Raw genomic sequence first — 60,948 nt, 5'->3', positions numbered from 1 at the left:
TGTTTCTATGTAATACCCTTAAATTGGACACTTAAGAGACTCGTGTTAGTTTAGAATCTTCACAATCATTGGATAAACTTAGGAAGGTTTATCCTGCCAAGGCTGACACTAATGTGCTGCCAAGTTGGTTGGGGTGGCTTGTCTCAGCTGCCAGGGTGAGACCTGAAGCACATTTAGTGTGGGTTTGCTTGAAACCCTGAGCCAGACCTTTTTTCAGTTATGCCCTGGTCCTTGGAAACAGATGAGCAAAACTAGAAAGTTGCACCTGATCCCTAGACTTGATTATAGTACTGCATTAGGTGTTGGATTGGGCTGTCTTTGATATGACAATCAGTGAGATCCTTAGAGGGGGTCAAAACTTGTGTGTGTTGGGGCAGTGCGAGAATTCACCTGAGTGGGTGATCATAGTGACAGGATCAGCCCCTTTGTCGGACAAAGTGAATGATCGGGGAATGCACTCTCTCTGATGAAACCTAAACTGCCGGTAGTTGATTTCAAACTTGTTGAGATTTGTGTTTGCAAAATTTATTTATATAGAGATATACATATATATTATGGTTTTACAAAATGTGTGCAAAAATGTTTTAATTCCCAGGATCCATGTGAACAGAGAGTGCAACACTATACCTTGCAGCTGAAAGAGAGGTCTTCTCTTGTCGGGTAGTGTTTGATCATTATGGGCTGAGAAGTTAAGTGTAAGACCATTTAGGGATAATAAACCTGATGGACTAATCTCACATCTGCCCACAGTCTTTGGGCCTTCATAAGATGATTGAACCCAAGGACCATTTAGTGTAAATGTTGGGCCCATTAAAAGCCCATATTGATGGACTCAAGGGTTCACTGTATTTAGTAGTGAATTTGGCCAGGCCTTGTAACAGAGGCTAGACTGAACCTATATGGCTTATGTGGAAATCAATGATAGGGTCCCACACCATACAAAGAGAGCCAAGCTAGCCAACACTTAAAGGGAAATAAGCCTGAAAGCTTAATGGGCCTAAAGCCCAATTCGAACTGGGTTTAATTTGATTAATTAAATAGGGGGTGAATCTGGGTATGGATCAGCATAAGGATAAGAGGATAACTCTTATCCTCTTATCCACTTAAAGAGTCCAGATCCAAATAAAGATTTGGATTAGGAAACTTCTAATTGGATTAAGAGAAGTTGATCCTGATCTATAGATAAGATAAGGGATAAGCCTTATCACTTAAAGAGTCCAGATCCAAATAAAGATTTGGATCAAGAAGCTCCTAATCAGATTAGGAGGTTAACTCTTTAAGGATTATATATAAAGAGGAGGGTGAACTGGAAAAGGCTTACCAATTCTACTGCTTTTTGCATTCAGTTCTCTCTCCCTTTGCTCTTGTCGTCCTACCCTGTTCGATCTCCAGTTCTTGGAGTGATCAAGATTGGATCTTGATATTGTTTCTTGGTGGAAGAAACAATCTTAAAGTTGTGCACACATCCCTACATAATTCTAGTTGAAGGATTTGGGTTCTTGCAAAAGAGTCCTCCTGTTGATCCAACCTCACCCTAAGCTGTGTCATCTTCAGTGGAGGAAGGATTCGGTACCCTCTTTGGGCATGAACACCTACATTGGAGGAGCTTCTTACATGGATTCCGTATTAGGTGTTCCTCTCCCTATTTTTGGTTTCAGATTTGGTCTGGTTTGTTACAAGCACGAACCTTGAGAAAATGTTGTTTTTTTAAATCAGGGAATAGGATTCCCGGATGGGAGAAAGAAATTTTTGAAATTTCGCCCAACCACCCTGCATGGTTCAGCCATCCATATGATGGATCTCCCACCCCTTTAGGGAGCTTATCTTGCCAAGACTGACATTGATGTGCTGCCAAAGAAGTTGGGGCAACTTGTCTCAACTGCTAGGGTTAGACCCAAAGCAAATCCAATGTGTGTTTGGTTGAAACACTGAACCCTGACTATTTTCCAGTTATGCCTTGGGCCTTGGAGATTGATGGGCAAAATTAGAAAGTAACACATAACCCCTAGACTCGATTATGGTACTGCACTAGGTGTCGGATTGGCTTGTCTTTGATATGCCAATCAGTGAGATCCATTGAGGGTCAAAACCTGGGTATGTTGGGGCAGTCTGAAAATTCATCTGAGTGGGGGATCATAGTGATATAGGATCAGCCCCTTTGTCGGACAAAGTGAATGATAGGGCTTACACTTTGGAAAATGGGGTCATTGAAATTTGGAGGAGAAGCTCTGAGGCGCGTCTGAAGACATTGTCTTTAGAATGTTATTTTCCCCTACTCGGTTTTCATTGAGTTTGTTGTTGGGTAACAGGGAAATCCGTTCCCATGATACAATAGAGCCTTGGGCGAGAATTTGCAACCATCAAAGTTGAAGAGTCTTGAAGAAACCTTTTGTAAGGCTGTAGTAGACTAGGTTGAGAGAGAGAGAGAGAGAGAGAGAGAGTGAATTTTGAAGTTGTGTGTGAGATGTCTGATTCATGCTCCTTAAATAGTTTCTAAAGAGTTATGATGAAAAGGAAGGTGTTGGATCAGAGAAAGGCACCTTGAATAGTCATAGTTTCAAACATTGTGACTGTTTAAAAGGTAGTTAACAGTTAATGACTGTTAACTATGAATTGTGCCTCTTGATCACACCCGATCGAATCGTGATTGTTGATCACATCATCGGTCAGCATCGCACCAAAACTAAAGCTGCCCTTTGCGAGCCACGCAGGTGCATGCAAAGCGAGCAAAGTGCGCCTCATTGCACCGCACACATGCATGCATAGAAGAAAGGCACCTTGAATAGTCACAGTTTCAAACATTGTGACTGTTTAAAAGGTAGTTAACAGTCTATGAATTGTGCCTCTTGATAACACCCGATCGAATTGTGATTGTTGATCACATCATCGGTCAGCATCGCACCGAAACTAAAGCCGCCCTTTGCGAGCCACACGGGTGCACGCAAAGTGTGAGCAAAGTGCGCCTCATTGCACCGCACACATGCATGCATAGAAAGAATTAAACTCATTTTTAAAGTATTCAACACCCCTATCACTTCTAAGGATTTTAATTTTCTTTTTGTAGTTGATTTTCAACTTCAGTCTTGTATAGTTTAAACATGTCAAAGGCTTCATCTTTAGTTCTCATAAGGTAGACATAGGTGTATCTACAAAAATCATCTATAAAGGTTATAAACTATCTCTTACCTCCTCTAGTTAATACACCATTGAGTTTACAGATGTCAAAATGAATTAGTTCTAGAAGTTGAGAATTTCTCTCAACACTAAAGGTTTCTTGGCCATTTTAGATTTTACACATCTCACATTTTTCATTTGATTCATTACTATAAGCAATTATACCAAGTTTACTCATGTTCTTTATGGATTTAAAATTCAAGTGTGCTAATCTATCATGCTATAAAGAGAAATAATCTATAATATAAGCATAACATTTTCCTTCATTAATACTTAATTTCAACATACCATTACAACCATATCCCTTTCCAATAAACATCCCATTCTTGGATAGGATTAGTTTGTCAGATTCAAAAACAACTTTGAATCCCCTCTTACAGACAAGATTTACTGAGACCAAGTTCCTTCTAATGTCAGGAACATGGAGAACATTCAAGAGAGTCAGTATCTTTCCAGAGGTGAAATTCAATTCTACGCTGCCCCTTCCAGCAACTTTGGAACATGTTTGGTTTCTCATTTGTACCTCCAAACCATCAGTCACTTCTTCTAGTTTCAGTGCCATAAGTGTTAGAGGAAGCACAAATAAAACCATTACTTCCATCTCTAATAATACCCCCTCCACCACAAGGACCCAGGTTTCCTCTAGAAGCACCATCTACATTCAGTTTCATATAACCCTCCGGGACCGCCAATAAATACACCACTTTGGTGTTCCTTCCTTCAATTGGTTGGATCCACAACCCCAAACACTGCAAGGAGAGTTGCTGATTAAAACTCACCTTGTGGGCTAGAGTTAAAGAAGAAGAAACCTCATGAAGCCACCGCACTATTACCCAAATCACCAACTTGGAGCATCTGAATTTATTTTCCATTCTACGCCAATTTCTCTTTTTCCAAATCTCCCACACTGTAAAGCAAGAAATCATCCCTACCACAATAGTGGTGTAGCCGAAAGCGTGTCATTAACCACTTCGGAACACTAGTTTAATAATTTATAATTTTTCCAATCCTCATGTAACCTTAAACAACGTAGTACATGGTGAGGAAGGGGTCAAACCCATAAGGAAGCAAGAATAAAAATTATTAATTTTTGTTCCGGACAAATAAAAGAAAAATGGATCTAGGATTTGTAGAAAATAAGAAAATAAAATTTATTAATGCTGAAATTAAAGGTTTGGAATTAAATGAGACAATAATTAATGTTCAAAAATTAAAGAACACTGAAATCAATAAAAGTGATTCAAAATTCGGATCCAGTGGCGGTAGCTGTCTGGGAAGATGAAATACAAGCCTTCTCTCTCCATTCAGCCCTCGAACTCCTCGAGACACCTTAGCCTTGAACCGAACGAATTCAGATCTGAAAAACACACAAACGAATAGAAATTAAATCTAAAAGATTGTTGGAATAAAAATAACATAAAATAAAATAAAGAAAATGAAAAGGATGGCTGATCAAATCCAATGGAGGTAGTTGCAGATTGGTTGGACTGCTTGCAGGAACATCTCCTAATAAGATCTTGGTGTCCTTCCCTTCTATAACCCTTGAACTCCTGAAGAAACCTTAGCCTTGTGAATTGGGTGAATTGACCAACCCCTTCTATAGGGCCCTTGGGGTCCTTTTTATAGAGAAGGGTGGAGAAAACTGAGATTAGAGAGAGAGGGGGGTGGCAACTAGGTTTTCATTGAAATATGGGTGCCCTAGGGTTGAGAATGGAGGGTTAGGATTGTTCTAAGGTGATCCTAAGGCTGAGAAGAGAAAGAAAGGGTGCCCAATATTATATATGGCTGAGATTTGGGCCCCTAAGATTGGATTGTGGAGATTTAGGTGCCTAGGGATGAAAGGTGGAGATTAAAAGGAGTGGGTGGTGCCCTAGAGTTAATGGCTGAGATAGAGAGTGAAATAGAGGGCTGAGATCTAATGGCTGAAGGCTGAATGGTGGGGATTATAACTTAGGTGGCGCCCTAGGGTTAGAATGCTAAAGAGAGGGCACCCTAGAGTGGAGGGTGGAGATTAGATGATAGGAAGGGATGGAAGGTGAGGATTTAGAAATTAGGGGTGGATAGGGTTTGTCAGAGATGAAAAGAATGAGTGGAGGGGCACCCTAGGGTTTACTAAGGAAAGGGGAGTATGTTGATACTGTAGGAGGGGTGCCATTCTGGGTTTAGTAGACAGGAGGTGCCCTTTTGTGCTCAGTTTTTCAAAAAAACAGCCCCTCTCTCCGTTGGAATTCACACCAGCTTTCCAAAAAGTACATTTCAGCACTGAAACTTCCCTAGTTTTCCCCAAGATTTGCACAGAGACCTTTAGATGTCACAATATTGAATTTAATAGGGAAAAGGGGACATTTTGACTATTCTAAAGCCCAAAATACCCCTGAAATGATGCCCTTAAGGCATCAAACTACAGAGTTATCACACCCCCCAACTTAACCATTGCTAGTCCCTTAACAATGCAGCCTTAAAATTACACTGAGTATAGAGATCCTTCCATTGTAAGATCATCTATGACAAAATTAGCCAAGCATCCTAATTTCAGAATTCTCAAACTTCGTATAGATCGGTATTGGGATTTAGGGGTAAAACTGTCTTGCTTTGAACATTATAGAAACTTGGCTTAAAAATCTTATATACCCTTCCATTTGCAGATTGTCTCGATAAGCTGAGATTGATTTTTAAAATTAGCCAGGTATTCTTCTTATCATTTCTAACAGTGGATTTCTACCCCTAAACATGATATGTGCACTTATTTTTATCTATACCTTCCACTGTTTGACGCGAATCTCGACACTTGCCTTAGGTGAAGAGGCCCGGTTACTAAGTGTTAGGTGATTGTCTTTGGCATTTCCTTTCCCGTTTGATGCGAATCTTGACACTTAACTTAGGCGAAGAGACCCGGTTACTAAGTCTAAGGTGTCCATTGACCTTTTATTCTCTTTTTTTTTTTAAATACTATTCAGGGTAGTTCACTATCTCTAACAATTTGAAGAATTTTTTGTCTAATTTCTTAATCTTTCTCTTCTTATCTTTACAAGGGCAAACTTGGAGTATTTTCCAATTTCTAAACGGTTTCGAAAATGTTCAAATAAAATCAATTTTGAATCCTATCACTTGTTACCAATTTCTACAAAATTTAGTATTCTTCTATCAGTTTCCTCAACTTTTTATGTTTAGGAATCTCATTTAATGGAAAGAATTTTTAAATTTTTCAATGGAATTTTTAGTTCTGCATTTCTAAAGGCTTAGCTTCAATTTTTTTTTTCAATTTTTCAATTTTTCTCTCTCTCTTTCCTCACCCCCCAACTTAAGTGCCATTATCCCCAATGGCATTACTAGATTGATCCAAAGGGACTTGGGCCAAGGGGAACAATCAAGAGGGTTTTCCCAAGGGATTCAAGGTCTACCAACTAGTCTTGAATCAAGAAACAAAAACTCTAATCCTAAAAGCAAATGAAAACAATGTTCGGTTGCCTCCCAACCAGCACTAAGTTTACCGTCTTCAGCCAAACGCAACTGGATCACTCAGACTAAAGTTCTCAACTCCTCTACTTTCAGATACTCCTTCTATGTATGGTTTAAAACTTTGACCATTGACCTTGAATATGGTTCCATTCTTGGGATCAACTATTCTAACCGCACCATGCTCAAACACTTTATCAACAACAAACGGCCCATCCCATCTGGACTTTAATTTAGTTGGAAACAACCGCAACTTAGAATTAAAGAGCCAAACTTTTTGAACAGGTTCAAATGTTTTTCTTGAAATGTTTTTACCAAGGAACGCTTTCATTTTGGCTTTATAAATGCGAGAGCTTTCATAAGCTTCATTGTGAAGTTCTTCCAGTTTGCTAAATTGCAGAGCCCAGTGGGATCCAACTTGGGTTAGATCAAAGTTAAACTTTTTGATGGCCCAATAAACCTAATGCTCTAATTCTACAGGAAGATGAAAAGCTTTGCCGAAGATTAGCCAATAAGGAGACATTCCAATGGAAGTTTTATACGTCGTTCGATATGCCCAAAGTGCATCATCCAATCTGTCGGGCCAATCTTTTCAATCTGGCCTAACGGATTTTTGTAGAATACTCTTAATTTCCCAATTGGAAACTTCCACTTGACCATTCGTTTGGGGATGGTAGGGGGTTGCTATCTTATGAGTGATGCAGTGCAAAGCACAGAGTTGTGCCTTAGTGAAATGTGACCCCCCATCACTAATGATTGCTCGTGGACACCCAAACTTAGAGAAAATGTTCTTTTGAACAAATTTTATTATAACTTTATGGTCATTGGTTTGGGTTGCTACCGCCTTAATCCATTTCGACACATAATCAACGGCCACCATGATGTATTCTTAACCGGATGATGACAGAAATGGTCCCATGAAATCAATACCCCAAACATCGAAGATTTCTATAGTTAGAATATGATTAAGTGGCATCATGTCTCTACGGGACATATTCCCGACAGCTTAGCATCTTAGGTAATTTTTACTAAAAGCATGGGCATCCTTAAATAAACTTGGCCAATAAAAGCCACTTTGCAGTACTTTGGCCACCATTTTCTTCCCCGAAAAGTGTCCCCCACAAGCAAGAGTGACAAAAATTAAGGATACTTTGGTATTTAGACTCAGGGACGCATCTTCAAGTTACTTGATCCGAACAGATCCGGAATAGCTCAGGGTCTTCCCAGAAATAATATTTGAGTTGTGAGAAGAATCTATCATTCTCATTCTTGGACCACCTCTCAGGAATTTGACCCACCGCTAAATAGTTGACAATATGAGCAAACCACGGGGGTGTACTATGGGAAACCACCAAGAGGTGTTCATCTGGAAAAGAGTAGTCATGCACAGGTTCACTCTTTTCAATTCGAATTCCAAACAGATGATCAACTACTACATTTTTAGAGCCCTTTTGATCTTGAATCTCAAGGGAAAATTCTTGCAAAAGAAGGAGCCATCTGATGAACCTAGCTTTGGCCTCTTTCTTAGACAACAAATGTCTTAAGGCCGAGTGATCAGAGTAGACACCCACTTTTGTGCCCAATAGGTACGAACAAAGCTTTTCTAGAGCAAATATTACAGCTAACAGTTCTTTCTCGGTAGTGGTGTAATTCAACTGAGCCTCAGATAGGGTGTGGCTAGCATAATATACTACCACAGGACATTTGTTCACCCTTTGTCCCAAAACTTCTCCGATGGCGTAGTCAGAGGCATCACACATTATTTCAAAGGGCAATGACCAGTTGGGAGGTTTAAAGGATTGGGGCTTTGGTGAATGCCTCTTTCAGATAATCGGAAGCCTTAAGACAAGCCTCGTCAAAATTAAATGGGACATCCTTCGCCAAAAGATTGCATAGAGGCTTAGAGATTTTGGAGAAAGTCCTTAATGAACCTACGATAGAAACCAGCATGTCCGAGAAATGAGAGAATTTGTTTGACAGAGGCAGGAGGTGGGAGTTTAGAAATTAGGTCAACTTTTTCCTTATCTACCTCGATCCCTTGTTTGGAAAATATGTGGCCTAAGACAATACCCTCTTGGACCATGAAGTGACTCTTCTCCAAACTGAGTACCAAGTTTGTCTCAACGTATCATTGAAGAACTTTTTGTAAGTGTTCGAGACAAGTTTCAAAGGAATCCCCGAAGATAGATAAATCATCTATAAATATTTCCAGAAAGTCACCTACCATTTCCAAGAAAATTTCCATCATACACCTCTGAAAGGTTGCTGGTGCATTACATAATCCAAACAACATTCTTCGAAAAGCAATTGTGCCATATGGACAGGTGAAAGTAGTTTCTCTTGGTCTTCAGGGTAAATGGCTACTTGGTTATACCCAGAATACCCATCTAAGAAGGGTAGAGGGAAGTGGTCCTTTTTTGTGATGACATTGAGTTTCTTGAAGTCAATGCATACTCACCATCCCGTGGTAAGTTGGGTGGGGATCACTTCACCTTGATCACTGGTGACCACTGTGAGTCCACCCTTCTTAGGCACCACTTGCATAGGACTTACCCAACTACTATCTGAAATTGGGTAGATAATACCCACATCCAACCACTTGACTACTTCTTGCTTGACCACTTCTCTCATATTTGGATTCAACCCCTTTTGCATTTCCCTACTTGGTTTGGCACCTTCCTCCATATAAATATAGTGCATACAAATGGATGGACTAATCCCTTTCAAGTCAGCCACCGACCAACCAATGGCACCCCTATACTCTTTCAAGGTATCAATCAGTTTCTCTTCTTTTATAGGGGTTAAATCGGCTGCTATAATTACTGGTAGTGTTTGGTTGGGTCCTAGAAACACTTACTTAAGGGAGTCCGATAAGGCTTTTAATTCTAGTTGTAGAGGAGATTCAAGAGAAGGCATGGATGGTTCACTCTTTAGCTTAGGGAGAGGTTCAATAGTGGGCCAAGACCGTAATGGGTGTGGAGACTTTGTTAAAACATTAGCTTCCTTCGCCAGGTCATCCGCTGTGACCGGACCAGTTTCTCTAGGGTTTCTATTTACATTCATTGTATAACATTCTTGTTCTAGGTAGGCAGAAGGACTTCGGGACTCACACAGGTCTTCGAACTTTCCCTCCCTTTGAAAAGTTGAGATTTCTTTAGCATTTTCTAAGTATGGGACATTAGAGGTTGTAATATCTTGGTATTGGGGAAGAGCTAGGGATTCGTTTCTGGGGTCTACAATCAGCTAACTAAGAATTGAATCATTCTTCCACTGCAAGTTAGCTTCCATGAGCTGAATTACTTGGCTCTCTAATCTTAGAATTGACTGTTGCTAAGCTAAGATCAGTTGTTGGAGCTGTAGAAACCTATCATCAAGTGAATTGGTTTGATAAAGATGAGGGGAGGTTTGATATGGCAGAGCCGGTTGAGTTCCAGGGTAATCATTGTACTCACAATGAGTCTGGGCTTAAGACCATTGAAAGTGCACATCTGGTAAGGTGGTTTGTTGGGCTTGGACCTAGTAAGTGAAATTGGGTTGATTTTCCCACCCAGGGTTATATGGACTAAAGGATGGGTTAACATTGGGTTGGAAAAGTCCGTTAATTGCATGTACATGCTCTAGAATGACTGGTTGACATGGGCCCGCTGCAGGACACTAGCTAACATGATGGGTCGGGCTTGCACATATGGAACATGTTGAACAGGATGACAAGGTTGGGTATGGGCCAATTTGTTGACAAAATGCAAGGACTTGATCAAGTCTTTGGGCCATCCCATTAATCTTATCTAGTTGTTAAGACACATGGTTCCAATCTATCTATGGCTTAGGTTGGAAGTGGTTTATCATTCCACAAACTCCGGTCATTGGATTCATTTTGTTTTTAAATTGATTTTTTTTTTAAAAATTCAAAATTTAAAATTTTGAAATTTAAATTCAAATTTAGATTTTGAAATTTGTATTCCTGAAATTTGAATTCAAATCTGAAATTTTTAATTTTTTTTTAAAAAAATGCAAGCAATTCAAAAACACAACCTAGGGCTAAACTAAGGTTTCCTAAACTAATGGTTCAACCAATGTGAATCCTCTTAAGTTCACATGGAATTACACAACTTCCTTTGGTTAGCCAGGTAAGAGGTGGGGATGTGGAAGGCTCCCCTTGCTCTCGCAAGGACCTAATTAAGTAACCACAAAACCTGTTTAGGCTTAGCCATTTAACCTCTTTCCTTAGACACCAACTGCCGATTATGGAAAGTAATTACAAGCTTCCCTAAAATTCAGCACACTTTCAAACCAAATGTGAGGCTCCCTAAAGGATCTTGCTATCCAAATTTTAAATTAGGGTTTAGGGTGAACCGCACATGAAGGGTGGTGATTTTTGGGCCAAGGAAGGGTGATGAAATCCCCACCTTATCATATTTAAGTTGGATTGCCCTTAAATGGATTAACAGAAAAACACAATAAACAGAATAAATGCAACTAATTACAATGCATGAACAATTATTTCTAATATGCAATTCAGCAATTTAACATAAAATAAAATAACAAACTAACTCAGCAAAAGGAATAAATAAAAATGAAAAACCCTAACACATTAACAACTAACAAAATAATCTCAACAGTTAATTAATCCTATATGATGCATGCTCTAGAACATATCAAACCCAAAATGTTGGAATGCAAATGCAAAAATTTTAAAATATTATTTAATTTTTTTTATTTTTTTAATTCAAAATTTGACATTTAAATTTTGAAATTTAATTTCAAATTCAAATTCAAATTCAAATTAAAATTAAAATTTGTAATTTAAACTCAAATTCAAAATTTTGAATAATTTCCTATTAACAATTAATTATTCAAATAAATAACTAATTAATTTAAAGGGGCAATTAAGTAAAGCAATAAATAATTATAGTAAACAGAAAATAAAAGGATTAATTATGCTAAAAAAAATTAACAACTACAAAAATAAATACTAACAAGGGAAATCACTACTCTAAGGATTAAACAAAAAATAACAAAAACAAAAGAATATGCAACAATAAATAAAAAAAAAATGAAGTGAGTTTCTAATCTGAAAATAAAAAATAGAACCTAGCAATTCTAAACAGAAATCTATTTTGCTCAAGAAGTTAAAACAAAGAAAAATAGATCTAAGAACAAAACAAAAAAAATAATACTAAAAAATAAATAAATTGGATCCATCAAAAAAAATAATTAGCTAAGAATTCGAAAACCCTATTTTACCAAAAAGAATTCGAAAATAAAAACAAAAAAAACAAGAATAAATTGGAACCACTAGACCTGAATCGCAATCCCTACCTTTTGTTATTACATCCTACAAAATCAAAGAGAAACAAGAATTAAAATGAGATTATAGATCAAGTAATCAAATGAAAATAAAAAAAAAAATAATGAAACAGATCCGAACAAAGAAAATAAAAATTTTTTCTCCGTTGCTTCCCTAGCAACGGCGCCAAAAACTTGGTGTAGCCGGAACCGTGTCATTAACCACTTAGAAACTCCAGTTTAATAATTTATAAACTTTCCCAATCCTCACGTAACCTTAAACAACGTAGTTCGTGGTGAGGAAGGGGTCGAACCCACAAGGAAGCAAGAATAAAAATTATTATTTATTTGTTCTGGACAAATAAAAGGAAAATGGATCTAGGATTTATAGAAAATAAGAAAATAAAATTTGTTAATGTTGAAATTAAAGGTTTGGAATTAAACAAGACAATAATTAATGTTCAAAAATTAAAGAACATTGAAATCAACAAAAGAAACAAATAAAAGTAATCCAAAATTTCAATCTAGTGGCGGTAGCTATCTGGGAAGATGAAATACAAGCTTTCTCCCTCCGTTCAGCCCTCGAACCCCTCGAGACACCTTAGCCTTGATCCGGACGAATTCAAATATGCAAAACACACAAATGAATAGAAATTAAATATAAAAGATTGTTGGAATAAAAATAACATAAAAGAAAATGAAAAGGATGGCTGATCAAATCTAGTGGCGGTAGTTGCAAATTGGTCGTACTACTTGCACGAACCCTCCTAACAAGATCTAGGCGTCCTTGGTGTGTCTGGAAGCGTGTCGTTAAACACTTTGGAACACTAGTTAAGACATTTATAAAATTTTTCCAATTCTCAAACAACTACTAACGCAGTAAAGTGATGAGAACGGGTCGTATCCACAAGGAAGCGAGGGTAAAATAATCATGTACTTAGATCCGGGAGAAGAGAACACAAGTGGGAGTTGCAGAAATAAAAAGGTAAATAATTAAAAAAATGAAATTCATTAAAACCAAATTCGAACAGTACTGAGAATAACAAGTGCATAAAAATAAATAAATAACATAAAAAACTAAATAAAAGAAACAAAATAAAAATGTCTGAGAATCCGATCGGAGGTAGCAGTTTCCAGATCTCTCCTTCCACCCTCGAACTTCTTGAGCTCGGCCTTTCGCCTTACCTGGCCAAATTTCAGATCTGCAGAAAAAAAAATAAAACACAAATTAAATCTAATAAAAATAAATTTGCAGGAAGGAAAAATTAAACTAGAAATTAAAGAACAGAAAGTAATTCTAAAACTGAAGAAAATATGGTTGGGATTCAAATCCAGAGGTGGCAGTAGTGGTGTTGGCAAACTGCAAGTAGAAACCCCTCATCTTTCTTGGGCGTCCTCCTCTTCCTCTACCCTTGAACTTCTCAAGATCAGCCTTCCTTCTTACCTGGTGAATTGACCAACCCCTTCTACAGGGTCCCTGGGACCCTTTTTATAGAGAAGGGTGGACACAACTAGAAATACGGAGAAAGATGGGGGTGGCAACTAGGTTTTAGAAAAGTAAGGGATTCCCTAGGGTTTCTAATGGATGGCTAAGATGGTTTTGGGGTGATCCTGTGGCTGAAAATAAAAGGAGAGGGCACCCAATATTATGTAGGGCTGAGATTTGGGTGCCTAGAAATGGAGGGTGTAGATTAGAACATCTAGGGTTGAAGGGTTAGGATTAAAAGAACAGGTGGCGCCCTAGATTGAATGGTTGGGATATAAGATGGAGGGAGTGGCTGAGATTTAATAGTAGGGGAGCTAAATGGTGAGGATTAGCAGAATAGGTGGCGCCCAAGGGTTTAAAAGCTATAAAGGAGAGCCCTAAAATGAGTGGTTGAGATTAAAAGAGGCGGAGGGTGGAGCTTAAACACCTAGGGGCAGCTAGGGTTTGCTAAGAGTGAAGATTAGGTTAAAAAGGCTCCCTAGGGTTTGCTAAGGAGAGGGGAGCATGGTAATACAATAGGATGGGCACCAACTGAGTTTAGCAAATAGGAGGCGCCCTCCTGTTCTCAATTCTTTACAAAAACACCCCTCTCTCAGCTGGACTTCACACCAGCTTCCCAAAAACTACTTTTCATCCATGAAAACTTTCCAGTTTTCTATATAATTTGCATAGAGACCCTCAGAGGTCACATAATTGATTTTAATTGGGAAAATGACACATTTTGACCTTTTTTAGGCCAAAAATACCCCTGGATTAATGCCCTTAAGGCATCAAAATGCAAGGTTATCAGTCCTTCGCTTCTACAACCCTTGAACTCCTCAAGAAACCTTACCCTTGTGAACTAGGTGAATTGACCAACCCCTTCTACAGGGCCCTTGGGATCCTTTTTATAGAGAAGTGTGGATAAAACTAGGATTAGAGAGAAAATGGGGGGCGACAACTGGGTTTTTGCAGAAATATGGGTGCCCTAGGGTTGAGAATGGAGGATTAGGATTATTCTAAGGTGATCCTAAGGGTAAGAAGAGAAGGAGAGGGTGTTCAATATTATGTATTGCTGAGATTTGGGCTCCTAAGATTGGATGGTGAATATTTAGGCGCCTAGGGCTGAAAGGTGGAGATTAAAGGAGTGGGTGGCGCCCTAGAGTGAATGGTTGAGATAGAGAGTGAAATAGAGGGCTGAGATCTAGTGGATAAAGGCTGAATGGTAGGGATTAGAAGTTAGGTGGCGCCCTAGGGTTAGAATGCTAAAGAGAGGGCTCCCTAGAATGGAGGGTGGAGATTATATGTTAGGAAGGGATGGAAGGTGAAGATTTAGCTGTTAGGGGCGGCTAGGGTTTGTTAGAGATGAAAGGAATGAGTGGAGAGACACCCTTGGGTTTACTAAGGGGAGGGGAGTATGCTAATACAGTAGGAGGGGCGCCCTTCTGGGTTTAGCAGAGAAGAGGCGCCCTCCTGTGCTTAATCCTATAAAATGACCAAGCCGATTTTATAGAAAATTACCCCTTTGCCTCAGGGGGCCAAACTATTTTATCATGGCTGTTAGAGAGTCTCAAACCGGAGACCTGAATACTGTTGAGGACCTCATCATCAGGAAAACCACTGACCTAATCTAGGCACCAAACCCTTCTTCATCAATCAAGGGGCCATCCAGAGTCCATTTATCACACCAAAAGCTGATTTCTCCCCTTCCCACCATCCACCTCAAGAGGCGGACTAAATCTCCTCTTAAATACATGTTAACTCTCCAAGTACGAGAAGTGTAGCAAGGAGGGATGGCTGTATAGAAGTGACTATGTTTCAAAACCTTGGCTCTAAAGAAATCAGCCTATAAAGAGTTTTGAAAGAGCACCCGCCATAGCGCTTTCAGCCGAAGAGCTTTATGCACATCATATAAACTTTTAATTTGGATGCCACCTTCAGAAAGAGGTTTCACGATTTTTCTCCAAGCAACCCAATGGTGATGGTTAGTTGAATCCGAATTAGACCAGAGAAAGCTTGTCATCAACTATTCCAAGTGCCTTATAATCTTCTTTGGAGTTGCAACTGCCAACATCAAATATATAGGAATACTATTCAGAATATGTCTAATTAAAACCAGCTTACCTCCAGCTGAAATCACATTCCCTTTCCAGCCCAAAATTTTGACCGCCACTTTCTACACTACCCCATCAAATGCTTCTGCTTTCACACGACCCTTACCAATTGGAATACTAAGATAAGTGAAAGGAAGTTTCTTATGCATATAACCTATGGCTGATGTGATAACCTGTATTTTGTTGTATGATGCTTTTCTGCAATGAAAAAACAACTCTTTGCCTTATTAACAAGTTGACCCGAATACTTCTCGTACCTCTGGATTACTTCCATGACTTTGTTTAACACTTGCTTGGACCCCCTAGTGAAGATAATAGTGTCATCAGCATAGAAACTATGAGTGACAACCGGACAACCCATGTGAGTCACATAAACACCTGTGGGGTGCTCCTCACCCAACTTAGATAAGTTCCTGCTTAGGACTTCCTCTGCAATGATAAATAGGTAAGGAGATAGAGGGTCCCCTTGTCACAAACCTCTGGTGAACTGAAAATATCCTGCAATTCCTCCATTCCACAGAACTGAAAACCAGCAGTTATCAACCAGTTCTAACCAACTTAATCCAAGCCTCACTGAAACTGAACTTTCTTAAGACAACAAAGAGAAAAGCCCAATTCAGATGATCATAAGCTTTTGCCATATCCAGTTAAGTATAATATACCCCCCCACCCACCACATTTCTTTCGATATCATTAACCCTTTCCCGCACCAGAGCCACATTGTCCATGATATTTTGTCCCTGTATGAAAGCACCCTGCTCTTGTGAAATCAGCTTAGGTAAAATGCTTGCAAGTCTCTTAGTAACAACATTTGCAATAATTTTGTAGAAAAATTTACCTAAGCTAATGAGACAAAAATCTATAAAAATTTCAAGAACTTTACATTTAGGAATGAGAGTTATAAAGGAGGAAGTGTAACTCACCAGAAAATGGCCACCACTAAAAAAATATTGGACAGCCCCTACCACATCAGCTCCAACAATATCCCAACACGAAACAAAAAAAATGTCTCATAAAACCATTCGGACCTGGAGCATTCTCTCTGTCCAGGGCGTGAACCACCTCATGTATCTCAATCTTAGAAGGAACAACCAATAACAAATCATTGTCTTCCTGATTTACCACACACAGAATGACCTCCAACAAATCATCATCGCAATCTGCCCCTTCCTCTAATAAAACACTACAAAAGTATTTCACTGCACCCCGTTTCATTTCCTCTAGATCTGTAATCCATTTTCCAGTAGAATCTTTGATTTTACAAATTCTACTTCTCACTCTACTCAGTTTAATAGAGAGATGAAAAAGTTTTGAGTTTCTATCACCCTCTTTCAACCAATTGATTCTAGATTTTTGTTTCCAGAAAATTTCCTCCAATCTGTGAATTTCATGGAGCTTCTTCCATTCCTCTCTAAGCACTTGTAGATGGTTCATTTCTGCACCTTGAACTCTGTCTTTTGCCTCTTTCACTACTTGATGAATATTCCCAAAAATCTTTGAATTCCATTGTTTGAGCTTTTTCCTTAATTTATGTAATTTGATAAATAAACTCATCAATGGATTCACATGCACATCCTCATTCCAACAATCCTTAACTACACTGTGAAAAGTGTGGTGAGAAAGCCACATCTTCTGTAATTTGAATGGCTTGGGACCCGTCTGCCATTCCTCCTCACTAGAAAAAACCAAGGGGCAATGATCTGAACAGGTATGATTAAGATGGCTTACCGGATTCAAGGGGAAAGATTGAGCCCAACTAGAATTAACCAGAACTCGATCAAATCGAGCCCAAACACAGTCTAAACCTTCTCTATTATTGCACCAAGTGAATTTGCTTCCAGAGTAACCCAAATCTACCAAACTTGCTACATTTATCATATCAACAAAATCCTCCAATGCGGAGACATCAGGACTTCTCCCTCCCACCTTTTCCTCTCTGCATGCAATCACATTAAAATCACTAGCTAACAACCAAGGGTCCGAGATTCTAGAAGCTAAATTTTGAATTCTATCCCAGAGAATTGTTCTTTCCAGTCGGTCACGTTTGGCATAAACCACAAAGAGAATAAAGGTCTCATTGGCAGAGGTAGTAATTTTCATAGTCAAAATTTGATTGCAGTCCTCTATCAATTGTATAGAGAAAAAACTATTCCAAAATAAAACAATTTTTCTACTAATATTAACCATCAAGCCAGTCAAGTTAAATCTCCTAGAAATCAAGGAAAGTCTACCATCTCCAATCATGGGTTCAGCCACTGCTACCACACCTAACTTATGTAACCTGCAGAGTTTTTTTAATCGAGTAATAGAGGGATCATTCGCAATCCCTCGGATATTCCAGAAAAGACCATTCATTGGGTACAGCTAGTTGTAGGCTTACCTTGGCATGTATGTGATCTGGTGATTGGTTTGTTCTCACTCTACACATATTTATTTCGAGGCCTTTTCTTGCGAACCACCTGTGTCCAGTTCGCCTCCACCTCTAACCCAGCTTCATCCTCAGAAAGAACGCAAGAAGGACCTTCCATTCTTTCAATAATTTTGTCGAGTAACTCAGCATCAGATTTGTTGACATTGTTGTGTTCCCAGCGAGTCAATCTTTCATCCACTTCTAGTTTGGAATTTCACAAATCCTCTAAACTCTAGAGCCTATCAGCCTTCCTAGAAGAGAGTGGAGTCGTCTCCAGAAGGTATGGTTGAACAAGCTTCACACCAATATCATCTTTCGAACCCATTCAACAGGAATCACCATCTGCTCAGAAAACTCAATTCGTTGAACCTGGACCTCCTCCGTAATTAGGGTTTCTGTCACTTCCCTTTCTGCAATACCCATAGGAGCTCTAAGGACATCCTGGTAAACCTGCTTCACAATCTTTTTTTCTTTGGGAGCTTGTTCATGTTCTGCTAGATTTGAAGCTGAAGTGGCATTGGTCTTGGTGACTTCTCCCTCTATTATTGAAGATCTCTTCAGTTTGAGTTTGCAATCCCCCTCGTTGTGACCATGTTTAAAGCAAAATGTGCAATATTTGGGAAGGTTCTCATAGATTATTCTCTGCCAGAAACCCTCTTTGTCAAGCCCAACCCAAACATGACTAGGGTTTTCTTTCAATAGATCTACTTTCACACAAACACTAGCCTCCATAGTTCTAGTCAAGCGAGCAGTTGTTGGATCCACTTTTGGGACTCTTCCTAATACCTATGCGATTGAGCGCAAATACCTGTCATTATTCAGATTGATTGGCACCACCGAAGGTTCCCACCCTAACTCCAAACCAGGTGTCCATTTCAAGAATCTGAGCAGGTAGTCCTTGACAAAAACCACCTCTCGCAGGCAAACCCTAAGGTATTCCTCTTCGCTTTCAAACTTGAGAAGCACATGTCTAAGATCCAGGGTAGTGACGACAAGAGCTCTTTGAAGTTTGAAAATACCTACCATAAATTTCCTGATTTCAGCAAGGGAAGGTCGACCATAAGAACATTTTCCAACCATTGCGAATTGTAGAGGGGGGAGAGATTTCTCAATATCTTCCTTTGAGAATAGAATAACAGGTTCTCCCCCACTTGATCGAAGGCACCTTCAAAGGGATATCCACCGCCAGTGGATCAAGAACAATACGAAAGGGATTTGCAGATGAAGCAACCACCGAAGCAAAAGGAGCACCTCGAGAATCCCCAAGCGGCTCCCCCATCTCAAGCATCTTCAATTACCATAAATCAAAATCACCAAAAGTATCAAATTTATCAAATCGGCAAAATCAAAAGTCACCAAACATCAAGCCAAGATTATCAAATTCATCGAATAAACTCATCAAATATCAAATTTTACAAATCAACTCATCAAATACAAAAAACAAAATCAAAGCATCAAAATCAATGCTAAGTTGTCAACTCATCAAACATAAAAAATCTGAATTAATGAAGGAAAAATTATCAAATTAATCAAATCAACACATCAAATGTCAAATTCTTCAAATAAATTCACCAAATATCAAAATCAAAATTAAGTTTATAAAATTCATTAAATCAACTCATCAAATAGAATCAAAATCATAAAAAATAAAAATAAAAATCAAATGTTGAAAATCGACTTCTTTGTCTTCTCTCATTCAATCAATGAATAATTTTTTACCTACTCTAGGCCAACACGAGGACCAATAGATTGTGACCCGGTCCTTTGCCCGCACCATGGCAATGAAAGGCATGACCTCAGAGTGCTCAAGGCAGTAGGACACGACCAATGTGGAGATCGCTACACCCACTACTGTTTCATACAATGAATTTCTTCGTCTTCAAGAAAAGATTTTAGAAATGTCTACTTGGGTGGATTCACTCTCAGAAAGAAATGCTACCAACCCCCAAATCACCACCCAAGCTCTAACCTTCACCATCCCTACCACTACTGGGATTCCTACCCCATTCGTATTTACTGCAGGTACCGCATCGCCGACCCCAAGGCCACAACCTACTGTCTTCACCAAGCAACCTACAACACCAATAGTAAACCAAATAGATGACTTTGAAGAAGAAGACCCTTGTGCCTCCCAGTCTATCCTTGCAATCAAGCCAACCTCACTCACGAGCGATCCTATGAGGGAAGAAATGGAGAAAATGAAGGAAGAAATCTAGAAAATGAACGGGGTTCATAACCCAGGAAATACGGACTTTAAAGAATTATGCTTATACCCTGATGCAGTACTCCCAGAAAAATTTAAATTGCCTGAATTGGAAAAGTATGATGGTAAAGGTTACCCTCAAAACCACCTTAGGATCTTCTGTGGAGATATATTCCAATATGGGTCAGACGAGAGGCTCCTTATCCAGGTGTTCCAAAAAAGTTTGACAGGAGATCCACAAACCTATTTCGCCATGTTGGATCTTGCAAAGAAGAAGTCTTGGAAGCAAGTTTCTAAAGCCTTTTTGGATCATTACTCCTTTAATATGGAACTAATTCCCGATCAAGATGACTTAAAAGCCATGTCACTAAAGGAAGGAGAAAATTTTCTTGAGTACATGTATCAGTGGAGGAAAATGACATCAAAACTAAGGTATCTGATGCCTAAGGAAGAAATGGTAAGGGTGTTCATAAAAACACTAGGCAAGCCATATTATTCAATGTTGATTGCCCAGCCTCTTAAGCATTTTAATGAGGTTCTTAAGGGGGCCACTAGGATTGAGGAGGCCATAATGCAAGGAAGAATCAATCCCTCAATTAGGGGAGTTAGTGCAGTCACTTACTCTAGCAACCCTCGACCACCCTTTTACTTTCCTACACCATCACTGCCAGTGTCTAGAACACCCCAACCATTTTTCCCAGTGCCAGCTCTACGACCATACCAGCCACCCACTCCCCAGGTAGTTGGAGAAGACATCCAATTATGAATAGGCTCTTGTAAAGGGACAATTGACTGGGTAGGGTTTTCCATGAATTCACCTCCTACCGCACATACATCTCCATCCAAGGATTCCTAAATGTCACGATCCTCGAGCTCGTCAATTACCTCTGGTCTGATAGGGATTTCCACCTTGCCCCAATCGGTGGGACAAAAAGGCTTGTAGATCACCTCAATCTCCTTTTCCTCCTGGTCCCTTGATGATGAGCTAATGTCCTTCCGATCTTCTTGGTCTTCAAGAAAAAGCAGTGAAATGTCTGGGATGTCAAGGGGGGTTTTAGGGCTGTCTTGAGGGGTTGGTGTTGGTTCAAGCATGGTTGTTGGGTTACTGGTTTTGACAAAATGCAGTGGTGTTGAAAGAGGTACACCTTTTTCTTCCCACCTCGTGGGCCAAATAGGTCAAGTTCATCAGGTTTATAGCCCACTCCAAATCGAGGGAGAGATCCCTTAGCCTTAACAGGGTTCAATATCCCTTGTTGCTTAATACCTAACCCTTTGCTAGGGTTGAACTTCATATGAGCCATCATTCAGAGAGGGGGTGATATCCTCCCTTGAACTTTCTTTGCCTCTTGAACCTTCTCGATGGAATTCACTTCTTCAAACTGGTAAAAGAAGAAACCTAGACCTTCCTCCTAGTGTTGAACTGATGATTCTATAGTTGGTGCAATCTGACTATCCCCCAGGATTTTAATGAGTTCATTATCATGGACTAACTTTAGTCTCTGGTGGAGGGAAGATGGCACGACTCCAGCAAAATGAAGCCAAGGTCTCCCTAGTAATAGGGTAAAGTATGCTTGAATGTCTTGAACTTGGAATTGAATCTGATAAGTAACCTTTCCAATAGTCACATTAATTGTTACATCTCCCAAAATTGGCCTAACTGAATTGTTAAAGGCCCTTACCGCAATGGGTCTCTTCTTCACATTATATATACCCATTCAAAGTTCTTGTAGTGTTCCAAGAGTGCAAACATTTGAACCGGACCCATTATCCACCAAGGCAGTTGGGATCCTCATTCCTCTACAAGTCACTATGATATACAATGGAAGGTTATGAGTAACACCATCTATTGAGATCTCATCATCTAAAAAGATTAGGACTTGAGGATCCAAAATCATGTCGACCATCTATGCTGCCTTTCTAGTTCTATACTTGGGAGGACAAGAGTCCTTTTGAAAACTTCTAAAACCTGATTCTTGTGATGCTCCGAGGATAATAACAACCTAAGTATTGAAATCTGTGGCGATACTTTTGCTAGCTGATCCACTACGTTGTATTGGGACTTTTCAATGGCTCTTAGGAAATCATCATTCTCCTTATTTTTTCTCTCTTCATCCATTTCTTACCCTATCTTGGCCTTTCCTTTATCCACTACCCCAGTCACTTGTCTTGGGGGCAAAAATCTTCCAAATCTTAATAAGGCTTCGCGTTCTGGGTCAGTTTGACCAACATGCGCCACCATTGGCTCGATGTAAAAGTTCCAAGGGACTTTGGATGAATTTTCTCTACAGAGTTTTGGGTAGGGAATAACAAAGGGTTTTTGCGGGAGGTTGCCACTAGATACAGTGGAAGGGGTGAAAGGGGTATTGGTAGACTGTGTAGAAGGGACTAGGATGCAGAAGGAAGGTCTGATAGTGCAAATGATGTTAAAAGGTGGGTGAATGCATGGCACTAGTACTATAGGTGGGTGAATGCAGGGCAATACATGAATGCTATTGTTTGGTCCTGCTTCGTGTGGTGGCCTGGGATTTCTAGTGATCCCCATTGGTTTATGCTTTGGTTACCTTGCTTGAAAGGTGATGTGTCTGTTATCAATCAACCTCTGAACTGCATACTTAAGTTGCCAACACCTATCGGTCACATGCCCTGGGCCTTGGTGGTAGGCATTTTTTATACTTTGTTAATCCAAATGAAATGAAAATCCTTCTATTAGAACTACGAATGGCTTGATCCCCTTAAAAGGGTATGTAGGCAGCCTTGGTTCACAACCTGGGCCTAGCCGCTTTTTTTTGAAAAATCTCCTTTTTGTCCAGTTCCAATTCCTATGTTTATTCCTCCTTTAGATCTTATAGGAACCCAAACCCATCTCACAAGCTTATGAATTCAACATTGTGTTAGACTTTGCTCTCATGGGGATAGAGGAGGAACCTCCTAAGAAGGAGATCCCCCAAAATATCCTTGATCAGATTGAATGACAAAAGGAAAGAAGACCAAAAGCTAACTCAAAAGAAGTTAATCTTAGAACTAATGATGATCCAAAGATGGTGAAAATTGGGAGTCATTTAATCCCAAAGCAGAGACTTGACATGATAGAATTGTTGAAAGAATTTAGGGATGTGTTTACATGGTCCTATAAAGATATGCCAAGATTGGACACAGACTTGGAGGTACATAAGATTCCCATATATCCCGATGCGAAGCCAATAAAGAAAAAGCTCAGGAAGCTCCTTCCAAAGTGGTCTTTGAAAATTCAAGAAGAGGTTAAGAAGCAGTTTGAAGTGGGATTTCTAGAAGTGGAAACCTATCTTGAATGGTTAGCCAACATTGTACCAGTGCCTAAAAAGGATGGAAAGGTTAGGATGTGCGTGGATTTTTGGAATTTAAATAGAGCTAGTCCCAAGGATGATTTTTCCTTACCAAACATTGACAATCTTGTTTATGACATGACAGGACATGAAATGTTCTCTTTCATGGATGGATTTTCAGGATATAACCAGATTAAAATGGCAAAGGAAGACAAAGAAAAGACGACTTTCATAACACCACGGGGAACCTTTTCCTATAAGGTCATGCCGTTTGGGCTTAAGAATGCTTGGGCAACTTATCAGAGAGCAATGGGAGTGCTTTTTTATGACATGATACATAAAAAATTGGTGATATACATGGATAACATGATTGCCAAGTCCAAAAAGGTAGAGAATCATTTAATGGACCTTAGGAAGCTCTTTGAAAGACTTGGGAAATTTTGCCTTAGGCTAAATCCCTAGAAATGCATATTCAGGGCATCATCAGGTGAACTATTGGGCTTTATCGTTAGTTAAAAAGGGATTGAGATTGACCCACAAAGGTCAAAGCAATTGTTGAGATACCTCCTCAAAAAGTATTTATTCCAAAAGACCCGTAGTTACTAGTTGAGTCTCCCGTTGGATCATGCTCATTTCTGAATATAACATCAAGTATGTTACACAAAAGGCAATCAAAGGGCAGGCCATTGCAGACCATTTAGTTGATTACCTGACCTTGAAGTATGAGGCAATCCCAACAAATTTCCCAGACAAAACTATTTTGGAAATACAAGTGGGAAAAAGGTGGAAGGCATACTTTGACAGAGCATCAAACCAAAGTGGATGGGGATCAGGGATGATCCATGTGGACCCCCAAGGCACTCACTTTCCTTTATCTATTTGCTTGGACTTTCCCAACACCAATAGTGCGTGTGAATGGGAAGAATGCCTAAGAGCAGTTCAAATGGCTCTGGATTGGGGCATCGATGAATTGGAGATTTATGGGGACTCTTTCTTGGTCATTAGTCAAGCCAAGGGTGATTGGGAAGTACAGGATGAGCGACTGGCATTGTATCATAACTGTCCCAAGGAGTTTATCAAAAAGTTTAAGTGCATCTCCTTCAATTACCTACCTAGAGAAGACAACTGCTTTGCAGATGCTTTAGCCTCCCTTGGATCAGCCATGCGTTTACCTCCCAACATGGCAGTAGAACCAATTGATTTAAGTTGGGATACTAAGCCTGCCTACATAAGCAGCACATTAGCAATCACAACAGAAGATGATTAGTCAGATGGTAAACCATGGTTCTATGACATAAAAAATTTCTTAGAGCACCAAGCATTTCTAGAAGGGGCAAATCCCAATGTGAGGAGAACTATAACCAGGCTAGCATGGCATTTCATCATAGCATGAAGGATATTGTATCGAAAGTCCTCAGGTTTACCTTGGTTGAGATGTTTAGATAGAGAAGAAGCAAAAAGAAAGATGAAGGAGGTACATGGTGGTATATGTGGCCCTCATATGAATAGGCATATGTTGGCCAAAAGTTGCTCCGAATAGGATTTTATTGGATGACAATGGATAAGGATTGTTGTTGACATGTGCAAAGATGTCATATTTGTCAAGTCTTGGATCGAAAGATAAATGCACCTCCCTCAGAGCTATATTGTTTCACTACACCTTAGCCTTTCTCAGTATGGGGAATTGACACGGTTGGTCCACTGCAACCTACAACAAATGGGCATAAGTTCATCTTGGTCACCATTTATTATTTCACTAAGTGGGTAGAATCAATGTCCATAGCTCATCCAACAATAACCAAGACAGTTCAATTCATCAAGAGCAACACCATTGCCATATATGGAGCACCTTGCGAGATCATCTCAGATAATGGAAAAAAAATCATTGGAAAGGAAGTCACGGCCCTTTGTAATCATTTCAAGATTAAGTAGTTGCCTTCATCACCTTATCGACCTCAAATGAATGGAGTAGTTGGAGGCTACAAACAAGAACATCAAAAAAATTCTGAAGAAGATGTCTCTTACCTACAAGTCTTGGCATGACATGTTACCATATGCTCTTTTGGCTTACCACACGTCAGTTAGGATATCAACTGGGGCAGCGCCATATTCTTTGGTGTATGGCATGGAGGCAGTCCTACTAAATGAAAAAGAGAAGGAGAAATTAAAGAAGAAGCAAGAAAGAGGAAAAAAAGAAAAAAAAAGCAAGGAAGAAGAAGAAAAGAAGAAAAGAGAAAAAAAATAAGATGATGAAGGAAAAGAAAAAAAGAGAGGAAAAAAATGGAAGAAAAGGGAAAATTCAAGGAGGTTTTAAGAATTTCAGCTCCCTAATAACCCATGAACCAATCTCTCTAGGATTACCTTCAAGACTTTAGATCTGATAAGACTCTGTCTTTAGAGATTACATTCGAGATTTGCACTCTTAACTCTTGAATTCGAGTTGGGCTGCTTTAAAACTTGGGCTGCTTCAAGGTACTTCTGCAAGGAAGAAGAAGAAAAGAAGAAAAGAGAAAAAAAATAAGATGATGAAGGAAAAGAAAAAAAGAGAGGAAAAAAAGGGAAGAAGAGGGAAAATTCAAGGAGGTTTTAAGAATTTCAGCTCCCTAATAACCCATGAACCAATCTCTCTAGGATTACCTTCAAGACTTTAGATCTGATAAGACTCTCTCTTTAGAGATTACATTTGAGATTTGCACTCTTGACTATTGAATTCGAGTTGGGCTGCTTTAAAACTTGGGCTGCTTCAAGGTACTTCTGCGAGTTGGGCTTAAGTTGTGAAATGGGCCTGGCTACAAACTTGCTCCGACTTTGGGATCGTTTTTGTACTCGATGTTGGCCGAATCTGTTAAAACCCAAAACATAAAAGTTGTGGCCCCTCCTTTCATCATTCTAATGCTTCTTGAATTGTCCAATTCGGTGTCCGAAATTGATAGTTAGGCCCAGATTACTGACTGTCACCGAAACTGTGCAAAATCACCCGATTTGCCCTGTTTTCTTCCAATTGCCTTATTTATTGCCCTGAATCGAAATACAAGAGTAATGAATTCATTTAAATGCTAAAATAATATAAAAATATGAAAATTAGGGGACAAAAATATGGTTCTTTTCAGTTTCATCAAATCCCCCCACACTTAAACTTTGCCCGTCCTCGGGCAAGGCAAAAACTCAAGTAACACAAGAGAGACTAACTATTGATTTTCAATCTTTTTTTTTTCTCTACATGAGGCCTGGTTCATTTCATGCTTTAGTTAAGACTTGGTAACCTTCCCTCTTTCATCTCTTTCTCCCCTTCTTCTCATCCAAGAGTGATCGCAAATCACCCATCCTCATGGTCCTAGGTTAAATCGACAGCCAAGGAGACAAGCCTTCCCGGCTAAAGCATCCTTGGCTGAATGGTTTCTCATTGCTTTAACAAACCAATACAGCCAGATTCACTTACCTTTCTTTGTTTCTTAAGCCCAAACAATGTGTGCTTATTTCCATAAGCTTGCTATGTATCACATCTCCACCACTTAGTATGAATTCCTAGGATCTGAAGGTGAGAATGGGGTTGGGGTTCTAGGGTGAGTGCATTTTATGCTCCATCTCACCCTTGCCTTCTTTTCAAGATGTGAGTAAATTTTATGCTCCATCTCACACTTGCTTTCATTTCTAGATGTTAGTGCATTTTATGCTCCATCTCACATTAGTCACGATTTTATTTTCTAATTTTTTTTTTTCACTAGAATCACAGGGTTTCGCCGCCTGATCCATGAATTCATTGATCGTGGTCTCAATATGCCTAACACAGCAAGTTCTAGAATAATCAACCCATGTTTGACAGATAATCAATCAAACCCTTATGCATCTTGCCTATTGATCGATTAAAATCATGAGGTACCATATGCAGCCAAGAAAGATTCAGTTAGTCATGCTTGCATCCTATCTTATCTATTCAGCCTAAGCACATGATTCCTGATAAGTTAAAATCGTTCAAGGATAAGTTTCCAGGGAGCAGAGATTTCAAGAAGGTAAGGTATCCCAAATTTCCATTAGATTTCCCTAATCCCCCCACACTTAAGTTATACATTGTCCCCAATGTATGTGATTATGCATAAAGTAGAAGGATTTGGGGGTACTTCCCTATTTGTCTTGTTGGGTTCCTGCTAAACACAAAAAAAAAATCAAAACTTAAACAAAATAACAAAAAATCACAATGGGTTGCCTCCCACAAGCGCAATTGTTTAGCGTCGTTATGCTCGACGTTCTCCTCTGCTTCTTTAATCCAATGAATACCGGGGAATGTCCAACGAGATGTCTAACGTGGAGGAGACATTCGCATCCTCGTGGAACAACTTCAATTGATGCCCATTCACCTTGAAGATCTTACCTGTGTCGAGACTCTTTATCTCTACTGCACCATAAGGAAATACATTAGTCACAATAAAAGGGCCCATCCATCTGGAACGCAGCTTACCTGGCATGAGTTAGAGGCGAGAGTTATACAGTAAGACCTTTTGTCCGACTTTAAATTGTTTTCTTAAGAGTACATTGTCATGGAACAATTTGGTATTTTTTGTGTAGATTCTAGAATTTTCATATGCCTCTAACCTCAATTCTTCTAGCTCTTGCAACTGGAGCTTCCTTTCCTTCCCTACTTCTTCCATATTCATGTTGCATCGCTTTATTGCCCAATAGGCCCTATGTTCAATTTCGACTGGCAAGTGGCAAGATTTGCCAAAAATTAACCTGTAAGGGGACATACCTATTGGGGTCTTGTAAGCTGTTCGATACGCCCAGAGAGCATCATCTAGACGTAGGCTCCAATCCTTCCTTCCCGGATTCATTGTCTTTTCTAGGATGGACTTTACCTCTCTATTGGAAATTTCAGCTTGCCCGTTGGTCTGGGGATGATAAGCAGTGGCAATTCGGTGATGTACCCCATATCTTCTCAACAGGGCTTCGACTGTTCTATTGCAAAAGTGGGTCCCTTGATCGCTTATGATGGCTCGAGGGATGCCAAACCTACTGAAGATGTTAGACTTGACAAATCCTACAACACATTTAGAATCATCAGTTTTGGTAGCTTTGGCTTCCACCCATTTTGAGACATAATCGACTGCCAAAAGTATGTAAGAAAAACCACAAGAGGGAGGAAAGGGTTCCATGAAATCAATACCCCAAACATCAAATATTTCACATATAAGAATGGGGGTTTGGGGCATCTCATTCCTGCGAGATAGTGTACCTGTTTGTTGACATCTTTCACAGTTTTTACAAAACAAGTATGCATCTCTAAATAGGGTGGCCCAATATAGCCCACTATCCAAGACTTTTCGAGCAGTCCTCTTCGGCCAAAAATGGCCACCACAAGCATAATTATGACAAAACATTAGAATCAACATCTGCTCATCCTTAGGGACACATCTCCTAATCATTTGATCATAACAGAATTTCCATAAATAAAGTTCATCCCAAACATAATATTTTGCCTCATACCTGATTTTGTTCTTCATGGATTTGCTAAGGTCATTAGGCAAAACTCCGGTGACCAAGTAGTTTACAATGTCAGCATACCATGGAACCATACCTCTCATATGAAACAACTGTTCATTAGGAAACAACTCATCGATGGGTAAGGAGTCCTCATCTTTCACCAACCTACTTAGGTGATCCGCCACCAAGTTTTCAGCTCCCTTTTGATCCTTGATCTCTAAATCGAACTCTTGGAGCAAGAGTATCCACCTTATCAGCCTCAGTTTCGATTCCTTCTTCGCTAGTAGGTATTTCAAAGTTGCATGGTCAGAAAATACAATCACTTTAGAGCCAAGAAAATATGACCTAAATTTGTCTAAAGCAAACACAATAGCTAATAGCTCTTTTTCAGTGGTTGTGTAATTGCTCTGTGCAGCATTCAACATTTTGGAAGCATAGAAAATGACATGGCTCTTCCCATCGATTCGCTTCCCTAGAACAGCCCCTACTGCATAATTGCTTGCATCAGTCATGATCTCAAAGGGCAAGTTCCAATCGGGTGGTTGAATGATGGGTGCAATGGTTAATAAATTTTTAAGCTTGTTAAATGCTTCCTTGCACTCATCAACAAAATCGAAAGGCACATCTTTTTGCAGCAAACTGGATAATGGCAGGGCAATTTTTGAAAAATCTTTGATGAACCTACGATAGAAACCTGCATGTCCAAGAAAGGAGCGAACCTCCCTAACATTTGTAGGGTAGGGTAGGCTCACAATCAAATCAAGTTTTGCCTTGTCGACCTCTATTCCTCTAGCTGAAATTACATGTCCCAACACAATACCTTCCTTCACCATAAAATGACATTTTTCATAGTTTAAGACAAGATTTGTTTCCACACACCTATTCAGAATTTTACTTAAACTATTTAGGCAGTCACCAAACGAATCACCATAAACAGTAAAATCATCCATGAACACTTCAATGCATTTTAAACTATTTAGGCAGTCACCAAACGAATCACCATAAACAGTAAAATCATCCATGAACACTTCAATGCATTTTTCAATAAAATCAGAAAATATGCTCATCATGCATCTTTGAAAAGTGCCCAGAGCGTTACACAAACCAAAGGGCATTCGTCTGTAGGCAAAGGTACCGAATGGACAAGTGAATGTTGTTTTCTCTTGGTCCTCCTACGCAATAACAATCTGATAATACCCTGAGAACCCATCGAGAATACAGAAGAAAGCCTTACCTGCCAGCCTCTCTAGCATCTGATCAATGAAGGGTAGGGGAAAATGGTCCTTTCGAGTGGCCAAGTTGAGTTTTCGAAAATCTATTACCATTCGCCAGCCACTTTGTACCCTCATGGGAATTAGTTCATTATTTTGAATTTTTTACTACAGTAATCCCAATTTTCTTAGGTACAATATGAATAGGACTTACCCATTTGCTGTCTAAAATTGGATAACTTATCCCTTCATCTAATAGTTTAAGCACTTCTTTCATTACTACCTCTTTCATTACCGGGTTGAGTTTTCTTTGTGGTTCTCTAACCGGTTTGGCATCATCTTCCAAAAGGATCCTATGAGGGGATGACCCCTTTTATGTTGGCTAGGGTCCAACCAATCGCCTCCTTATGGTCCTTTAGGACTTTAATGAGCCTTTCTTCTTGCTCCTCAGTCAACCCTTTTGTAATGATCACAGGCAGTGTCTCTTTTTCGCCCAAGTAGGCATATTTTAGGTGATCAGGTAGGGTCTTTAGTTCCAACTCTGGAGCCTGCAAAACAGAGGGCAGCAGCCTTGTGTGAGAAACTTTCGATTGAACATCAGAAGTACTTACCTCCTGTTCTGGTTCTGAAGTATCATAGGATGCTTCGATCTCCTCCTCCTTGTCCGATTGTGCCTTATACTCTAGCTCATCGTCCATGTCCTCCACCCCAAAGACTTCCTGCACAATCAAATCGATAGTATCAATAGAGCAGATCGAATGACACTCACTAGGATATTTCATTGCATCAAAAATATTAATTTTTACAATATCTCCGTCAAACTCGACGGAGATGGTACCCTCATCCACATCTATTTTGGTCTTGGCCGTTTTCATGAATGGCCTGCTTAATAGAAGTGGGGCTGAACTCGTGGATGTGTCTTCTTCCATCTTCAAGATGTAAAAATCAGCTGGAAAGATCAAATCGTTAACCTGCACTAATACATCCTCAACAATCCCTTCTAGGTATGCATTAAAACGATCAGCTAATTGTATAACAACTCTAGTTTCTTTTAAAGGACCTAGTCTCAATGCACAGTAAATCGAGTATGGTGTGACATTAATAGATGCTCCTAAGTCCAGCATGGCATGCTCGATTCGTTTATTGCCAATCACACAGGGTAGGGTAAACATACCTGGATCAACACGCTTTTCTGGCAGGGTCCTCTTGATCACATCTGAAACGTTCTCTCCCACTCTTACCTTTTCATCAATTCACAGCCTCCTCTTGTTAGTGCATAACTCTTTCAAAAATTTTGCATATTTAGGGATTTGTTTTATTGCATCTAGCAAGGGAATGTTGATCTCCACCTTCCTGAAGGTTTCTAACACTTCTTGTTCATTTTCCTCTTTCTTTGAACTTGCCAACCTGCTAGGAAAAGGTGGTACAACATTAGTAACCTTAGGGAGCGGGGGGTCTGATTTTACCTCAATGGGGCTGTTGTTTGACCATTGTCCTTCCTCTTCCTTGGCTGCCTTCGATGGTGAACTTGGTTAGGACTGCAACTCTCTTCCGCTTCTCAACACCACCGCACTTGCATTCTCTTTTGGATTAACTACCGTTTGTGAGGGTAGTTTCCCGGAGTTCTGCGCCTCCAACTTGCTGATGGAAGTGGCAAGTTGGCTAATTTGGTTCCCCAAATTTTGAATGCTAGCTCTCGTTTCCTGCTGAAATTGTTGAGTATTAGTAGCGAGAGCCTTAACTATATCATCCAAAGACATACCTGAATTCGGGGGTTGGCCTTGCGCTGTGCTGTGATGGGTGTTGAAAACTGGGGCTGTCGACTGAAAAATTGGGGCTGATATTTCTTCTGTCCTCCTTGGGTCTCGTAGCTTAAGTTTGGATGATCTCTCCACCCTGGATTGTAATGATTGGAGTCAAGATCATACTTTCGTTGGGGCTGGCCCGGGAATCCTCCCACGGCATTGACTTGCTGCATCGGGCCATCTTATAGTGATGGACACATGTCCGTAGGATGTCCAGGGATCGAACAGATACCACACACCCTGGCAGTTTGTAACTGTCTTGCTGCGAGCTGCTTAACCAAAGCAGTTAAATCAGAAATCTAGTTTTCTAAATTTGCATGGCTTACCTCGTTAACCCTTCTAATGGTACCTTCTGTCCTTGTACCGAATTGCTGAGAATTTTTGGCCGTATTGGAGATTAAAGCCCTGGCCGCTTCAGGTGTCTTGTTCACTAGAGCTCCTCCACTGGCTGCATCGACCATACTTCTATCCATGGGCTGAAGTCCTTCATAGAAGTATTGGATTAATAATTGTTCAGGAATTTGGTGGTGGGGACAACTAGCAACAAGTTGCTTAAACCTTTCCCAATATTCATATAATGTTTCACCACTAAACTGCCGAACTCCACATATTTCTTTTCTTATATTCGCAGCCCGGGACGCAGGAAAATATTTATCTAAAAATATCCTATTCATTTCATCCCATGTGCGTACTGAATTGGGAGGGAGAATATACAACCAATCCTTTGCTTTATCTCTTAAAGTAAATGGAAAGGCTATGAGTTTTACTTGGTCCTCGATCATACTGTGGGGTTTCATGCTTGAACAAACGACATGAAATTCCTTTAGATGTTTCTGAGGGTCCTCACCTGAGAACCATGAAACAGATGCAATAATTGAATCAAACCAGATTTGAGTTCAAAGGCTACCTCAAGAGTGGATTATGTGATGCATAAGGGTTGTTGGTTCATAATCGGTGCAGCCAACTCCCTCAATGTCCTCTCTCTGTCAGCCATTTTTTCTCCTTCTTCGAAGATGGGAAAATCACAAGTGGGCAATTCACAATCTGAGTTCACCCTTTTTGGTGAACGATCCTTGCTTTGCTTCGCCTCCTTCCTTAAACGACGGGTGGTCCTCTCAATTTTGGGGTTGTATTGAAGTTCACCTCGTTGAGAAGCACGAGTCATAAACAAGAAGGTTAACAAAAGAAGGTAATAGCTAAGAAATTAACGTTGCTCCCCGGCAACGGCGCCAAAATTTTGATGGGTTTGTCGAAGCCCTCAAAATTAGTACTAGTCCCACAATAAAATATTTGCAGTAAATGTGGTGTTAGGTCAAATCCCACAGGGAGCAAATCAGTAATCTCTTAACCGAATAGATAAAGTAATTGAGTGGAAAGTTTAATAACTAAAATTTAAAAGAATAAGAAAGCAATAACAAACTAAACGAACAAGAGAAAAATCAATCTTACCGAATTCTGGTTCAAGGGTTCGGGTTGAATCGATTGGCCATCGATCCTAGGTACAATTCAGCATTATTGCAATTCAAGCATTTAACCTTAGATTTATTAGGATAGCCATAATAAACCTTGTGTTTTCCTAATTCAGTTGACCAAACATAGCATTCGATCAACACTTATCACCACTCAACTGGGTACGATAGTGTCCATATTAAACAGTGATAGCATTAAGATTTGTGAAAACAGTTAAATCGAAATAACAATAATTGAGATAGCTGCAATTACTGAATCTTGTTCCATCAATTCCTTTAGGTTGAACCATGTTAAAACATTGGTCAAAGGCTGTCACGAACAATTGACCCAAAAAGATATCAACCTAATTGCTACTTGCACCATTATTCGTGACAATTACAGATCACCGAAATCATGGATAGCAATAGGAAGATCAACATTAATTCAGTTTGTCAAACTAATTAACATCAACATCCAAAAAAAAATTATGCACAAGAATCAATGAATACTTGAATTAGAAAGCAAGAAAATAAAATAACTACAGAACCTCGCAATGACATAATCGACCCTCCCCCCTTGAACCAGAAAAAAAAAACTTAGCTGCTCTTGATCTGCGCAATCTCCATGCGTTTCTTCTCCATAGCCGAACTGCCTTCTTGAGTTTCTTGGTCTTCTTGATGATCTCTTGGATCTGAGAGTGAGTGATGGCAGAGCTGGTTCGCCCCCCTCTTTATATAGCCAAGGAGAGGGCTATTTTCCAACTCTTTCTAGGTGATCATCTTATCTTTAGGGAGTCTTGATCTTCTTTAAACTAATCCTATCCTATATCTTATCTAATGATTTAATCTCAATCTCTCTAGGATTACCTTCAAGACTTTAGATCTAATAAGACTCTCTCTTTAGAGATTACATTTGAGATTTGGACTCTTGACTCTTGAATTCGAGTTGGGCTGCTTTAAAACTTGGGCTGCTTCAAGTTACTTCTGCGAGTTGGGCTTAAGTTGTGAAATGGGCCTGGCTGCGAACTTGCTCCGTTCGGTGTCCAGAATTGAGAGTTAGGCCCCTCCTTTCATCATGCTAATGTTTCTTGAATTGTCCAATTCGGTGTCCGGAATTGAGAGTTAGGCCCAGATTACTGACTATCACCGAAATTGTGCAAAATCACCCGATTTGCCCTGTTTTCTTCCAATTGCCTTATTTATTGCCCTGAATCGAAATACAAGAGTAATGAGTTCATTTAAGTGCTAAAATAATGTAAAAAAATGAAAATTAGGGGACAAAAATAGGGTTCTTTTCAGTCTCATCAATAAGAGACCTTACTCCAGTGTTTGATACACCTCCTAATTCTAACAATTACAATAGGACTAAAGTTAAACCAAGGTTATGTGAGGGCTCATAACTGGACAGAATTAACCTTGACCTCGCCCCTCTTTTAAGGTTATGCACCCACAACGTTCTTCCCAAAAAAAAGTGATAATAAAAATAAAATAAAATCCAAAAATAATAAAAACGAATACCATCACCAAAGATCAAAATTATCAAAAATTATGAAATATCAAATATCAAATATCAAATCAAATCATCAAATCATCAAATATCAAATATCAAAATCAAATTATCAAATCAAATCATCAAATCATCAAATATCAAATATCAAAATCAAATTATCAAATTCATCACATATCAAAATTATCAAATCATCAAAAAAACCAAAATATCAAATTCATCAAATACCAAATCAAAATCAAATCATCAAATATAAAATATCAAATTCATCAAATATCAAATCAAAATCAAATCATCAAATATCAAAATTATCAAATCATCAAATCTCAAATATCAAATCAACATCAAATATCAAATATCAAATATCAAATTATCAAATTCATCAAAATTATCAAATCATCAAAAATTCAAATACCGAATCAAAATCAAATCATCAAAAATCAAAATTATCAAATCATCAAATGTTAAATATCAAATATCAATTTCATCAAATATCAAATATCAAATTCATCAAATATCAAATTCATCAAACATCAAAATTATTGAATCATCAAAAATCAAATATCAAATATCAAATCAAAATCAAATCATCAAATATAAAAAATTATCAAATAATCAGCTCATCAAATATCAAATATCAAATTATCAAATTTATCAAATATCAAATATCAAAATCAAGTCATCAAATTCATCAAATATCAAATCAAAATCAAGTCATCAAATATCAAAATTAGGAAATCATCAAATATCAAATTAAAATCAAATCATCAAATATCAAAATTATCCAATTCATTAAATCATCAAATATCAAGTACTAAATATAAAAATTCAAATATCAAAGTTATCAAACTCATCAGACTTATCAAATAAAAAATTCTTCATATATCGAAAATCAAAATTGAATCATCAAAATATAAAATTCATCAAATATCCAAGTTATCAAGTTTGAAATTACTGAATCAAATTCATCAAATAACAAAACTTGAAACTATCAAAAATGTGATTAGCAGAAATTATCAAATTTATCAAATATCAAAAATCGAGTTGCCAAATTAAATCAAATAATCCAAGTTACCAAAAATCGAGAATAAAACTCATCAAATACAAAAATCCATTAGATGACAAAATTCAAAATCTGGTTTCACAAAGTCGCAAGTATTCAAATTATCAAATCTAGTCAACAAAGATAAAAATTATCAATTACTTCTTCTGGGTTGACACCACTTTGACCTTGACCAAAATTCCAACAACAAAATTGCCTCCCCTAACATCTTATCCCTCACAAAAACCTCTAGGTGCTTCTTTTTTCTTTGTTGTTCAGCAACTCGCTACCACCAACATAGAAGGGCAGTTGTTAGCACCCGACGTTTGCTCGATCTCTTCTTTGACCCATCTCCCACATTCTGGATGCCCGATTGGTCCATACCAATCACTTTAAAACATGCCAAAACCCTATGAAACCAAAGTTTCGCCTAAATGCCCTTAAATCCATCATTAAATTTACATGATTCACTCTCGATGGTCTTGGTTATGCCAAATCACCATACTTGATCTCCAATCAAACTCCATCACGTGAAAAAAAATCCTTAAACAATCAATCACACAAAATTTCAAACCTAAATTCCTAGATTTAGCTAATCATCCATCAAAGACTCCATTTCGACGTGTTTAACACTATGACGCTCCTTGAACCTCAAACTCGTGATCTATACATACCTAACATGATTAAAACATTCCAACAGCCTCATAATCCCAATCCATACCTACCCGCCAAATTTTATCCCAAAATTCCCCTATTTGACCCAACATCAAGCCTTGATTCTGTTTTGGTGAATCTTATTGATCAAAAAGTTACCTGTTACAAATCTCCATCATCCAAACCTTATTTGACCAATTAGACCCCACCACACCATGTTCAAAGACCCATAAAACTCCCAACACATCAAAATTCATGACAAAACACCTTCATTTAACCGTTGAAAAAGCAAGATTCCATTTTAGGCCCTTCTGTTGATTGGAAAACCATAAGCTAACACCAAGATCTGAACTAAATCAGTCAATCTATGCATCTGATCAAAGATTCATCACTTCTATCAGATTCAGGATGTTCAAAAATGCCTACCCACCAAATTTCATCCCAAACTTCCCTCGTTTGACCCTTCATTAAATAAAGATTTTATTTCAGTAAATCTTATTAATCCGAACTTGTCAGCCATAGATATACATCATCCCAACCATGTTTATCCAATCAGACCTCACTACTATGTTCAGAGACTCAAAAAAACCCAGCATGCCAAATCTCATGACTAGATTCATCCGTTTGACCATTAAACTAGAGAGATACCATTTCGATGCACCAGATTGAATTATCACATCAACAGTCCAACCTAAAATCTTAAGAGGGTGGGGACTGATTTCAGCTCCTTACTTGACCCCATTAAAACACTTGGACCAATGAATTTAAGCCTAATAGGCTTAAAATGCTCAAAATACCAAACAGACCCCCACTTGAAACTAAAAAAGGACAAAACCTCATTTAAAAGTTCTTCAAATTTATGTTTTTTGCCACTATCAGCCCCAAATACGGGGCTGCAACGTTTGGCATGCCCCAATCCATTATTGGATGCACGAAATCCATAAGAAGCCACCCAAACTCGAGAAAATTTGTTGCACAAACAAGGGTGAACTATAGGCCCTAAATCCTTGCCTATTTCAGTGAAAAAACTCTACTGAATCACAGACACTGTAGTTGGGGGAATTTCAAACCCATCTCCCTCCATTTTCTCTATAAATAGAGGCCCAGATCGAGCTTAAGGGAGGAAGGCAATTTCCCAACTTCTATGATACCTCCATTCTACTTGAAATCCCAAAATCCCTGAAGCCAAGCTCAAGCTTCATTTCCTGCTTTCCAACTTAACACCAGAAATGCTCAACCCAACTCCTGCCTTGCTCAAGTTTCGATTGAATACCTTTTAGTTGCTAGAAAGTTTGTTTCAAGGTTCTACACGAGAGGTAGGACCTCTCTTTGCTTTTAGTTTAGTTCCAAATTGCTTAATGCCCTAAAATATTAGGAAACATGCATTCCTAGCTTCCTTCATATTGGGAAAAAGAGGTAGAGAGGCGAGGGTCTTAGGGAAACCAGTACCTAAGACTCAATAACATCACCTCAAATCAATTTTGGGAGAAGTTGAGAACATTTTTGCCAAATTTTAGGAGCTTTAAGTAATCCGGTTAATGTGTACATAGCTGGAATTTGAGTCTGAATTACGCTTGTAGTGGGCTGCTATAGCTGCTTGGAGAGAGGGGTGCCTAACACCTTCCCTCTTCCAATCTTTGGAACTCAAAACCTTTCAGTTCAGTGCCTTTCCTATGAGGGACGAAATCACTATCAAAGTCCTAATTTGAATCTTTCAAATTCAAAAATGAGGGCCCATTTCCTATAAAAAGTGGGTGACGACTCCATCTTTTTGAGTTGAGCATTAGCTTCCTAGCGCCCACATTTATCAATTAAGAAAAGAAAAGTTTTGATCCAAATCAGACTTGGATCATCTCTTAATCAGATTAGGAGTTTGCTCCATAAAGAGAAAAAGAGAGAAGAGGGCGAAAAGGTCTTAGACTCTCTCTCTCCACTTCTTGTTCTCTTCTCTTCTCCCTTGTCTCTCAAGAAACCCTAATTCAACCTAGACTTTCTGTAAGTATGGTGGTTAGGCTATGTACAAGGGTCTCCTTGAAGGACAAAGGAAGATCGGATGTAGGAGGTAGGTTGAAGACTCGGGTAAATGTGAGTGATAGGATGACAGGATAGAATGATTGAATGAATGATTTCATTATGAGATAAACGCCCATTTATTGGGAGAGATCCCAAGGTCCCGAAAGGAACAAGCCAAAAGTGTTTGATTCCCACTAGGAAAGGGAATATTGGATTCATTGTCAGTTATTAAGGAGCACTACTAAGGTTTTGCCATGTGTCTTATAAGATCTCTCAAGGACAAACTTTCCTTTCATCCAAGGATTCTCATAATCCACGAGTGCTAATTCCTTTCGTGACCCATTTAACAGACCTGGTACGAGTGACGTCATCATTCAATGGGTGCACCTTTACTATGTCCATGAAATGCCCTGTCACACACGTAATTTAAAGATGCACGTGTAACTAATATTTGTTCCGGGTCTACAGTGACTCTACGTTTGTCACAATCTTGAAATGGCTTCGAACTTATCATAGCTTTGTGCATGTCTAAAACTCATCGCAAACCTGCGTATGTCTAAGGTTTATCGCAAATTTGCACTAGTCGAAGTTCATCGCGAATTTACATTAGCCAAGGTTCACCGCAAGATGTTTCAAGTATAGGTTTGTCATAGTCATGCAATGAGTTATAACCTCATCACAGACGTCTGATGAGTTATAAGCTCATCGGAAGTAACTGATGAGTTATGAACTCATCACAAGCGTCCATGTGGTATCAATTTGGTATCCTTAGTACTCTGATGGTCTGACTAATCACTATGTACCTACATTAGCCCCCTGCTTATCGGAAAGTGGAATCTTACCAATAAGCATTTTTGCCATCAGATTTGCCTTGAGGTTTTGTGATGGATCAATGTAGAGAGGGGTCAGTGGTGTATTGATTTTTGTGTGTTGGGCACGGTGATCATTTCTGCTTTGATTGGATATCTTGTGGATGAGGGAAAATTTGTTTGGATCTGTTGTCAACCCCCTTGCTTGTTGACAAGTTGCGAGCCAATCAACAGGCAATCAGACATTTGGCTTATTGGCAACTTCGGATGGGATTTGGGTGGCATTTTGGGTTGGCTTTTCATCCATTTTATGATTCAGCCCTTGTCTTCTGACAATTTACTTTCTATCAGTAGGCAATTTTATGTTCGGTTTTGTTGGCGAAGTTTACAGCCCCCTACTTAATGGCAGGAAGTAAATTGTTGAAAGACGAGCGATAAACAATAAAGTATAGGGGTGAAGCCCCCCGTGTTTGCCAAAGTGATGCCTATTGTTAGTGCATAGTGTGAGTTGGGAGTGTTTCGCTTGGTGGCCTTTCACATTCGGTTACCATTGGGGAAGCGGGAAAGTTGTTATGCATCGATGACGTGGCGGTCATCATTAAGATTTTTCATTACCGTCATCTCTTCATAAATGCGTTGTATTCGCGTGTGTGGCTTGGATAAGAGACGTAACATTTAAAGTGGCGGTTGCTGATGTGGTGCCACTTTTAAATTAATGCGTTGTTTTGTCCCACCCTTCTAGGGGTACAACCATAAATTTATATACCTTGTTTTTCCATTAAGCGTCAGTTGAGAGACTGTAATCACATCAGTTCATCTTCCCCAATGCCGTATGGCATTTTAAACACATGTGAGGGCTCTATGAAAGGCCGGTGCACCTACATTCATTCTCTTCTACATTCTCTTGCTATTCTAGTTCTATTTGCCTTCCTTGTGTTTGTCTTTACCGCTTTAGAAACTTTTCTCAGTTCATTTTCTTCTTTGTTCCATTCCTTGTTCACTTGTCTTTCTGGTCATAGCTCCTCGCCAAAAGAAAACTGAATGTCCATTTATGGAGCTCATTAGAGTCGTCGATACCACAGAAATGTTGCTTGAGAGAGAAGCGGCTAGGGTGGCCAATGGTGGCAAGGGTTTCTAGCCTCCTATGCCGGTAACAAGGGGTGCGGGTGGGGGTTTTGATGTTGTTGATGGCAATGAACTGATGTGTCTCTATGGGCACTTGGATCGATCAATGTCATTCAAGTGTTAAGAACCAAGGACCGATACCTCAAAATCCTAGGTTAGTTATTTTGATTGGGCGCGTTACATCCTAGAAAAACTAGTGTACTATCATCTGCTGCAGGACGTCAGGCTCCTCAATTTTGCAAACTGCTACATGAATCTTCCAAGCAAAGAGGGGGTAAAGTATGTGAAGCCCCTTTTGGAACATTGGTGTTGTCGCACCCACACATTTGTGGGGGCATTTGGTGAATTTGTTGCCATCGTAGAAGATGTTGTTGCCTTTTTGGCATTACTTGTCAGTATAGATTTGTCGGGGCTCTACAAGGAACATTTTGGTGAGATTGCCACGTTCAAAGCCCAGGTGGATCATTCAACCATCCGATGTAAAATGCCACTCGAGGCATGGGTGGAATATTGGTTCAAGACCCATGGTAGGGGGGATGTGATGGTGCGGGGGGTAGATAGCCAGTGCCATCTTGCCGCTTTCGTTTTGTACGTCGCATCCCGTTTCCTATTCCCTGGGATGCCCGGTTATAGTTTGTGCATGGTATTGGTTCTGCTTGCCATGCTCGCTGCCAGCGGTCATCAACTTCCATTGGCATTTATGTTCTTGGGGTATTTATACGAATAGATGGATGACACTATCCAGAAAATGATGGATCTGAGTTGTAAACGACGGATCAGTTACATTTTTGCTCCCTTCCTATTCATGTACATGTGCGAGCGCCTTGACCTTAGTGTTACACCACGTCATCTATCTCCTATACGTGTCACAGTTGTGATCTTGGAAGGGGATGATGAGACAGAGGATTAGATAGTGGAAGTCTTATAAGGGAAGCGTTGGCATAAGAAGTTTGGGGTGAATGAGATTGAGTTGAAGTCGGCGTCCCTTGAGAAATTCATGTGGAGACCTTATACCCATGCTGTCTGACGTGCGATGCCGTTCTGCGTTGGCACCATTGTTCCTGAGAATTGTGACCAGAAATGCATTGTGGAGGTAACACATCCCATCGTAGGTGTAGCGCATCTTATTCTCTGGCCTGGCATCATCCGTACCTGGATCGCATCGGTGAAGCCCAAGTTGTGGCCTATCACCCTAATAGGGTCCTCCATCATTTTGGCTATGATGATATACGTGTTTAATTTCTTCGATCTTCGAGGGAAGAAGTCTTTTGGCCTGGCATCATTGCATACCTGGATCACATCGGTGAAGCCCAAGTTGTGGCCTATCGCCCTAATAGGGTCCTCCGTCATTCTGGCTATGATGATATACGCGCTTAATTTCTTCGGTCTTCAAGGGAAGAAGTCTTTTGGACTCGATGCCATGATTTAGCTTTCTGAGGAAGTTCACAGTTCCCTATTGTAGGGTATGAGAGGGTTGAGACCTGTAAGTCCCTCCACTTCACTTACATTTGCTCGTTGTTCGGGGGCCTCCAGATGTTCATGCGGTCGAATCCCCGCTCGCGTCATGTTATGGCTCCCCTTCAAAGGTCATGTAGCAGACTAGAAGCAAGAAGCGGTTAATCCTTCTCTAGGCCCTCCAGTTCCAGAAGAGCGGGAGTTCATAGGCATTGTGATAGGTCCTAGTCAAAGCTAGAGAGATAGAGTATTCTGCTTAGGGTGAGAATAAAAAACCATAAGAGTTTATTAACTTCCAACTGCCCCATCCATGTGGTGGGGTGGTGTTTAAATACAAAAACTTCTAACTTCCTACCACTGAGATAGCCTCAAAGTAAGGGATTAGCCTTCTAACTACATGGCCGATCCCTATGCCTTCTCATACTAACAACTTAACAGAAATAACAACTAACTTATTTGACCAATTCTTATGCTTAAGACTATCTAACAATCAACAACTAACTTCTTGACCGATTCTTGTTGCTTGACCGATTCCTGCTCTACTGGGCCGTTGCATGGGCCATGCATGATGGGTTGGTTTTGCATGGGCCATGCATGAAGGTTTTCAGTTAACGTACTTTGGGTTGTGCGTAGGTACCCTGTTCGACCTTCGCGGCCCATCATTGCCCCCATCCTGTAGATGGACCTTGTCTTCAAGGTCCAGATTCATGTACTTCTCGTGCAACGCTTGGGAATTCTCCCATGTGGCATCTTCGCTAGGAAGGTTCTTCCATTGGACGAGGCTTTCCTCCACAAAGGTGGATCATTTCTTCACCCAGTCGGTATCCAGAATAGTTGGCAGTTTGGTGACAAGTTCTCCCTCCTCGTTTATGGGTGGTAATTCGGTGCTAGTGGTAGTGGTTTCACCCACCTGTCTTTTGAGTAGGGAGACGTGAAAAACTGGATGGGTGCATGAGCCCTTGGGAAGTTGCAATTTATAGGCCACTTTGCCTATTCGTTCCTCAATTTGGTACGGCCCATAATAGCAACTGGCCAGCTTGTGATAGGCCTATGAATAGTCTGCTGTCAGTATGGATGGAGCTTGAGAAAGACCAGATCGCCCACTTGGAACTCGATGTCTCTTCTTTTAGAGTTAGCCATTTGGGTCATTCGGTTAATTGTCGCATGCAGGTCTATTTTGAGTTGCTGCAAAATGGCATCGCGAGAGAGCATGGCTTGATCTACCTCTTCTACCGGGGATGTTGCACCTTGGTAATTTGGAATACGAGGTGGTGGTCTTCCATAAAGTGCTTGAAAGGACATCATTCCGATAGAGGAATGATAGGTGGTGTTATACCAAAATTCTGCCCATGGGAGGAAGGAGCTCCACTTCCGAGGTTTTTGAAAAACAAAGCAACGAAGATACTGCTCTAGACAACAATTGACCACTTCGGACTGCCCATCAATCTGGGGATGATAGGCGGAGCTCATCTGCAATTTGGTACCGGACATCTTAAAGAATTCCCTCCAAAAGTGGCTGACGAAGATAGGATCTCTGTCACTAACGATCGTCTTTGGCATTCCATGCAGCTTCACAATTCCTTCTACAAACCTTTCGGCTACTAATTTGGTCGTATAGGGGTGTGGTAAGGTCAAGAAATGAGCTGATTTAGTGAGACTGTCTACTACCACAAAAATAGTGGTTTTTCCTTTGGAGGGTAGTAGACCTTCTATAAAGTCCATGGTAATGTCGTCCCATACTTGGCAGGGAATGGGTAATGGCTGTAGCAGTCCTGCCGGGGATAGAGTGTCCACCTTATTTTTTTGGCAAATGGCGCAAGAAGCCACATATTGTTGAATATCTTTATACATGGAGAGCCAATAGAACCGTTGTGCCATACGCTTGTATGTTCTTAGTACCCCTGAATGTCCACCATAGGGGGAGTCATGGAATTCTTGTAAGAGGGTAGGGACGAGGTGGGACCGAGGAGGGATCACGACCCGGTTTTTGTAACATACCAGTCCATTTTTCCATGTGTAGGGAACTTTAGGATTCTTCGTTGCAAGCTTTCTGATGCGGATCATGTAGGGGTGGGTGCTGGCTTCTTTCTTAATGGTGTCCCACAAAGATGTTTGAGGCACATAGAGAGTATTAAGGCTAGGACTGCCCAAGACTCTAGATAGAGCATCTGTAGCAGAGTTTTCCCGTCCAGGCTTGTAAATGATTTCATAGTCGTACCCGAGCAGTTTGGATACCCATTTTTGTTGTTCTGGTGTCCCAATGCATTGCTCCAATAGATACTTGAGGCTGCACTGATCGGTTTGGACGTAAAATTTGTGGCCCAACAAGTAAGGTCGCCATGTCCGTATTGCCTGAACAATGGCGAGCATTTCTTTGGCATATGTGAACCAACTTTGTTTGTTGATGCCTAGAGCTCGGCTCATGAATGCAATGGGTCGTCCCTATTGCGTCAATACTGCTCCAATACCTGCTCCGGAAGCATCCGACTCAATGATAAAAGGCTCCTCAAAATTAGGCATTGCCAGTGTGGGAGTCGTGGTCATTGCTTTCTTTAAGGCTGTAAATGCTTCTTAGGCTTCGGTGGTCCATCTGAATTCACCCTTCTTGAGAAGATTAATGAAGAGTCGAGCTATGATCCCATAGTTGCGGACGAACTTCCTGTAATATCCTGTAAGGCCTAAGAAGCCACTCAAGTCAGTAATATGAGTGGGTTGAAGCCATTTAAGCATAGCCTCAATTTTCCCTTGGTCTACCTTGACCCCTTGGGAAGTGACAATGTGACTCAGATACTCCACCTCTGGCTGGCCGAATATACATTTACTAAACTTGATAAAAAATTGGTGATGCCTTAAAACCTCAAAAGTTGTTCTAACATGTTCAAGATGCATTCTCCAGTTGGGACTATAAATAAGAATATCATCTAAGAAAACTAGCATAAACATTCGGAGGTAGGGGCGGAAGATAGAATTCATAATAGCCTGAAAGGTGGAAGGTGCATTACATAGGCCAAAGGGCATAACCAAGTACTCATAGTGACCATTGTGTGTGCGAAATGCCGTTTTGTGAATGTCCCACGGGTGGATCCGTACCTGATGGTATCCAAATCATAAATCAAGTTTAGTAAAGAAGGAGGCTCCATGAAGTTCATCTAGCATGTTGTCAACCGTTGGGATAGGAACTTGATCCTTAACGGTCACGGAATTGAGCACCCGGTAATTGGTACAGAAATGCCAAGTCCCATCCTTTTTTTTTACTAGTAAGACAGTGGAAGAAAAGGGACTTGTGCTAGATCGTATTAGCCCCAACCGTAACATGTCTTGTATTTGTTTTTCTATTTCAGATTTTTGGAAGTAGGCAAACCTGTACGGGCGGACATTGACGGGTTCCGTTCTTCTTTGAGATTGATGCGGTGGTCGATCTCTCTACGTGGTGGCAGCTGTGTGGGCTCTTGGTAGAGATCATTGAATTCGACTAGTAATTGTTGTATATCCGGGTGTAGTTGGGGTGGTGCTTCTTCCGTGATTGCGTGGAGACAGACGGTAAATAGCGAATGTCCCTGCTTAATCTCCCTTGAGAGTGCTTTGAAGGATGCAGGCTGAATTGGTTGATTGTCGATCCCCTTCAACAGCCAGTGTTGGTTGGCCCAAGAAAACTCCATCGTCATTTTCTTCCAATCACACGCCATTGTGCCCAGTTGCTCGAGCCAATGGATTCCTAGTACCATGTCCAACCCAATCAGTGGCAAAGAATAAAGTGTTAAGGTGAACGGGATACCTTGTAGTAAAACTTGCACATTTTCAAATCTTCCTCGGCACTTAAGGGGTTCGCCATTCGCGACTTTGACATTGAAGGGCTCGGTAGGTACGACCAGTAAGTGCAGCAGTTCGGCAATTCGGTCGTTGATGAAGTTGTGGGTAGATCCACTATCAATGAGAACAATCAGTTCGTGGGTTCCTACCTTGGCCGTGACACGCATGGTTCTAGCCGTCGATCATCCCATAAGGGCATGGAGTGAGATTTCAGGCTCCTTGCGCGTGTCGGTGAAGCTTTGATCGTCATCCTCTGGTTTGTCGTCGGTACAGTCTCCGGCGAGTAGTAGCAGCTATGACCCCTTGCATTTATGTACGGGCCCAAATTTCTCGTCGCAATTGAAACATAAACCTTGAACACGCCTCCTCTGCATTTCTGTCCAAGAAAGACATTTCAATGGTGGAGTTGTCTTTGTCCTTGTCGGGAAAGAGTCGCCGGCGGTTCTGGTGGTTGAACGCAGAGTCTTCTCATGACGACGCAGTTGTCCGTCCTTCATTCGCGCCAGGCTGATGGCTTCTTTGAAGGATCTCGGCTTGAACATCCAAATTCCGTCGGCTATGTCCGTTTTGAGACCTCCCATGAACGTGCCCACCAACGCCTTTTGTGTCCATTCGTGCACCCTATTGCCCAATCTTTCGAACTCCTTCTGATATTCCCGTAGAGACCCCGTTTGTCGTATTTTTGATAACGACTCATCGAAGTCTTCATAGTCAGTTGTGCCAAAACAAGCCCAGAGCTCATCTACAAAAATCTTCCATGTTACCTCCTTCCCGTCTTCGTGATACGCCCAACATAACCATTGCCACCATTGGTTTGCCTCTCCTTCCAAATGGAATGAGGCGAGCGATACTTTCTGTGGTTCCTCGGTGTGCTGATATTCGAAGAATTGATCAACAGGGGCGAACCATTCGGTTGGGTCATCACCGGAATACTTGGGAAACTCAAGCTTGGCTAGTTTCGAGGAAAACATGGGTCGACCTCCTTCTGTGTTATCACGAGAAGGTCCGGAGGAGGACTGTCCGTTGCGACCATTAGCGTGGCTCAGAGATGGTTCCTGCCGGGTCAACAATGCTTCGGACATCCTACTAATGGCTGCCTCGAGCTGGTGTTATTTGTCATTAACCCCTAACTCAAGCCTGCTCAAACTTGCTTGGAGTCCTCCGAGACCAGCTTCCAAACTCTCAATTCTTTCCTTGTTAGTTGCCATGGTGCCTAGCTCTGATACCAATGATAGGTCCCAGTCAAAGCTAGATCGATAGAGTATTCTGCTTAAGGTGAGAATAAGAAACCACAAGAGTTTATTAACTTCCAACTGCCCCATCCATGTGGTGGGGTGGTGTTTAAATACAAAAACTTCTAACTTCCTACCACTGAGATAGCCTCAAAGTAAGGGATTAGTCTTCTAACTACATGGCCGATCCCTATGCCTTCTTATACTAACAACTTAACAGAAATAACAACTAACTTATTTGACCAATTCTTATGCTTAAGACCAACTAACAATCAACAACTAACTTCTTGACCGATTCTTGTGGCTTGACCGATTCCTGCTCTACTAGGCCGTTGCATGGGTCATGCATGATGGGTTGGTTTTGCATGGGCCATGCATGAAGGTTTTCAGTCCACGTACTTTGGGTTGCGCGTAGGTACCCTGTTCGACCTTCGCGGCCCATCACATTGTGCGAAAGGGCAAACGCCCTACACTAGAGAAAGGTGAAGGTAGCTGCCCTCCCATTACGAAAAGGGCCAGATCAGCAAGAGTACCTTGTGCTTATGTTCTGCCTATCCCTACTGTACAGCACCCCTAGAATCAGGCGTTGCATCATCCCGGGTTGGTGATGATCAAGGCAGGCGCTCACCACAAGAAGTCCCTGAGGAGGTCAAGCAGGAACCTCCAGCCTTGGCACCTAAAGTAAGGGACGCGGCCGATACGAAATCAGCGCAGTCAGCAGTGTTAATTCCTTCGGAGAAAGTTACTTCAATCCATGTCTCAGGTGAACGTGTAAAGAAAATCGCTCCTCGTCCTCGTAGGATGGAGCTTGAGAAGGTTGATCTAGTAATAATCTCTATTTTGATATATTTGTTTAACCACCATTGTGATTAGCATGGTATTGCTTTTACTAACTTGTTTACAGTCTTTCGTTTTGAAGCGGGTGGACGTTGAAGAATCTCATCCTGATGCAGAGGCCCCACAAGTCCCTTCGAAAGGCATTGTTGTTGAGAAGGTGTGTATAATTTGGACGTTTGTATGATTTCCGTATTGCGATTAACTTATTGTGCTAATCATTTGTGTTTATTCCATCGCAGGTGAGTTTTGATGTGCATCCTTTCACTGTGCCAATTTCTCCATTTATCAAGCACCTAGTGCGTAAGTTGTAGTCATTGCAGCCCCCCCATTCAGGACCAGGGAGCAAATGAGGTCCCTCCCCGTGACCTTGGGGGTACTGAAGCAATCGAGGATGTTGCCGCTAATAACGTCGTGAGACTCACTGCTGCGTGGGAAAGAGATGAAGCCTCTGTGGTCCTGGAGGAACAGCCTCCCATCATGCCAGTAGGCCCGACCAAGATCCCTCAAGGAGAACAGCCAGCTGTTGGGGTGCCTAAGGAGCTAGCCCATGAACCAGCGCAATCTATTGCAGAGGACTGGGGACAAATTCCCGCCTATGCTGGTGTTGAGGGTGTTGGTGTAGAGCCTCCCTCACAACTCCCTCATCAAGTTGAGAGCGCAGGAGCAGACGTAACTTCATCGCAACAGCTCGATGCTCTGCCCCCTTCAGAACCCGTGGCTGCTGAGGTATTATCACCGATAGAGCCTATGACACTTGAGGAGGAGCTGGCTCACGTTCATCAGGACCTTGAACGGTACTGTGCGCTCCACAAGGTTTGCCCGCTGGGCTATTCAATTGTCGACCCCATGGCCATTTAAGGCATCTGCGAGAATGATAAATACTTGGTATCCAATTCTGTGGCGAGGGCTGCTTCTTTCGTCGTGCAGCAGGGATTGTTGCCTGACACGGAATTTCCTACGGTTGTGATAGGCGCTTCTTTGAATACTATCGCAGGCATGATGAACTGCATCATGAGTCAGCCTGCTGGCTGAAGATGTGCTCTTCGTTTTCGGGGATGGGCTTTCAATTGGACCAAGTCGAGCAAAGATTCGTGCAGATAGCCCACGTCTTCTAGAAGGCCGGGTACAAGGAGTCCCGACCATTGACTACAAAGGCTACAAAAGAACTTAGTCTCCGCAAAAAGGTTGTCGAAGCCAATCTTAAAAAGGCCCAAAAGAAGCTAAATGTCATGATCGATGAGTTTGATCAACAACAAAAGCTGGTCTTTCAATATGAAGCGAAGGTTAAGGAGCTCAAAGAAATCACAGCTGATCAGGAGAAATTGGACGAGATCACCCGTATGAGGGACAAGTGGTTTAAGAAGTGAAACATTGGTACATAAAAAAAAAAAAAAAAAAAACATATTGATTTTGAATGAAAAAGGCTTTTCTGTTTATGCATGACCCTTTGGCTGTGACCTGATTTAGTTATTTACGTACATTAGTCAGCAAGATATGTATATTTATGTGCCCGAGTTCTACTGCGCACGTTGAGTGTTGTTGTATGAGGAAAGCAGGACTGAGCATTGGTTGCAATAAATAGACTATACCCAAACAAATATTTTTAGTCTTTATTATATCTACAAAGGTGAAGTTAAAAGTTACCCTATACGAGGGTTGCGACAAACATAAGCACCGTTGCGTAAGTACCATCGCCTGTGCCAGAATTGAGTGTCATTGAGAAGGGTAAAATCCAGTGCAACCATTGGAATTAAGTAACTTGTACGAAGTCCAACCCTACCGCAAATGCTCAGGGTAAATCTTTAGGTAAACAAAGATAATTCCATCTTATAAGAAGAATACGGTTGCATCGCGCGTTTGAGAGGTACAGCTTGTCATACCGAAGGGATTAAGTGCCATTAGAAATGTTGAGCATCATCATGAAAGGGTCATTGCCATCACATTCTTGGGAACAGTTCCCCACTCTGTATGCGGGACCTAATTGTCATCGCATTTTTAGAAAACAAAGTCCCATCCCAACTGGAACAATTGGGTTTCATCGTGATTTTAAAAAGTTAGGTCCTTATGCATCAACGCAGGTCGGGTACTGTTGTATCTGAGGTAACTAAAATATTACCACAAGAGTTAGCCGAATTTTTTCATCGAACTTACAATAGTTAACTGATGTGTTCTGTCAAACTCCCGAGGAGGGTGCAATTGCGCATGGTAAGGGGAGTAGAGAGAGTTTTAACCAAATATTAATTTCCACATATGTAAGGGGTAGATTAAGAACTTCTTGGATTTTCCAATGTATTTTGTTGTGCATATAAGAGTCCCACTATCAAGGCACCTTACTTTGTGCATTGTGGTTAATCTTCCCCCGTTTCTAGGGTAATTATACTTATTCGAAGAGGGAAAATACTCATCATTCGGTATCATGCCTGTTTCCGATGTGTTTTTCCTAGGACTACCAAGGTCATCCATCGTGAGTTGTAGTGTACCTGTCCTGATTTGCCATTGCTCCTGTGGTTATCAGGGCCTTCGCATGGAGCATGCGACATCGTGGATCCGTCCACGGCATCCTGGAACCGATCAAGGTAAACATGAGCGCACTTGGGGTTGTCAGGGCCTTCGCATGGAGCATGCGGCATCGTGAAACCAACCAGGGTATGTGTGTGCGCCTGGGATTTCCAGGGCCTTCGCATGGAGCATGCAGCATCGTGGAACCGGCCACAGCATCCTAGAACCGACCAGGGTATGTGTGTGCACCTGGGATTGCTAGGGCCTTTCGCATGAAGCTCGTGGCATCGTGGAACCGGCCACAACATCCTAGAACCGACTAAGGTATGTGTGTACGCCTGGGGTTGCTAGGGCCTTCACATGGAACATGCGGCATCGTGAAACTGACCACAGCATCATAGAACTGGCCACAGCATCCTAGAACCAGCCAGGGTATGTGTGAGCGCACCTGAGGTTGTCAGGGCCTTCGTATGGAGCATGCAACATCGTGGAACCAGCTACGGCATCATGAAACCGGCCACGGTATCTTGGAACTAGCCAGGGTATGTACGTATATATATCATCACCCAAAATGGAGTCAATAACATATTCATAATAGATCAGAGTTACATCACACAGTTCAGAATACATCACAGTGCATCATATATCTTACCTCAAAATTCAAAATACATCATAAGGTATTATATTCCCATCGCAAAATCTGAAGTCAGTAATGTATATTCGAAATTCATCACATTTTATTTCACACTGAATATGCATACAAAGCAATCAAAATACACTATGTTCTGAGTATAACACACATTTCATATGACAACTGCTCTTTTCAAAAAAAAATATGCAACTTGTTTATAAGTATACATGATATATCTTTTACAATGCTACTCATAGTATGGTTTTAACCAGTGGCTATTCACAGTCTCATCCTCCTCTCCTGTGTCTACAATTTTGAGTAAATAGTATCCCGATGGGTGAGCTTCCCAAATTATGTATGGTCCATCCCAATTAGGTGCAAACTTTCCAACTGATTTCCCCTGTCTAACGTGGAGTGTTGTTTTTGAGGACTTTGTCACCTTCTTTAAATTTTCTAGGCTTTACCAATTTGTTAAAGTTAGAAGCCATGGTTTGTTTGTACTTGATTTGTTTCTACAATGACTTCTCCCTTTCTTCATCAATGAACTCTAGCCTATCACTGAGCATTTGATTCATGTCCTCTATCTGGAACTGTTTTCCCATCGTAAAGGCTACGCAGGCAGAGACTGCCTGTATCTCTACTGGTAGCACTACTTCTTTCCCATACACTAGAGAATAAGGTGTTGCATATGTGCTTTTTCTAATTTTTGTGTGATAAGCCCAAAGAGTCTCAGACAACTTTTCTGACCAGACCTTTTGGTTATCTACCACCATCTTCCTCAGCATTCTCAACAATGTATTGTTTGTGGCCTCTGCGTGTTCATTCCCCTATGGGTAATAGGTTGTAAATGTGCCCAATCTCGCCCCGTGTTTCCCTAACAAGTCTTAAACTTCCTGATTCTTTATGGATAAGCCATTATCTATCAAAATTCTCATTAGGACCCCAAACCGGTGGACTATGTACTGCCTAAGAAAGTTTGCGATGTTTTCTGCACAAATTCTCCATTAGGGTATGGCCTCTGCCCACTTTGTGAAATAGTTTGTGGCCACTATGATGAAACAATACCCCGGGGAAGAAGGATGTATCTTGCCTATTAGATCTACCCCCATGTATGAAAAGGCCATGGTGTAATGATGGGGTGAAGGTCACTGGCAGGTCAGTGTATCTTCTCAGCATGCGCTTGGCACTTGTAACACCTTCGCACATGCTTCTGAGTATCCTCTGTCGTGGTAGGCCAGTAGAATCCTAAGTGTAGAATGTGGTTATGTAAGGCCATCTATTCTTCTACATCCTTGCCAACTAGGCATCGTAGAGGTTTTCCAATATGTGATTTCTAGACCTGTTCTTGAACAGGTATATGGGCCTGCGGGCTTAACCTCGGGCCAAAAATCCCGGCCCGCAATAAATTCGATCCAGGCTCGGGATTTGCCAAAATAGCCCGGCTCGAGCTCGGCCCAAGCCCGGCCCAGCCCGACCATAGTTAAACCTAAAACCCTACTCTAGACATCTTTGACTCTTCCCATTCTTTTTTCCAGCCGAACCCTTCATCTCCATCTCCACATCCTCCACACTCCACAGACCACAGTTCTCATCCTCACACTCTCAAGCAGCCACAACCGGTGAAGCGGCGAACGTTTACTGGCGCAACAACTCCGGCGGCGGTGGTGAGCTCTCTCTCTCTCTCTCTCTCTCTCTCACAGACGCGAACTGATCAAGTCACTCTCAGGCAGCCACAGTCGCCGACTCACCGTGAACACTCCGACGAATACAATCACCGGCGGCGGCGGTGAGTCCTCTTTACCATTTTATTCTATTACAATCTTTGGTGTTTACTGTTTTTATAACTGTTGGAGATAAATGACACAACCCACCTATCTGCCTATCCCATTATTCTTTCATTTTATTAAGCGCTTTCTAAACTCTAAAAGTGTTTTGTGTTAAAAATCAAAAGTCAAAAAAGGAAGAAGAATACACAAGATTCAATATGATTTTTATCAGCGATTAATTCATACCCAATTCACAGAATATTTCCTGTACGTGAAATTTATTACTCTCATTTCAATACGTGAAATTTATAAACTTCTGCAACTTCCAGTCGACCACCACCAGGTTTGCCTCTGCATTACAAATTCTGTTAGTATCAGAACTGCTATTAAAATATATGAAAATGTTCTAGCGGTATAACTGTGTTTGCATTAAATATGAATTCAGTTAACTTCTCTGCATGAGGAGCAGAGAAATGGGAAGCCTTTGTTTAGATAAATGGTAACATGAGGAGCAGAAGCCTTTGTTTAGATAAATGGGAAACCAGGAAAGCCTTACAAGAAAAAGTAGAGAAAAGTTGCAAGGAAAAGGAGTCCAAAAGAATCATTTTCTTACTCTGTAATTCTATATACAGTTCAGCCAACACTGAGGAGTGTTTACTACAGAAAAGAAGATTTATTTTTATCAGTTCTGTCAAGGGAAGTGAGATATTATCATTCCTTTCAAAACTGATGAAGCCGAAGTATGTTATTCTTTTGTGGGTGTCTTGAGACAGGATGAGCTGGTGGGTGCGCTTCTGCAATCCTCTCTCAATGTTGCTGGAGGACCAATCTCCCACACTCTAAAAAAAAAATAACTCACCTTTTGATCTTTTCCTCATGGCAATTAGTGCGGAGCTGTTATGTCCTTCCAGTACTGGGTTTGTCCTTATTTGGAAGCTTTAGGCAATCTGATCTGGAGTAAGGGTGTAAGCTCTGGGCTACCATTAGCATCTTAGACCTAAATTTATTCATTTAAATTACATTTGGCTTGATTTACTTCAAAATTCCTGCAGTGCCTCAGACTAGGAACATCACATTTACAGCCATAATCTGATCATCTTGATCCCCAGAAGATTCTGGATCTGAGTTTGTGAAGTCAGAAAAGAATAAGATTGCAATTTGTGAAGTCAGAAAAGAATAAGATTGAATTCAGAATTTATACTGAATTTATATTCTTTTTTAATGTAAATAAATTCTGATTTATATTGATTATTGAATTCAGAATTTATATTTAATTTATATTCTTTTTTAATGTAAATAAATTCTGATTTATATTGATTATTGAATTCAGAATTTATACTGAATTTATATTCTTTTTTAATGTAAATAAATTCTGATTTATATTGATTATTGAATTCAGAATTTATATTGGATAATCAGCAATTGTTTTTTTTTTTTTGCAGATTCAGAAATTATATTCTTTTTTAATGTAAAAAATTTGTAGAAATTTCTTTTAGTTTTTTATTTAATATATGCTTGTCTTATTGATAAAATTAGAATTCATTATGCAGGTTATTTCATATTTAATAATTACTATCATGTCAATGGCAAGTGAAAATGCGGCTACTGGAGTAGATATAGTTGATGATGACTATCAAGAGTTTGATCAGACTTCCACTAAGAAAAGATTGACATCTAAGGTGTGGGAAGAAATGGAAAAGATTAATTCGGAGAAGGCACGATGTAAGCACTGCATGAAAATATTACAAGGTAAGTCAAGTAAGGGAACTACTCACTTGAAGCGTCATTTAGAGCGTTGCCCTAGACGTAGAATTCAGGATATTAGACAATACAAAGTAACTACTCAATCAAACACTGATGGGAGTACTTCTTTGAAAAACTACAAGTTTGATCAACAAGAGTCTCGTAGGGCATTATCAGTTTTTCTTGTATGTGGAAAACACCCTTTTACTACTGTTGAAGAACCTGGTTTTAGATTCTTTATTCAATCTATAAATCCTGAATTTAAAAATGTGAGTAGGCATACTGCTAAAAGATATATCATGTCTAGTTATGTGAAAGAGAGAAAGGGTGTGAAAAGTGATTTGTCTAATACACTTGGTCGGATTTGTTTAACTTCCGATAATTGGAGATCTGAGTACACTGATGATGAATTCATGTGTATAACTGCTCATTGGATTGACAACAATTGGAAGTTACAGAAAAGAATTATTCGCTTTAAAGCTTTGTCACCTCCTTTTGATGGATTGTCTTTAGCATATGAGGTGGCCATGTGCTTAAGCGAATGGAATATTGATCAGAAAATTTTTAGCATCACATTAGATAATGCTAGTTATAATGATGTGATGGCTAACTCTTTGAAATTGAGATCTTCAATACATAAATCTTTGGTGCGTGGTGGTGATTTTTTCAAAGTTCGTTGTTGTAGCCATATTTTGAATCTTATTGTGCAAGTTGGTTTGAATATTGTTGATGATGTTGTTTGTAAGATTCGGGATGGTGTGAAAAATATAAAGAAATCAGCTGCCCGAAAGCATAGATTTTATGAACTTGCTGAAAAAATTTTCACTTAAACACAACTAGAAGATTGAGGTTAGATATGTGTGTGAGATGGAATTCAACTTATTTGATGCTTGAACATGCCATTTATTATAAGCAAGTCTTACAACATTGGGGGCAAAGGGATAATATTTTTAAAATGTTTATGCGTTCGGAAGAAGAATGGGGAAAAGTGGATAAACTTCACAAGTTCTTAAAGGTTTTTTATGATGTTACATGCATGTTTTCTGCCACTAAGTACCCTACTTCAAACATTTACTTCAAGGGAGTGTGGATGATTCATAGACATTTGATGTTAGTGAGTAACGAACCTCAGAATTTTATGACTGACATGGTTAGAAAAATAAAGGATAAATTCGATAAATATTGGGCTGAATATAGTATGATTTTGTCTTGTGCTACTGTGTTGGATCCTCGTTGCAAGATTAGGTTAGTGGAGTATTGTTTTGATAAACTTTATGGGGATGAAGCTGAGGAGCATGTTAATGCTATAACTAAAACTCTCCATGATTTGTTTAATGAATACAAAGAAAACTTTTCCTCCACCTCCTTTATTGGATCTTCTAGTCAATTTGACATGAGTGAGATAAATGATGATGGTGATGGGTTTGAGGATTATGAACAATTTTTGAATTCGAAAAGAAAGATTCAAAGTGAAAAAACTCAGTTAGACCTTTATTTGGAGGAACAAAACCTTGATATCAAAGCAGATGTTGATGTTTTGGAGTATTGGAATAAGAGTTCACTTAGGTATCCTGAATTGGCATCAATGGCTCGAGATATTTTGACTATTCCTATTTCCACAGTTGCATCCGAATCTGCATTTAGCATTGGAAAGAAGGTGATCAATCCTTGGAGAAGTTCACTTAAGTCCAAGACAATTCAAGCTTTGGTTTGTCTTGAAGATTGGCTTCGTGCACAAGGCCTTGTATTAAGTAATTTTTTTATTTATTGTTTATTAAAATATATGATTCATTGAATTTTTTCTAATAGATTTACCAATTGTATGCAGGGGGATCAAGCTTGTTAGGGGCTTCTTCAGGTTCAAGCTTGTTAGAAGATGATGGAGAATCAAATAGTAGTGATGATGATGATGAAAATGTTGAACTTGATGATATGTTTTAGGTATTATAATAACATATATTTCCATTATTTATTTGTCATTTGGCATGATAACAAATTACATATGTGACATGGGTATTGAATTTATCTCTTATTTTCTTTTGTAGGATGGCTTGGAACTTGGAAGTTGGAATGTTCAATCTTGTTGGTGAATTCAAGAATGAATGGAGATGGCTAGAAGCCTAGAACATGTTTTATTTGATATGGTCATATGGGCAATGAAGTCTTTTATTTTATTTTTTAGAATGGCTTGGAACTTGAGAGTTGGAATATTCCATCTTGTTGGTGAATTCAAGAATGGATGGAGAACATGTTTTATGGATTTTGTTTGTCTTATTCAGATTATTTTTTTATGACTTTGGAGGAACATGAACTTGAAGTTATATGAATTTAGTTTTAGTTTGTGATGCTATTTGTAGGAATATGAACCTATATGATTTGCTCTTATGTGTTTTATTTCAGGTTTGCCTTGGTTGTATAGAAACAACCAAACAACAGGGAATATATTAAACAACCTTAAAGAAGGTTGTTGATTCACTTGATTGTAAAAAAAAAAAAAGAATGAAATTAAAATGGGTTATGTGATTTCCATTTGAATAAATTTTTTGATTTAAGAATGTAAAATAGTGTTTATTTAAATAGGGGAAAAAACATCTGAATTAAAATAGATAATGTAGGGAAAAATTTTAATTTCTTTTATTAGGTCAGGCTTCGGGCTCGGGCTCGGGCTTCGGGCTTTTTATCAGGGCCGGGCTCGGGCCCAAGTTCTAGGCCCATTGGTCGGGCCAGGCTCGGGCTCGGGCCTATTATTTTTTCGTTAATGAACACTAAAAGCCCGGCCTGGCCCATGAACAGGTCTAGTGATTTCCTATAGAGCACTCCATCATGAATGTAAAATCCTTTTGCCTTTGCGAGAAGTTTTCTTTTCAGAACTGGGTCAGTTGGTACGGTCTTGTTTTCTATGTAGTTTATGTACATGCTTTTCCAGTCGTCTCCACCCACTACAAGGCACTCATTTTTGTCCACCTCCGGGATACATTTTTCATAGTCATTCTATATCTTGGTCGCATCTGACTTCATCGTAGGCTAATAATACCCCAATCTTTGCAATATTCTGTATAATGTGTCAGTTATATCCCCATAGTAAGCCTTGTGGGTCTCGTCTAGGACTACTTCCACTTCATTAGGTCCTAAGCACCTCATCCTAACCCCATCTACCAGCCTATGGTACAATACTTCGTTCACCAGCTGAAACCTTAGAATTACCCTGCTATCTTGCATCGCCACTGCCGGGTTGTTTAGCTTCTGTATCATGTTGTGCCTCCAATCATCTGTTGTGATTTCATCCTTCTTTTCTACCAAGTGCTCCAGCCTATCAGTCGAGGGTTCATAATGCATCTGGATAGTAATACTAATTGGATTCTCATTGGATTGGATTTTTTACCCCAAGGTGGGTAGTGCGTCGGCGCATCTGTTTTTGGCTTTGTTCTAGCACTACCATCCATCTACCCGATCACTAATTTTGAATCTCCCACCACTTTGACTTTCTAAGCCCTAGAGTCTCTTGCTATGGTTAGTCCTAGTACCAGGGCTTCATATTCCGCTATGTTGTGGGAACAAGGAAACTACAATTTGAACGAATAGGTTCAGGTATCACCAGTGGGTGAAGTCAATGTGGCTCCAACTCTGGCTGAGGTGCTAGTGCTACTCCCATCAAAGGTCAATGTCCACTCCCCATCTTTGACTACTGTGATAATGGGTAATTCTCCAGATACCTCTTTAGAAATAGGGACACTATCATCGGTGGGGAAAGCGGCTAAAAGATCTACTACTGCTTGACACTTGATGGCTCGAGGTTGGGTATACTTGATTGTGTATTCACTAAGTTGCACCATCCACTTAACCAGTCTTCCTGAGAGAGGAGGTATGTCTATGAAGAACCTGACAGGATCACTCCACGCGATCAGCTTCACCTTCTGTCCTAGGATGTAATGCCTAAACTTTTGCACAGCGAATACCAGGGCCAGACACTACTGCTTCATATGGGAATAATTTCTCTCAGGTGGTTTCAAAGTTCTGCTGGTGTAATAAATTGGGCATTCGACACCTTCATCACTATCCTATGCCAACAAACATCCTACAACCTCATATTTTGATGCGATGTACACCTTAAACTCTCTACCGCTTTTGGGTGGTGACATGGTTGGGGCCTTGACCAAGGTTCCTTTCAATTGGTTGAAGGCATCCTGATGCTCTATTGTCCATTTAAACTCCATAGACTTCTTGGTCAACTTCATCAGCGGCATCGCCATGTACACAAGGCCAAGGATGAACCTCCTGAGGTATGAAACTTTTCCTAGGAAGGTTTTTAACTAGGATTCATTACTCGGAGGTGGTAGGCCTAAGATTGCCTTTACTTTCTCCTCATCCTGATGGATTCTGGTTTGATCCACTTTGTATCCCAAAAACTTCCCAGACTGCACTCTTAATGCACACTTCAGAGGGTTAAGTCTTAGGTTGAAGGTCTTACATTGATTGAATACTTTCCTCAATACTTCAGAATGATCATCCTTCTTCGCCTTGACTACTATGTCATCGACATAACATTCGATGTCCATGTGCATCATGTTGCGGAAGACACTTTTCATCACCCTTTGATATGTGGCCCCAACATTCCTCAAGCCAAAAGGCATCATCTTGTAGTAGAAATTACAAATTGGTATCCTAAAGGCTATATGGGGTGCATCTATAAGGTCCATAAAGATCTTGTTGTACCCGTTGTAGGCATCTAGGAAGGAGAATAGAGGGTTCCCTTCCATCGAATCTATCAGAATATCCATGTTTGGCAAGGGAAATTCATCCTTAGGACAGGCTCTGTTCAAGTCTCTAAAGTCGATGCAACACCAATGGCAGGGGTGAAAGGAGTAGTTAGTTCACAGCATCGTTTTAAGAACTTAACTAGGTAACTAGACTATAGATACTAACCTGAGTTGCCCATTTTTCTTTTTGACTAGGACTATATTGGCTAACCACTATGGGTGCGTTATAGGTTTGATAAACCCTACTTTTAGAAGTCGCTCGACCTCTTCCTTGATTTTCAGGGCTACTTCTAGCTTGAAGATCCTCTAAGGTTACCTTACTGGTTTGAACATTGAATCTATGAACAAGGAATGTCTAACAAGGGCTAAGTCTAGCCCCGGAATTTGGTCGTATGACCTAGCGGAAACGTCTTGGGACTCTGTGAAAGAAAACACAGATTAGTCTAATCCTAATCAAATCTCAGCATTTTGCGATGAAGAAAGGCTTTTACCTTTTAGCAGCTCTATTAACCCTTTCCTGTCTTTAGGTCCTAACTTGGCTGATATGTATTAGCCTCTTCTCTGTCCCTTTCGCTACCATGTTAATTTCCTCTAATGGTTCTTCCCCCGCATCGATGGAATCTTGCATGTACTTGGGAGGTGCTTGAACATCATTGGAGTATTTTATGGCTTCTTCTTCTTGTCCCTGTTATCACAAGTGAGTTTTAGTATTTCTAATTTTGTTGTTAATTATGCATTGGTATTTTAGTGTTGTACCTCCGATGCTTGAGATATTTGTTCAAGTTGTAAGGTGTCCTTTTGCGATAAAACCATCGTGATGTCCTTTCGTAGAGGTGACCCAATGAAATAGTTCTGGTTGAAACATTGTTCGCAAACATGTTTTCATTAAAAGAAGCCATAATTGTTCCACTTAGAGTGCATGATTAGTATGAGCACACTATATGCAACTTTATGTATGATCTCAAATATACACATGGTAAATATATTTTTTACAACAAAGCCTTTTGATGGCAACAAGCAAAGGTCATATTTAGCACAATTACCAGAAGATGGATTATAACTTGCGATCAAATATAAAGTCATACCTCAGGGATGGCCTTTTTGGATGTTGGTGACTCGCCGTCCTCGTAATCTGTGACAATGGTGTAGTAGCTTTTCTCGTCGTCGATCACCCGCACGCATATAGTCCTTTTCTTTCACTTTGGCACAGTTAAGGGTTTGCTCACAAGGCTCAGCAACTGTACTCCCTCCACCTTGGCTATCCTCGTCTCCCCTTCATCAGCCAGCTCGGTAGAATAAATCACACCCTGTAAGTGAGCCTCTGACTTGTTGAAGGGAACTCAGGTCACCAAAATTCTTATCACACACCCCTGGTGCTTGGCCTTAATGCACTAGTGGTACGTCGACAGGAATAGGGCCAGACCGTGTATCAAGGATCACCCCAACAGGGTGTGGTATGCGGTTTTCCCTGAGATGACTTGAAATTCCTGCATAATCGAGAATGGCCCTATCGCAACCACCAACTCGATGGACCCCTCCATGACAGACACATTGTCGTTGAAATCTGTTACCTCCATGGGTAATCATTTGACTATCTCCTTCTAAATATTCATCTTTAGCGTGTGGACGGTTATCAAATTTACTGAGCTTCCAGGGTCGGCCATAGACCTTCTCATCTTAAAGCCCCACACCTTCGTTATAACGTACAAAGGCCAGTTG

The 60,948-nt window shown here is 40.2% G+C and overlaps 5 protein-coding genes and 1 non-coding gene across 6 annotated transcripts; 4 read left to right on the top strand and 2 right to left on the bottom strand.

Annotated features, from left to right (window-relative positions):
• Window positions 1-15,381: 15,381 nt before the first annotated feature.
• LOC148791682 (uncharacterized) lies at window positions 15,382-17,595 on the bottom strand. The gene is made up of 6 exons (XM_088888289.1): window positions 16,515-17,595; window positions 16,158-16,354; window positions 15,973-16,017; window positions 15,753-15,797; window positions 15,562-15,668; window positions 15,382-15,445 (listed from the first exon to the last, which is right to left on the bottom strand). The coding sequence occupies exons 1-6, from the start codon at window positions 17,593-17,595 to the stop codon at window positions 15,382-15,384; spliced, it is 1,539 nt and encodes a 512-aa protein (XP_088744415.1).
• A 6,440-nt stretch (window positions 17,596-24,035) lies between these two features.
• Window positions 24,036-24,677, top strand: LOC109114115 (uncharacterized). The gene has a single exon (XM_019196256.1). It carries the CDS (start codon window positions 24,036-24,038, stop codon window positions 24,675-24,677), a length of 642 nt encoding a protein of 213 aa, XP_019051801.1.
• Window positions 24,678-32,420: 7,743 nt separating this feature from the next.
• On the top strand, window positions 32,421-32,527 carry LOC148791681 (small nucleolar RNA R71). The gene has a single exon (XR_016076886.1). It is a non-coding gene; the product is annotated as a small nucleolar RNA R71 (small nucleolar RNA).
• A 21,785-nt stretch (window positions 32,528-54,312) lies between these two features.
• LOC148791680 (zinc finger BED domain-containing protein RICESLEEPER 3-like) lies at window positions 54,313-55,302 on the top strand. Its single transcript, XM_088888288.1, has one exon. The coding sequence runs from the start codon at window positions 54,313-54,315 to the stop codon at window positions 55,300-55,302; it is 990 nt and encodes a 329-aa protein (XP_088744414.1).
• Window positions 55,303-55,433: 131 nt separating this feature from the next.
• LOC148791679 (zinc finger BED domain-containing protein RICESLEEPER 1-like) lies at window positions 55,434-56,847 on the top strand. The gene is made up of 3 exons (XM_088888287.1): window positions 55,434-56,180; window positions 56,282-56,389; window positions 56,830-56,847. The coding sequence occupies exons 1-3, from the start codon at window positions 55,434-55,436 to the stop codon at window positions 56,845-56,847; spliced, it is 873 nt and encodes a 290-aa protein (XP_088744413.1).
• A 1,209-nt stretch (window positions 56,848-58,056) lies between these two features.
• LOC148791678 (uncharacterized) lies at window positions 58,057-58,722 on the bottom strand. Its single transcript, XM_088888286.1, has 2 exons — window positions 58,555-58,722; window positions 58,057-58,410 (listed from the first exon to the last, which is right to left on the bottom strand). Exons 1-2 carry the CDS (start codon window positions 58,720-58,722, stop codon window positions 58,057-58,059), a joined length of 522 nt encoding a protein of 173 aa, XP_088744412.1.
• Window positions 58,723-60,948: the final 2,226 nt, after the last annotated feature.

This window comes from Nelumbo nucifera, chromosome 5 (assembly GCF_055504915.1).
Source record: "Nelumbo nucifera cultivar China Antique chromosome 5, China Antique-T2T, whole genome shotgun sequence".
Lineage (NCBI taxonomy): Eukaryota > Viridiplantae > Streptophyta > Magnoliopsida > Proteales > Nelumbonaceae > Nelumbo > Nelumbo nucifera.
Note: the sequence above shows the minus strand (reverse complement) of the source record. Positions and strands in the feature narration are given on the sequence as shown.

Excerpts from the sequence above, each read along its gene's own strand:
- LOC148791682 (XM_088888289.1), bottom strand. The coding sequence starts at position 17,595 with ATGAAAATTACTACCTCTGCCAATGAGACCTTTATTCTCTTTGTGGTT. Across the intron at positions 15,798-15,972 it reads ATATTTTCAGTTCACCAGAG|GGGGTCCAAGCAAGTGTTAA; the intron begins GTTTGTGACAAG and ends TATCTTCACTAG. Across the intron at positions 15,446-15,561 it reads GAAGCATTTGATGGGGTAGT|TTGCAACTCCAAAGAAGATT; the intron begins GTAGAAAGTGGC and ends TGATGTTGGCAG.
- LOC109114115 (XM_019196256.1), top strand. The coding sequence starts at position 24,036 with ATGCTCATTTCTGAATATAACATCAAGTATGTTACACAAAAGGCAATC.
- LOC148791680 (XM_088888288.1), top strand. The coding sequence starts at position 54,313 with ATGGCAAGTGAAAATGCGGCTACTGGAGTAGATATAGTTGATGATGAC.
- LOC148791679 (XM_088888287.1), top strand. The coding sequence starts at position 55,434 with ATGCGTTCGGAAGAAGAATGGGGAAAAGTGGATAAACTTCACAAGTTC. Across the intron at positions 56,181-56,281 it reads CCAAGACAATTCAAGCTTTG|ATTTACCAATTGTATGCAGG; the intron begins GTTTGTCTTGAA and ends TTTTTCTAATAG.
- LOC148791678 (XM_088888286.1), bottom strand. The coding sequence starts at position 58,722 with ATGGCGATGCCGCTGATGAAGTTGACCAAGAAGTCTATGGAGTTTAAA. Across the intron at positions 58,411-58,554 it reads ACATCGCATCAAAATATGAG|TTTAGGCATTACATCCTAGG; the intron begins GTTGTAGGATGT and ends GCTGTGCAAAAG.